Source organism: Colius striatus, chromosome 13 (assembly GCF_028858725.1).
Source record: "Colius striatus isolate bColStr4 chromosome 13, bColStr4.1.hap1, whole genome shotgun sequence".
Taxonomy (NCBI): Eukaryota; Metazoa; Chordata; class Aves; order Coliiformes; family Coliidae; genus Colius; species Colius striatus.
The window spans coordinates 20,434,462-20,506,550 of NC_084771.1; positions in this window are offsets into that span (position 1 = coordinate 20,434,462).

Here is a 72,089-nt window from a genome sequence, read left to right on the forward strand (position 1 = left end):
CAACGAGAAACAGGGTTACATAGGTCCTCTGGAAAGAGGTGAGAGTCTAGGTAGTTATTCCAGTGCTGTTCTGCCACCTTGACCTCAGAATAACAAACAGGCTCATTAATGGTGTCATCAGTTAAGAAAGGCCCAAGAACTGTGTGGACTAGAGTGCAATGGGTCAGGTGGTGCTTAGACTCAAGAATTAAAGGTAGGGCAGGAGAAGTCTTGTACCTAGAGATTCTGCTATTGCTAAGAGGCACAGACGAAGCCTATTACTGTTGGAGACAGGTCTCAGCTTTACATCTGTGCGTGTATTGCGGTCTCAATGTAGTTGCCTCTGTATCTGCATAGGAGGCAGAGAGATGAAAAAATGATTCTTTATTCTGTGTGTTGTGATGCACACTTTTTTGCTTATAACACAAAAGTGTGTGATAAAACACTTATTTTTGTGTACAAAGGAGTACAGGCTTGGGTTGGTTTTTTTTCTTCTCTTTTCTCAGCCATCGTGTAACAAAATGGAAAAGTGGGGTTCATCTGTAACTAAACTTGGTCTGCTTCTCAGAGTATATTTAAGGAATGTAATGTCTCTAATTTGTGAATTCTTGCAATTGTCAATCCAGCCTGTGCAGCGTTCATATTGGTAGTGCTGACTTAATACCTCTAACGGATGATACTCGCCTGCAGTGACATGCCAGGCTCTACTCTCCAGGCTTTTCTGTGAATAACACTAAGAAAAGGAGTTGAATCATTTTTCTAGTCAAAGAGATTAGCTATTTTGCTGTTATTTCCCCAATATTAGTTGTTCCCGTGATCTGTTCATTGATTCATTCTCCATCTATGGGGACATGTATAATCACAATTCTGTTTACAAACTGTGCTTTTTAAAAAATAAACTAGTTATGCTGAGTTTCTGGAGGAGTACTGTCACTCTGGCTCCTGCTGAATCATTTTATGTGATTCTCCTCTACAGACAATAATTTTTCACCCATGAGAATTTGTTTTCATTTTGTTCTGAAATGAAAACAAGGAGCAGAAAAGCTGTTTTGGATTATATTGATTAAAACTTATTTCCTTCAATAAAGTCAAATAGAGTTTTCTCACTATATTACTTCTGTGACAATACTGAGGACCTCATGTATGAAGGCCACAAGAGAAAACATGGTACAAAAAGAAACAAGGTTAAATCCAGTATGCTTAAACAAACCTCTCCATTCCACTAATTCCTAAATATGTGGAGACAATATCTTCTGACTGAATTACTATATTACTAGAGAAGAAAGAACTGACTAAACCTCTAAACATATTTTTATATCTTTTATACAAGTGGGGAAGGTCTAAGCATCTCTCACTTAGTGAAGAGCAAATGTTGAGCTTATAAAAGAGTCCAAAAAGATTCTAAAATGTGCAAAATTTCTCTGAAAAACTTTGCTTTATTGGATTTTATATCTGCATTTCTCTCTTCAAATTAGCAACCAAGGGGAAAAGGCAAGAGATTAAGTGGGAAATTTTTAAATTGACCAATAGTATAAGAATACAATACTTGGGATGCCCAGGGGAATTTAATTAAGTCTTCAATAGAGAATTTAATTTCACTTTTTTCTATTGATGCTTTATGGCCAATGTTGACAACACTGAATGTAGGGAAGGCACGTGGGTACTTCTGAGTGAGTGCTACATTATCCGAGTTAGAAATTCCTATCTTTGCAAAGGTCACTGAGTCATGACTTTCTCACAAGGGCATCCTAATATGATACAGGAGGAGCCTGAAATAAGCAATCAGAATAAAAATATATGTTGAATCAAACACTATATTAAAATATGGATTCTCCTATTGCCATGTGTAGTGTGGTATGCAGAAAAGTGGTTAGAAATTGCCTGCAAGTACTTAGCACAGATCCACACGAGTAAAGCATTGAGTGGTTTCCCTGGCTGTCCTTTTACAAGCCTTAAATTCACTTTTCTTTTCTTTTTCTTTTTTTTTTTCCTTCCCCATTCCTTCTTCCTAAGTCACTGAAATGGAAGATTTTGTGAGAGCATTCATTTAATGTCTGCTGGCTGAGACCCGAGGAGCTTTCTGGGCTGTATCACAAATTCATCCTCTGGCTTTACCCAGAATTTTTAGCACAATTCCGCATGAATTTGAACTGCTCTATCACACCAGTCAGCTGAACTGTAATTGTTAGCTCTTGTCTGGTGCCTGGGTTTGCTCTGTAAATGGAGTCTGTGATGCACTGTACTTCAGTCTTGAACCGGTTCCACTATGAGTTTTCACAACGTAATTTTGACATAGGGCACCAAAAATGAACTTTCTTTTAAGCTGAATATTTAAGGTTTCCTGACTAAGCCACTGCCTTCTAACTTGGAGTTTTCAGCCTATTGCCCATGAGGAAAAAAATACACATAGGAAATGGTGTACACTAAAGATGCAGAAATGTGTCCATTGCCTTTTAAAAAATGAAATCAAGATTCCAGCGATAGGCTTAGATCCAAAATGGAATTAATGGCATCAATATTATTTTTATGCACTTATTAAAAATGAAATAAAAGTTAATTAAAATAAAATAAAAAAGAAGCCTGATTTAGCAAAGCACTACAGAGCCACTGGCGGTACAATTGCTGGAAAAGTAATAACGCCTCGTGATTAGATACCAGTTTTCTCCAGCTGTGCTGTTTTCACTATACAGCTAGGAGTAGATGCTTTGTTTCCTCTGGGGTGATACAACTTGATTTAAAAAGGAAGTCATAAACTATAACATATGATACTGAGAAGTAAAGTTATTAAAGGAATTAGCAGACAGTAAGCTGCTGAAGGCTGTCTGGGTCTATAAAATTAGAGTGGAAATGGTATTTGTTGACATTTGTTTTATTTCCAATGGCTGAGGACAGGAAATCCAAATAGAGTGTAAAACTGTAGGATTCTGATAACTTGTGAGTGCTTCTATAAAGATGTGGTTTTTTAAAAATGCAGAAGTGAAAATAAGACTGTCTGAAGAGCGTTTCTGATGTGTGCAGCTAATCAAAATTGAGATCTTAGAAACACTGCCTATAAATTACCTGACAAAAGTGAGTTTCGTGACCATTTTGCAACAATCTTGATACTTCACTGCTGCTGTTACTGTCTTGAAAAAAGTCTGCTAATATCTCTTGGCTGTATTTTGGCAGAGCAGATGCACAAGAGGAAAGTTGGCACACAGTCTGCGTGCTTCATAGGTTACAGATATTCTATTTCATCTCTTCCCATCGCTAATTTATACAGAGGGCAATAAACCTGAATCCTGCAAGTGTTTTTTCTGTGGTTTTTTTCAGTGTAGAGTTGTGGGTTTTTTGACATTGGGAAGATTCTTCAATTTGCAGGATGCAAGCTGGTATAAAAATAAATAATTTAAACCAACCAACCAATTCAACTCCGTGCTTCTGAAATATTTGAAAACATTATTCTTCTCCACCCTTTTTGCCCTGGGAATTGAGGGACTGATTGTGCCTCATTGGTCCCAAAGCAGCACTGAATGGTTTTAGATCTGCTTCAAATTTTGCCCAGCTGTTCACAGCTCAAAGAGCGAGTCTCTAAAGCAACATTTCTGGTGGTGTGGCCACATCTGTGCCTGCATGCCCACAGCTCTATGGAGGAGGATGCAGACTGGCAAACAGATTAGCTTCTGCAGTCCCTTCATGTTATAATATCTGTAGCTGAACCACACGTGTATGGGAATGTTGTTATTTTTCTTTCAGTAAAAATACTGCTATTATCCAAATTGTTAATTTTGGTTTTGGAGGACAAACACATGTCTGAAAAAGTGTGAGTCTCTTTTTTTTTTAATATATATATATTTTTTTAATAAGCAGTATATTTCCCCTCTGGGGAAACATGAGGGGATTAATGTGTTGTATTATACATCTCTGAATAAATCTCTCTGGGAAGTCAAAATTGATTCACTACAATTGTGGTTATGTCCTGAAATTTCACTGAAAAATATTGCGGCTCCCAATCTTGCTGTCCACATTCACCATTCTAAATGGCTGAAACAAGATCGTATCATCTCATTGGGACCAATTTTCTTCTGTCATATTTAAACACTGCAGAGGTTTTAAGAATTTAATAGCTATATTTCACTACTTAACAAGAGAAACACCGTAATACTTCTCATCCTGTTATGAGTGCCCCTCTCCCAGTACTCTGTTATGGAATATAGATTAGCTTTCCTGGAAAGGAAAAAAGTGCTATCATTCTGATGCTTTAGATATTTCCTATTTTCCCAAATAGTTTGTGAAATTACTTCTCCTATTCTAATCTTCAGCCCATTCATTTCTTTTTTTGAATATTTAATTTCTAAACACTGTTTGAATAGCTTTTTTGGATCAAAGGAACTAATAAACTGCAAAGTTTTCTACCCATCATCCAGTGACTATTGTCCAAAGGTTATGGGAATTGGACACTCTCTTCTTCTATGTCACTTGTAAAAATACATATCCAGAGGAGGAGACTGTATTATTCTCCTAGGACAGAGTTTGAAAAAACAGTTTGTTCTAAAGGCTGGACTGAATTTCATTGGTTACAGTGAATAATAATTTCATTTTAATGATGTTCTTTATGTAGAGTAGAAAATCAGAGCTAATCATATGGAGCACGTTTTTTGGCCTTCAGCCTTGTTACACTTAAGCTCTGTCAAGTAATGAACAGGAACATTCTTTTCAAATATAGACAGTATTTAATGAAGATGCATAATTTGCCTATTGCAGAAGCAAACTCAATATGAGAGACAAAAAGCAGCATTTTCTCCATCCCTTTCTTCAATTAATGAGTAGGAATCGGTTTAATCTTTAGGCTGGTCACTTGCCAGTTGTTAAGCAGACTTTCTCTTAGGGTATCTTTGAAGGATTGTAGGGTTTTTTGTTTGTTTAGGTTTTTTTGTGTGTCTGTGTGTGTGAGAGGGAGAGAACTGTGTGTCGAGAGAAGTTATCAGCTTGCAGTAGTAAGAGTCTCAAACTTAACTTGATGGACCAATATGTTGCACCCCTGTTGAAAACATCTCATACTCCTGAGCAAATAAGGATTGAAATCAGCTTCGTGTCTTTGCCTCACTTGAAGTTTTTTGTTTACAATAACATGTGAAGCTTTTTTGGTTGCCATGCATTGTAATGATCATCAATAAGGTTTGTCTCCATGGAATGGTGACATTACCATTCTGTAATAAGTCTTCCAAAAGTTATGCACCAAGAGGCACAGAGCCTTCTTTCTTGTGATACCTATCAAAGGCAATAAGGAAAGAAGCACCAGGGTATCTGATATATGTGTATCTCATTTTGGTAGGCAATGATTGAAGTCTAAATGTGTAAGATTGTAATATGAGCACTGCTATGAATTTATCATCCTTTTATTTCAGAACTAATGTTTTTATATAAACTTTTAATTGATTTGGTTTTGATGACTTCATTTTCATGTTGAATATGTGCTTTTTCTTCCTTTTTTCTAGTGGGACAGAAAATGCTTTTCTGTCAATCTTTGTTTTTTGACTGACCTATGCAGTTGAGTAGCTTTTAGCTTTAGACAGCCTGAGTGGGCAATTGACCTTTGTGTTTCAAAGGAATTGGGATTTTTAGAATGGCTCCTTTCCCTTCCCTTCTCCCCACAAAAAGAACTCTACCTCCATTTTATTTCAGTGGGAATTCATTATGTCATAAAGCCATTAGCCTTGAAAAAGCAGGCTAAGTTTTTGTTGAAAGACATAACTAATGCTTAGAACATTGTACAGTGTGTAGTGCTCTGTGTGTATTCTGGAAAGTGAGAGAGTGACAGGTATATTTTACAGTCTATTTCAATATCTGTACTTCTGAATAGGTTGTGACTGCCAGCTGTTTCCCAATAGCCTTTTCAGGAACAGGAGGACTTTTACTCTACTGTCCATAAAAATATGCCTCTGCTGTTGCCACTAAACTTTATGTAAGCCATAAAATATCTTTTGGCTCTGACTTGAAACACAAGGAGAATGTTTGCACAATGAACATCAGACATTGTCAATGTTAATGTGTAATGTCTGTTGGCAGAGTTGTCTGTAAAGATTTTTTAGCCAGCCAAATGTTACTTCTATTTCACTCAGAACTCATGTCTGTCATGGGATAGGAGGAATAACAGGTTGTATTAAAATTGGCTACAGGCGGTTTCATTTTTTTCCCTGTTGCTAGCCTTTTGAGTAACTCCTGGCAGCAATTATATAAAAAACAGGTTATGTTCACTATTCACAGTCAGCTAAAGAAGGCTTGAAGTGCATGACTGAAAATCTCATGGCATTGTAAAAGAAAAAATTATCTACAATGACACACACATATATACGTTTAGAATAGATACTTTAGTGGATATCTTCAAAGTGATATGCTAGGTCTTTAAAACAGAAGTATAAAGGTATGGTCAAGTCTTGTAATACATTTCACTTATATGATTACTATCCGTAGTAACAATATTGCAATCCATTTGGACTGTACTTGGAAGAGAGCTCACGAGTTTTACAACTGATAGAGTACTAAACATGTCTTTTAACAGATATCGCAGCTACCCATAGAAAAAAGAGAAGAAACAATCCAGCAATACTTTTTTTTTCTTATGTTATCTCTTATCTTGTAAGGTTGTAAGGGTGCAGTACTTGTTATCGTGAATAATGCAGATGTGTTATTGTGCACACTTTTGTGTATAATTTCTGATGTAGAATGCTTTAATACTTCAGGTTTTTGATACAGAATTATAAACCAGGCCTGTAGACTATCCTCAAGCAGGGATGCTAATTCATGTGTGGGATTTTTGGTTTGCTTTAACAAGAAGTTTCAAGAGTTTTTATGAGAATTTTCAGTCAATACATTCAAATGAAAGAGAGTTCATTATGTGGATTCCCAGGTATAAAGTTATTCATTATTCTATATGACACCGTGGAGCAGACTATTGAATAGGAATATTTTTACATTAGACTTTTCTGAATCTAAACTATAGCAAAATGCTTTTTCCAGGCTTGAAGAAAATTTGCATAATATATGGAAGTAATAGACTGGAAGAAATTTACTAGATGAATTCATCAAGAGTCAGTCTTGGGGCCAATATATTAAATATTTTTCAAGAATGATGCTTGTATAGATATTGTGCTGATGAAGTCTGCTGCACATAAAGATAAGAAAGAAACGTTAGTACAAAGCAGCATTAGAATATAATACACAAAATAGAGACCCTTAATAACTGTGAGAACAGAAGTAAATAAAATTTGCTGGTATGAAAAGCAGATCCATGCATATGAGAAACGCTAACACTAACTTCTGCAAAGTGAGAATTTGTCCAGTGGGAAAGCTTTAGGTATACAAGCTGAAAATAAGGCAACTATGGCTGCCTGAGGGATAGAGTGGTAAAAAGACCAATGTAAGCTTTCAAAGCACTGCAATTTATTTTCAATGGAGAGGAAAATAAGCTAATATTTTAATTACATAAAGTGTTTTTCTTCTGTCTGCTGAAACACTGTGCACAGCCCTGGTCACTTGTGCTGAATATAAAATCAAAGCCAGCTGAACAAAACCCCCTGTTCTGACACTGAACTTAGAGAAGGGTTGACAGACAAGTCAGTATTTCAGAGCCTTCCTCCTAAGGAAAAAAACCCAACAAGGTAAGCTCTCTTAAATCAATCATCAAAGCTGAGATCCTTTGATAAATGTTCCAGGGAGGTAAACAGCATGGAGGGAGAAAAATTGTTCAAGAAAAGTTGAACATGAGCCAAAAATATGTGGTTATAAAATCACTGTGAATATACTGAGAGTTCAGGTGAGGTTCCTAACCTCTCAGGCAGCCAGGCCTGGGGCAGCGAGAAGGCAGTAAAGTGTCCCCAGGGACTCTTGATGCTCCTTCCAGCTGTGTTCCCTTAGAGTGCTTACTGTCATCCAAACAGGATGAAGAGCCCAGAGAGTTTAGGAAGATGCACAACAGTCCAGCTTAATGTGGACTTTAGAAATTACACCTCATAGCATCTCAGAGAAAGAAACATGCTTATCTCGTACCCTAACACGATCTGGTGTGTACTTTCAAGTTTCAAGCTAGTGTTCAAATTAGCAGTTGCATGCAGTGCTTTAAAGCATGGAGAAGGTTTGCAATTTTTTCTCTTTCTATCCTATTGTACACTTGTTCTTGTTGAAAATGATTCTGATTTTAATTTTTTCTACTGTCCTACAAATGCACAGAAATCCTTTCTACCCTTGCTTTTCCCTAGGCATTTCACCATTGATATACCTAAATGTCTCAGGTTTATGAATTACCATATTCTTCAGTTCTCACAAGACTCCTGGGCCAAGTATTGCTCATATATCACAATTCAGGACCTCAGTGGGAAGGTAAATGAAATAGTTTATCTATAGTTTTTTCTGAGAGAGGTCAGGAATCTAAATGAGAATTTAGAATCCTTACTTGGTATCCTACTCTGTAGACCACTTTTTCTTGTTTGAACAGGTGTGCATTTACTGTGGTCAGGGAAATTAGCAACTGATGGCCAGCCCAGTGCTATAAAAAAACAGTTAAATTTTTAACATCTTTTCTGACTAAAGAATATGGATGATTCAGCCAATATCTCTCAGATCTACCACAGCAGAACACCAAGCATTTGACCATGTAGTTGCTTGCCCAGAAAACCCCCCAAAATATAGAGATATATAGAAATATATCTGTCTATATATCCTTTAAAGGAACAGTATTCATAATTCTATTAAGGTGTAATCAGCAGTGATTTATGATGGTCAATGTTTTTACCTCTGCTCTCGTTATTAACTGGAAAACTATTGAGAAGAGGGCAGCAACATCACCTGCCTATGGAAACAGAGTGATATTGACTGAACCCTTTACCCCACAGGAGAGATGCAAACCTGACAAAAACAACATGCAGGACAGAAGCACGTTCCGAACATGCTGAATAATAAAGTTAATTTGCATAAATAATCAACATTACAAATCAAAATAAGCATTCAGCTATTCATAAGGGAAAAATTGGGTCCAAAAGCTTTGATCTCTCTTGAACTCCTCCCCTGTAGTCAAGAAATTATCAGTTTTCTTGAATGCTTTTTAACTAGGAACTAATTCACTGATTTTAAATCAACAAAAAGTATAAGCAGCTCACATACTAGCACTCACTGTGCCCTCTTACACCAGGGCAAGCAATAGAATTTTTCATATAATCACATATACTATTTATTTTAGGTACTTCTGTAAGTGTGTGCATGAGCAGCTGATACAGACAGGCCAGCACCAAATCCCCAGATTCAGGCACTTCTGAGCGGTAGAGCTTTCAAAATCCAAATCAGGGCTTTACAGCTTGAGCCCTTCTCTAATATTTATTGAGATTTATGATAAATGTAGTAGTTCATAGCTAATTCTTGATCATAATGTAGCCGTTGTTCAGTCGTGACTATGGAGTATAAATATCACACATTTATCTTGGAGCCTGGAGACATTTAAGCCTCGATGTTCTTCGGGGCTTTATTTATTTATTTACTCCTTTGCTGCTTTGATAGATGGCAGCAGATAAATGTTTCCTAACTGGAGATGTCTCATTAGGTTTTTTTGCTTTTAGAATCATCTGTCATATGACAGCAAACAATAGGGAATTTTTGTACATTTGCATGGCTGTCTTGTGTTTTCACTTATAGCAGCTTCTGCATGTTCATCGGTGAAGTGACACGTATACATATAGCCTTATCCTTAAATGCCATCTTCAGTGAAAATGCATTTCTACTATATCCAGAGCCTCTTGTCATTGCAGCCCCAGTGTTTTCGAAGAAGCAAGCTCGTGCCGTGATATAGAAGGTGGAGACTGGGGAGCTGGCTCTGCTAAGCCTTGCCTAATGCAAACTGCTTTAGTATGCACATCACATCATGCTGGCTGTACTGCAGGGAGCAGGCAGTTATCGCACAAGCGTGCATCCTCAGAGCCAGGATAAACACTCCGTTACTCTCCCTCTCAACTGCTCTTCTGGGAGGGAGAGAAAATAAATAGGGAGCGAGAGAGGCATTTGAAGTAACCTTTTTAAGAAGGAGGCAGCAGCCAATAGAACCTTCTCTTTCTTTTTTTTTTTTCCTTCTTCTTTTTTTCCACCCCCCCCCCCCCACACTTCTTACTAGCGAAATCCGTGTTACCTCAGCAATTAAGAAGAGCCAGCATCTAGGGTTCCAGGCTGTGAGGGGAAGTAGCAACTTGTACCAGGTAGGAAGCCCTTTCAACATCCTCTTTAATTCATGCAGCTCAGCTACTACTTGCTATGTTACTGTATGGTGACTGACTTCTGGAGACCCTGTGTCTACTGGTCACTATTCCCCAAGTGAAAGAGTCCTTGGGGAGCTTTAATTGCCAATGACCTTCAGGGTATTTCTTGGAAAGACACTGGCACTCAGTGCTGTAAAGTAAAGCAATCTATACTTTCATCTGACTGTTTAGAGGTGTGCATTTAGCATCAGGATGCAGCTGGCTGAAACTGCAGCTGTTACCCGTCTACAAAACCGTATCACAAATGAGTAAAAATTAGCCATTTTATAATAAGTGAAGCAGCTGCTCTGCTTTTTTAGCAACACCACTGTATTACTTTCCAAAACTTATTACCATAAATTCTTTTTGTGCTGGAAAGTGAGCAGATATGTTTCAGTGTATTCAAAGTTATTTTGACAGTTATCCACAGTATTTTCTTCATTGCTTATGCATGTTTTATCAAGACTTTTCTAAACTTTCCTGAGGCAGCCGTATCTTATGTGGGAGATTAATATTTAACAATTAGTGTAATAATTGTAGTGATGTGGTTTACAGTGTTTGCTTTCCAGTATTACTTGCTGAAAGCCTGTGGGAACGCAGGCATCTCTTGCAATGTTTGAGGACTGGGGTGGGATGGATCCTCAGGTCACAGATGCTCATTTTGTGTGCTTCAGTACTACAGAAAGACAGAGGGGCAAGTGAGGAGGAGAAGAAACCTGCAAGTCGACTTTGTGATCCCGTTGTGCAGTGTTTTCTTCCTAGCACTTTGTATTGTGTTCATTCACATGAATTAATTGTTAGGTGACATCCATTTAATCTTTTTGTTTTGTGACAGTAACTCGACTTTAGTTTATTAAAAGCAAGAGTAGCATTTGCATGCAGTGAAGAAATGAGTTCAGAGCTTAGGATTTGATTCTGCAAGGGTCACCATTCTGTCTGTGAGACTCTCAAAGTTTCATTGTTTGATCAATTTAAGTTGCTGTCTTCTGAGCAGTAAGTGAATCTGAGGCAAACTTTAGTGAGCTTTAACATTCTCGTCTGTAAATCGGACCAGTGACAATGAATTAAGGGTAAAATACACCTGCAGTTTTAGTGTAACAGTGGTGCAAGCAAGTATACCGTGTCTAAAGACTCAGTAGCCTGCAAGAAAACCTGAAAATAGTGTTTGAAACAGTCAGAGATTGGGCAAAACTGCTGTAATAAAAAAAAAATACTGATAATAATAGTAGACTTCTCTTGAATAACTGTATCCACACAACTTCCTATATATAATTGCTCTCTGCAGAAATAGCTCAATATATATTGTTTAAAGGTATCTTGTGACACTTACCTGTAGGAAAAAACTATTGAGGATATTTAAATCCATAGGGTTTTTTTCTGATGAGCATTATTAAAAAAACCCAATTATTAGAAAAATAGAATTATATCTTATAGTAATAAAACCTGAAGTGGTGAAAAAGGAACAGCTTTCAAAATTAGAGCTGTGAAATAGAGATGAGACCTAGTTAGTTGACTAGGGTTGGTTAGAGGACCTGGCAGCAGGTGAAAAGAGTTGTACTGTTTCATTTGTTCTGAGAAATGCAATGCTTTTGAGAATTCACACTTGAAGTACCAATTCAATTAGCAATTGAGAGGAAGAAAACTAAAGTGGGAAAGTGATGTCTCGACTCTCCATGTTTCTCTTGATATATGAAATATGTGGTGATCAACATGATGCCCATGCCTCTCTGTTCTTTTTAACAAGTGTACATTTGATGTAAAACTGAAGTGAATTATTAGCTTAGAGAAAAGCAGAGTAGTAAGGGTATTGAGGTTTCAGAGAAGTTTAAGTACAGCTGACTGATGTGGGGTTTTTGTATTTTGCTTTTTGTTTGGTTTGGTTTTCTTCCAGACCTCCAGTCCAAATGCTAACCCCAGCAACATGGAAAATCCTCAGACATTCTCAACAACAAATTATAAGTTTACTCAGACCTTACATTTTGGTTTTCACTTCAGGGTTTATTATTTATTAACTCATTGTCATGCTTGGTATGTCTCTAAGAGAAGGGAACGATCAGAGAACTGTGCATTGAGAAACAGAGGTTTCTCAGCTTGGCATTGTTGCAGGTTGCTACAGTGTACTCACATGTAAATACAGGTGTTGGCAGCTGTCTGTTTGGAAACATATTGCAGATCTGAGTTTTTCCAGATCATACTCATTCATGCTAGTAGTGCTTTATGTGGACTGGTTTGGTTTTGGTTTTTGGGACTAGTTCACCTTGTAGCTTTTTAATTTTACTTTAATGATTTTTGTTGGTACGTTACCTGTTGGTCATCCTACCAAAGGCTTAGTGGCTAAAAAGTGCTTTCTTCATGACTAAAAATCATTTTTCATTTCTAAAACACGTAGCAGAAATGCATTTATGCTTCATCCCTATCCTGGAAGCCACTATGTTGACTGCAGATATCTTAGTGAGGTTTGTTGGATGGCCCTGTCCCGTTAGGGAGTCCTGGTACCTTTAGTGAGATCCCTCAGGAGCCTGAGAGTCACAGCTAGCAAATCTAGCACCTGCTAGCATGATGTCTACATGTCTAAAGGTGTAACTAGGATTTACTGCCCCTTAAATCTTATGTTTTCTCAGCAGAAATGGTGCAATCAGTTATGCTGAGGGTTTTTGAATACAAAATGAGACTACCAGAGGAATTACTAGCCAAAATCCCTGTTTGTCATGTTGCAGCGTGCAGGAAGCTCCTTATGTCAGTGGCTTTGGCCAAGGCTCCCTATCTCTCTATTAGTTCCCAGACCTGTGCAGTGATGCTCCTTTCAGCATCCATGCAAAGGATAGAATAAGATTTGTTGCAAGGGTCTTATCTGTTGACATATGAAAGAAAAGGTCCCACTGTAAAGTACAATTGATGTTTTTTGGTGCTTTTTGACGTTTCACTACATCAAGATATTAGCCTGACTGGAAGCATGTTGCTTGCATAAGGACTATCGAAATGCAATGTATGAAATTCTAGGTGTTGATATAATTCTGTATTATTATGAGTCCCTGGAGAGGCCATTATCTTTTGATCTAGCTTTAGGTAATTTTAATAAGCTCCTTGGTTTTTGGGAGCAAAACACTAAACACACAGTCCCAGTAATGTATGATGACTCTGCAAATTCATACATGAGGATTTTTAAACAACCTCCCAGTATACTTTTGATGGAGGTGCAAGGGCTGCACAATTATACTGAACAGACATGTCCACACTCAGGCATGTAATTTTTCTACTGTGAGCATGAATGAGAGTATCAGACTAGACTTTCCTTTTTCCACTGTCAAGATATTTGGTAACATTTTTCCAAATGAACATTTGAAGACAGTCAGGGACTTTTGTACTTGCCTTCTATATGTGCGAGGAATTAGAATTAATGATTGAACTCAGGGGATCAGAATTAATGGTAAGGCTGATTAACATTAACTAACGTGACTACCATTGGATTTCACTGACAACTCTAAGAAACAGTAAGTTACTTAACAGCATACAACTTTTAAGATTTATTTAGGCAATAATCCCCAAGAAACCAATCATTACTAGCAATTAACTGATGGTTTGTTGGTTGCTGGACCGTTACATTCTAACTGGCTGTTAACTAAAGTAACAGCAACAGCAAACTCTGAGGTGGGTATTTACTCTGCGTGTTTCCCATGAAAGGACTTTTTTTATATGTCCTATAATTTTTAGCAGCTAGGGACTCATTAAATAATTTCTTCCCTGTTAGTGTTTTTTGATGCTATCTGGAAAAGCCCTGGTATTGGAGCTGAATATGCAATACCTATACGTCAAAATGTAGGGGAATTTGTTATTTTTTTTTCCCCTCAAATCTTTATTACCACTTTTTATTAAAACACCTTATGAATTACTGTTATTTAAATAAGTATCTTTATTTATTATCTGACTTTTTCCCTAAATGATAGAAACTTTTTCCTGATCCAATCAGCCCTGGTAGCAGTGTTTACCACAAGGAAGTTCTTCTGATACAGGCCACTCTTAGGTTAGCAAAATTTGACAAAGAGAATACCTCAGGGTGCTTTTGCTTTCTCATTATCTTTAGCCACATTCAGAGTTCAAAACTGAAAGAAAAACTGTATGGTGAGAGACCCAGAAAATAAACTGGAAGCTGAGCAGTGGCTATTTTCATAAGCTTATTTAAAGTTCCAGCTTAGTTTAATGTTGTCGTTCTATTTCATTGTTTTACTTGTCAGTGGCCACAAAAAAAAAGAGAAACAAGCTAGATAATATTATTTTTTTAAAAGTATGACAGTAGTTTTCTGTGTGGACTTTACTTGCTTGATCCAGAAACCATCAGTAGCAAATGTGAGTGTGTTGACTTTTTGATAACGGAATTGAGGTGGGCAGTTTTACTAAGGCTGATTAGAGCCACCACAAAATCTGCCGTGCCACAATGAAATGGAGGGAGATGGATTTAGGTCTTTATTAAATGAGCCCCAAATAAAATGTTGGCAAGAAAAAAAAAACCCTCAAAAGTTAAATATGTAATCTGAGTAATTTAAAATTAAAAAAATGCCAAAACACCCAACCCACTCAGACAGTGACTTTCATAAGTCTTTAGCCTGAATCTTACCTAGTGCAGAAAATGATACTATTCTTCCAAATAAAATGGAGATATTGCACAAGTACCTCTGCCACATGGGGATTAAAAAACCCCTGAAAACACAAAACTTGTTCAGCTTTTAGTATGTGTTTTATGAAAACATTAATCACCCTTTGTACAGTTCACGAGCTCTTATTTTTATATCTATTTTAAGCCACTATGCAGTGTTAAGGTTGATGGCTTTCTCCAGGGCTGGTAAAATTTATCAGGATTAAGCTTTCTTATTGGAGAACTACAAGGGAGGCGGAGAGATGGGAGAGTGGTTTTGATTATATTACAGTGCATTAGTTTGGTACAATAAATGCTGAAGTACCTCTCTGGGTAAACCAACTTATTGTGGAAAGTCTGGGAGGTGGAGAGAAGGAAGATCATTCTCTTCAGCACCCTACCTAATGAGATGTACAGCAATTCAAAGCCACCAGTAAGAAAGCAAAAGTAAGTAACTGAAATTCTGAGAGAAAGGATTGCTGTTGGGTCTGTTTTCTTTCTGTGCTTGCTCCTTACTTCAATGCTAATCAGACTGGTGGCAAATCTCTCAGAGAAGATAAATGTCATTAAAGAGAAGAAGTAAAGGTAAAAAAGTTATTCTTATAGTAAACTTCTTGATTTTGTGATGTACTTTCTTAAAGTTACAGCTACTTAAATATGTTTTCCTAGCATAAAATATATCCATCAAGGTATTTACACTAATGTTTTGTGGAACATGAGGCATACCACAGTGTTCTAGAGTGGCTGGCACCTATATTTATATTTGTCTACAAAACACCTGCCAGACTTAACATCAAACCACTGCATAATATAATGAGATCTTTAAGTCCTCAGAAATGAATGACAGGCTTCTCTCTTCTCTTGCCAGGAAAAAAGAATGCCAGTGTAAGATACTAACAGAGAAAAGCAGTTTGCATAGAACAAAAATAATTTGGCTTTACTAATACTTCATCAGCAGACCTTGTAGAAATTAGAGAGGATGGATGCTACTCAGTATATATAGGTAAGAATATCAGAACCTGACTTTCAAATGAATTCCAGCCTTTAAGTACTTAAATATTTGAAATTAATTAATCTTGTATTCATATCAAATTTTGATCTAGGATCAACATTTTCCATAATTAAGCGTAGTTCAGGCACAATGACAGAGGAATTGTGCTGGCGTGCAACATGAAACCCAAGCAGTTCAGTGTTGAAAAGAATCTGAGAAGTAAACTGCTTGGAGCTGAAGTATTGGCTGTGTTGGGGTTCTGATCCAGTATTCATCATTGAGTATCTCCGTAGCCATGCAGAAGAACAGCTGCACTTGAATCTTGCTCCTTGTTAACCAGGAATATTGCCCAAATATTTAGTTGAGTCTCCTAGAAAGCTACTTAAAAAGTAGCCTCAGTATGAGAGATTCCTAATTGTGGTTGGTCCTCCCATCCTATCCCCAGACACAGCATGCCAGTGTGTTGCTTTCCTGGCATGGGCTATAATGACAGCCTCTCAGGATATCCTGGCAGATGCAGTATTTGTCTGGACTCGTAAGACACTGAACTTTCTCTAGGTGCTTTTAGGTTACTATTTAAACAATACTTACTTGTACTCTTCATTGCATATTGCAAATACACTTATTTTTTTAGAATTTGTAGACTTAAAGAAGGGACTGTCATTTTTACCAGCTATTATGCAGAGACTAATGCAAGGTAGGAGGTAAGAAATAAATAATAACAATGTGAGAATAACATCTTTGCACGACACGTCCTTAACATCATCTCCCTTAATACATGGGAACATAGAATGATAGAGATCCAAGAGTTACTGTCAGCTTACTTGCAGAAACTGCTTCTGGTGGCAAACAACTGGTTTGAGAGTGGGTGGTGACTTGGAGTCCAGTTAGGGTTTTAGTAGTGGCAGCTTATGCAGTAGTTTTTTTACTGTATGAATAGAATGCACATACTGTGGAAAGGATGGAATTCTTCACCTGTGTTTAAGCCAACACCGCTGAAATTTCTGATGGTCTGTTTGCTCAGTTTCCACTTCTCATTAGTGGCTGCATCACTATCATATCAATTTTGTATGGTGCTGAAATGTCACAACTCATGCAAAAGGTATTTGGGTATCTACACCAGTAATAACTGGAGACTTTCCCATGTTGTTTTACAAATAAGCCAGTGTCCTCTCCTATCTTTAGCTATTTATCAACAATGATGCTTCACATGGCAATTTGTTTCCAAGTGATGTTAGTATGTGTGGAAGTCTGGCACTTTGGCTAGTCATGGGGCTAGTGATGCAGCCTAGCTTTCTCAGGGGTGCTTGTTTAGGTATGAGGAGGTAAAGAATAGTAAATGAGAGAGGCCATGTTTGAATGTTGTAAACCTGACCAAAGAAATGAGTTGGAGAGTTATTGGTAGAAGTATTTCTGAAATTCTGAGCATATTTTGGGGATGCTTTTTAATTTTGTGTGTTTTGTTCCTTCAGAGTTGATAAGTAAAAAATACATCAAAGAAATTATCAGTAGTTACCTTCAGAATTTTACTTATAATTTATCACTAAAGGATCAATGCAAAGTCAATAGATGTGTGAAATAAGTGCATTGAATATTTTTTCCTTGCCTGTAGTTTGTGTACTTGTGCACTTGTACTTGTGTACTTGCCTGTAGCCTTGATGTACAGTGGTGTACCCCACTAAGCTTTCATGTCTAAGTGATTACTAGCCAATGTTTTCCTTGGGAATGTGGATTTTGTAAAGATGTCTCAGTTTGTATCAGCATTTGAAGAACTATACAGTGAAAACAAAACAAAAGAAAAAGCAGATGCAGGTGCCAGAGTACCCTCAGGAAAAAAAACCCTAACAAACAACAGAACAGAATCTTTTAGGGCATAGGCAATGATAGCTGTGTTCATTGCAAATTACTCTTTTTGATGGTTACTGTATAGAGAATAACAAGTCCTTGACATTTATGCCCATGTCTGGGATTTTTTTCATTCTTTTTTTCTCTTCATTAAGCACATTCTTAAAAACAAGTGTCCTATAGAATGTGCTCAGGAACTATCTTGAGTAGCCCAAGAGACTAAACACTTTTATTGCCATGACACTTGATAATTTTTAAGAGATTTGCAATAGGACACACACTCCAACATTTTGTTTCTCTTTCTGCAGTAAATCTGAATGGTGTTCTTCCCTGAAATAGTATTAGACAATTTGACAGGGAGCTGTAACTCTTAATTATTAAACCCCTACATACACAGTATTATGCAGAGAAATAAAAATGAGAAGTTTTAGCTCTCATAAAATTGTTTGAAGGCAATTCTTCCAACTATGAGTATGAAGAATGTAACAAAACCACAGGAAAAATATAAAGTTACAAAAAAGTCCATGCTTACCTTTAAGATTATTTAGATTTTCAAAATCTTTGTTCACATTATAAAATTTGGAACCAATGTGTTTTGAGTTTGTTGTGACACAGGAAGAGTTTTGCTATTGGACTCGGGTGAATCCTCTGGGAGGCTCTTGGTTCCAATTCCCCTACTTTGCTATCAATTAATTATACCTTTACTTGAAGTTCCTGGAGTTTGCATAATTATTTTGAAATCTTTTGAGGCTACATGTACATTTGGAGCAGCAAAAGGGTAGATGAGAATAAGATCCAGTGGAGGCCATGTGTTAAGGAACTGGGAGTCTGAAATGTTCTGTAATGTTTTAGGAGAAGAAGGTGTTAAGAATTGTTGTTTAGGTCTCCATGGTGCATGTCCTGTATCTTGGAAAGTGAGTTCACTCCATGAATCTACATTGCAGTTTACAAGAGAAAACCAGTGATGCCAAAACGGCATGTGATCAGAATGAGTATTGAAATAAATGCTAAAAGTTTATATATCCTTTAAGTAGAGTCTTCTAGAGGAAGAAGGATGCTGAGAGGTAAATGAGACAAGCAGAAATGATGCTCACAGGGTGCTGTTTTTTGCCACGCAGCACATGAACAATGTCTGATTCCCCATTCATTATTTTTGTGCCATGTCACAGTTTCACTAACGTTTTCCTGCAAGATAGAAATAGATTTCTGAATTTCAAAACATTGTTTTTCAGCTGCTTAAATAAACACAGGGGCGAAAGTGACAAGTAGCTTCTGTGTTTTGATCTCCCAGGTAAAGCGTAAAATGACCTTTCTTCACTCTATATTCTTACTTTCATTATTGCTGACTGTGTGGCTAATGTGTCTGAGGTCTTGATGTGTATCAATTGCATCATTCTCTAAATATTTCCAAGCTGTCCTGTAAAATACTATAAAAACAGTTATTCTCAAGGTAGGTCATAATTCAAGGCAAAGAACTCAAAAGCGAGAGGGGAAAAAACCTAAAAAAGATTTCTTTGTAAGAGATTCATCACCGGGGATAGGCCAAGACTTCACTTCATCTTCATGGGGTTAGTGCTGATTTATTCATCACTCAAATTTATATTTCAGTTTTCCAGCATCCTGCAACTAGGATAACTATGCATTTTCTCTAACCTTAGTTAACAGGAGGCTTCAAGTGTGACAAACTGATGAAGGTTAGACTTGTCTTTAGAGGTATACAGATTTCCTTGGGGTAATTTCTTCATGATAAATTATGATAAATTTCTTCATGATGAATACTGCTCTGTACCCAGTAAATGTATGGCATTCATATCATACCTGGCTACATCACCAAGCAAGAGTTCATGCTATGCATTGCGTGTGGCTATGTCACTTTAACTCTGCAGTTTACAATGGCACTGCTTGTAAAGTCTTGGGCATGATTTCTTTGGTTTAGACAATGCTGTGTATGGAGATCATGAGAAAAGTGAAGCATCTGATACCTTGGATGCCCAGATGTCTGTTAAAACTCTGTTAGTTTTCCAGAGAGAAAGACCTATATCTTCTCAGATATTGCTTCAAGTACTTCAAAGTCATCACAGTAATGACATCTATTACTGTAATCTGCAGGAGACAAACTGAGATTACACCGAGGACTGTAGTGAGTCTACGATTTGGTCCCTCAAGCATTGTTGATGGTAGATCTTGTTAAAGCATGTCATGAGTTTCCTTGAAAAAAGAAATTCTCAAAAGCAATTTTTCTGACATCCAGTAAGTTTGTGGGCCCTTTGACATGGGGATTTCAGAATGCCATACAGGAAGAATAAAATGACCTTGAGGACTACAGTAATAGTAGCTGAATGAAATTCAATAGGACAAAGTGCAAGATCATGCACAAACCCAATACATTTCTGTTATAAGCTAGGAGCTGGTTGATTGGAAATGACAGAGGAGGAGAAAGTCACAGAATGACTGAAAGCCACCAATGCAACACATCAATGAAGAGGGCAAATGTAATCTCAGGCTGCTCTGGGTGAAATATTTGTATTAGCAAAGTAAATAACAGATGCCACTATTAGATCCTGCAGAAACAATGATCTAGGATATTTTTAATAGTTTTCTTTACCTACTTTTAATGAAGATGAATTCAAATTGGAACAGGTGGAAAGAAAGGGAACTAAGACATTCAAGATAATAGGAAGTCTTTTGTAAGAGGAGAGGCTAAGAGACTTAGTTGTGTTTAGTCCTACCAGATACATTTACCAAAAGATTAGGAGTAAACTAAAGGATGATCTAAGTGTCTATATAAGATGGAAATAAATGTATCTGTGTGTGAAATTCTGGAGCTCATTTTAATGGTAGTCAAAAGAGATCTACCCAGCCTTTGAGCTGGAGAAATCCCCTTTAAAACAAGGGGGAAATCTAACCTGCCTACCAGTGATTGACGGGAGCTATCCTCAAGAGCAATCATTTCCAGTTCTTATAAGCATTTAAAAAGAAAGATCAATATTGAAATCAGTTCTATAATTCAGATACTGCTAGGTTCACATGTGATTCAGTCTCTCTTTACTTGGAAAAATCAACATAAATCATAAACTGCTAGAACAGTGATGTCAAACTAGAAAGAGTTGCAGTGCTATAATGGCATTGATAATACAGCTTCTGCTCACTGACATATACATTCTCTTTTTATTTTGTCTGTAAGGACATATTCTGCAAATATCTTCCTGGATATTTGTTCAGCTAAAATATTGTGTGCCAATGTACTTTTCATCCTATTTTCCCAAATCCTACAGTTTAGATCCAAGTGAGCCTCATGCTAATCACAAATAGAGCAAAGACAGTCTTAAACTCCTCTCATGTTAAAAGTTCTTTACCTGAGAATTTGCCTTAACTAAAAGATTGTCATCTCTCCCATCCTGCTTACATGAATTTTTAGCTTCACAGATGTTGGGTGTTTTGTTGTGGTTTTATTTTCCTCATAATGAACAGACATTAATTTCTTGCTCCTCTTGGTGTTAGCCTCTTCCCCCTTGGTGAGCTGCATTGGTACTTGGAAAACAGCATCTCTTCACTGGTGTATGAAATCAGTGGGCAGGAAACAGGAGGAATTGCTTTCTCTGAACAGCCCATTCAGTATAGCGGGGGAGAGCTGGTTGGGAAGGAGAGTGTGAAAACTCTGGGTGACAAATACAAAGGAGAAAATAGAATGAAGACAGAAAAAGCTTGATGATAAAAAGGAGAACGAGGGAAAGAGAAGAAAAAATATTAAGAGAAAGACCATAACAATCATGTCAAATCACCCCTTTTAAATATTCATTTAGGCCAAAAAGAATCGCTACAGAGTAAAGCCACTTAATATTAATTACCACTAATTTTGTAGTAGGGATAAATAGATAGCAAGAACTGAATACTGGCCTGCTCCTGAGAGGCATCCAGTGCTGTCATTCCATTTAAGAATGCTTGAAACCACACACTCATATCTTTAAAGGCAGCTCATATCTTGAAACCCAGCCTGAAACCTGGTCTCCACAGGCTGGTTTACGGCCTCCAATGTTTGATCTTATTGTAGTCATTTCCAGTTTTTCCATAATTGCTTCACATCTAAGTCTGTTCTGTATTGGAAGAAGCCATCTTGTGAGGAGGCTTTCTGAGATTAGGAGAACATTTTCAGAGATGATATACTGTTTCTTTCTTACAGTGGTACTTTTCTTCTTGCAGGAGGGTTGTGATGTTGGAGTGAGAAAAGATACATAGGAGTGCTGTCAGATTGCAGAGTCTGAAAAAGACAATTTTTCTGATTTCATTCCTCTTTTGTGTTATACTGTAATGTTATCTTATCCCTTCCCAAGGTTTCACTTGGGGATTCACATCAGTGTAAGCTTGGTAAACTTGGGAGAACTTCTTTTATTCTTTGACTTGTAGAATGCTTGTGGTAGAGAGCCTCTCTCTCATCCCCCTGCCTGCATACATCCAGGAGATAGGAGTGGAAATGTATCCTTTTATTCTACAATGCCTGAGGGTATTGGAGTAGCTCTGAGAACAGATAATAACTGAAGTTCCTCAAATACTGTCAAATGGCAATTGTGGGATTAAATAGCAGTTTTATTGTGGTGTTGCTGGAAAGAATTCTTAGAATCACTGTGCACACCTACAGAACTTGCACCACCCCCAACTTAAGTGTTCAATGGATTGTATTTTCTTCGTCTTCAGTATCAAGACTGGTTTCTTTGAGTGTGCTGATGCATTATTGGTTATATCTAGTTTAATGGACAGCGTTTAGGCAGGCAATGGTGAGGAATAAAGATGTGTGATTGAAAGTAATTATGAAGTCACTTTTTGTATGAAATAGTCTTAGTGCAGAATGATGTTCCATTTTTTTAATAAACTTCTGTTTTATGTTGATTGCACACGTGTTCTTCTGAAAATGGAAGCTGGAGCAGAAATAATTTTCTACGTGTACTTTCTAAGCCAGTCAATTCCAGTGATAAGAAGGCAATTCTTGCTTCAGTGGGAAGTAACTTTATTCATTGTCCTATCTCCTCCTAAACCCCACAAGTGCATTCTCAAAATGTAATTATTGACAAGGTAGACTTGAATTTGTTGGCAGCTTGAATAGTTAGGAGGAGGTAGCAAGTAAAGGGAGCCTTGAGTTTCTTCCTCGAAGCTTGAAAATGTTGTTTTTAATAGCATAATGTAGAGAATTGACCGTATTGTGTAGAAAAACTAAGTGCTCTAATGGATTGATTAGGAGATATACACTTCTAACACGTTCACTATCAGAAAAGTGTATGATTATAGAAGACTGAAGGAATAGAAATGACTCTTTATATCACCTGTTCTCACACCATTCAAAATCTCTACCTGTGCCTTAGAGTTTCAGTTCTTCTTTATTAAGAATCTATAGCTTGAATCACTCAGCTGAAAAACTTTCACATAAGTTTGTCACTGAGGGTTGCTTGAATTGATTTAGGATAAAGTGTCTTACGTGGGTCTTGACCTGTGCTTTTGGAAGTAATTATTTTTGCTGCAGGTGTGAAGAACACATAGTTGTGTTAAAATGTGACAGTTTTATAACCCACAATGGTAGTGAACATGGGGAAAAAAGTCCAAAGACAATGTTCAGCAGTATCGTTGAGGTCATCCCAGGTGTAAAGTGAGGGCAGACTGATTTTACATTAGCTTCAGGGTTAGTCTTACTGGTGCTAGAATCATAGAATGGTAGAGGTTTGAAGGGACTTCCAGAGATTATTTAGTCCAAGTCCTGTTGAGACATTGGTCACAGTCACAGATTAATCACTAAAAAATATCTGCATTGGGTTCACATCAGACTCTGGAAGCTGCTGGTGCCAAACAGTCATGCTACAGAACTGCAGGGCAAAGACATGAAGCAAGAGATCATAGAAGTACAGCTAAATGCAATACACCTTATAATTAATTCTAATCTTTTAGAGACATTAAAAATACATTCAGTAGAGCCAGTTTCTTGCATTTTTTTTAAAGATATGTGAACTTGTTATTGAGGACACAGAACAGAATAGAGATGAATGGAGAAATAGAATAAATAGGACTACAATCAAGGTGTTTCTTGTGCTTTTCAGAGAATTTTCTATTGACTTTGGAGAACATTGTTTGTTACTGAAAGTAACATGAAAAGTGAGCTCTGTCGAGCAACATTGAACATCCAGCTACTTATTTGTAACTTGGGCTGCTCTAATTGCTTATTCAGACTCTGGTGCTCTCAGGGTTGGGAGAAGAATGGGATGTAACCCCAGAGTTTAAGGGTATCTATGGCAGTTTCTCTGCTCTGAGGAAAAATAAAGGGCTCTGGGTCTTCCCTAATTGGGTAAAGAGATGTTAAAGCTTGCTGCAGAAACTCCTTGGTACTGTTTGCTGCTGAGTCCCTTTGGTTACTCCTCTCCTTTGTTGCAGCAAGTGTTCCTGCTATGCTAGCATTTGTGGCATCTGCTCCTGTCACACTGACTCATTTACCTTGGAGTTAAAATTAAGTAGAATTACGTGATGGTAGTGGCAGGGAGGAGAGCAGCCATTCTCAGGTTTATTTCTCTTTGTTTCTCATTGAGCCCTTTTCCTCATTTGTTAATTCGAGTAAGCATTCTCCATATGTGTCTAGTATTTTCACATATGCTTCTGTGTATATTTAATTGTCTACAGTAGACTCTTTCCATCTTCCTGCTTCATGTGTCAACTGTCTGTTTAGATTTTAAGCTACTCAAAAAGAGCCACTTCTTTGTGTGTACTTCCACACAGCATCCAGTAAAGATGCAATCCTTGACTTAACTGGAGGCTCTGAATAATCTTGCCATATAAAAAATTATAATTACTGTGATTTTTTTTTCTAAATGTCACATTCTATTAAAGAAAAATCACAGCAAAGAACCTAGCTGCTATCAGTAACCACTTTTTTTAACATGTGTGGATTCCTGCAGCCCACAGAGAAGAAATCTACTGGTAGACAGTGGTGTAGCTGTAGTATGACTTCTTAAAAATGCCCCAGTTTTTGTGTTGGTTGTAAAATCTCATTGTTTATGCTATTGGGAAAATTTTTAGGCTATTCTGTATAGAGAAGTCAAGTTTTATGATGATAGGAAGACAAAAAGGCACAGAATCAAGTTGCAGCACAGAGTCTAGTTGGAGGCCTGTGGCCAGTGGAGTTCCACAGGGATGGGTTCTGGGGCCAGTCTTGTTCAACCTTTGCATCAATGAACTGGATGAGGGGACAGAGTGTACCCTCAGCAAGTTCCCTGATGACACCAAACTGGGAGCACTGGCTGATTCCCCAGAGGCTGTGCTGCCACTCAGAGGGATCTCGAGCGGCTGGAGAGTTGGGCAGAGAGGAACCTCATGAGGTTCAACAAGGACAAGTGCAGAGTCCTGCATCTGGGAAGGAACAATCCCCTGCACCAGGACAGGCTGGGGATCTAACTGCTGAAGAGCAGCTCTGCAGAGAGACCTGGGAGTCCTGATTGATAATAAGCTAAATATGAGCCAGCAATGTGCCCTCATGGCCAAGAAGGCCAATGGCAGCCTGGGATGCATCAAGAAAAGCATTGCCAGAAAGCCAAGGGAGGTTCTTGTCCCACTCTACTCTGCCCTGGTGAGGCCTCATCTGGAGTCCTGTGTCCAGTTCTGGGCTCCTCAGCTCAAGAGGGACAGGGAACTGCTGGAGAGAGGCCAGTGCAGGGCCACCAAGATGATCAGGGGACTGGAACATCTTTCATACAAGGAAGGCTGTGGGACCTGGGGCTGTTTAGTCTGGAGAAGACTGAGGGAGGAATTTATTAACATTTATAACTATCTAAAGGATGGGTGTCAGGAGGTTGGGACATCCCTTTTTTCTATAGTAGATAGTAACAGGACAAGGGGTGATGGGATGAAGCTGGAACACAAAATGTTCCACTTATACATAAGAAAAAGCTATTTCACTGTTCAGGTGAGGGAGCCCTGGCACAGGCTGCCCAGAGGGGCTGTGGACGCTCCTTCCTTGGAGGCTTCAAGACCCACATGGACATGTTCCTATGCGACCTGATCTAGGTGACCCTGCTTCTGCAGGGGGGTTGGACTAGATGATCTCTAAAGGTCCCTTCCAACCCCTGCCAGTCTATGATTCTATGAAAAAGTAGGAATGTTTCCTTCCTGAATCGTGCTTTGCAAGGGCAGGTTGTCAAGGCTGTTCAGAATACTGTATGAAAGAATTACTGGCAAATGCTGTATCTTTGTAGCAATATTGTAATATTTTAGAATACCAAATTAGACACAGGAAATGTTAAAGATTGATCTTTATTTTAGTGACTTGTAATCATTCTTTTGTGTAAAATAGTGGTACAATTAATCCTTATTAACGATTTTGATTTTTGTCAGCAAGTGCATGATACAAAGTCTGAGTTAATCTCCTAGTCTTATTACTTTGCCACCATTTACCTTTTGTAACTTTTTTTAAGAAGTGGGTTTTTTTTAAAGGACTTACTTGTATTTTTAGGTTCTGCTTCTTAGTACCTGGATCTTCAGTGGTTGCACTTCTAACATTTGTTATTATACTAAGAATGAAAATAATGAAACCTCCATGGAAAATGCCAAGGTTTCTTATTAAGTTTGTACTTCATAAAAGTCACTTGCTCCACAGTTAGAACCTGCTATCTTCAAAAACACGTTAGTGCTAGACACCTTTCAGAGATGAGAAGATGTACTTTCCCTGAGAACTATGAAGTGTTTAAGATAAATGTGAATCTGTCTTCCTGTCCTTTCTCATGACAGCAGCAATAGGAAAGCGCCAATCAGTTGGTTAATGAATCAGTGTGATAACTTCATGACTCTTCATTTTCTCCTACTCTGTCTGTGCTTTTGGCAGTTCTAGAGATGCTAATCTCTCAACATTTGCACAGGAGAGGTCTACGTTTGAGAGAGATCTTTATATGCTCTACCTACAAAAGACCACTGTGTCAAAAGGCACCACTGCTGATGTGATCTGTGTCTGACTAATTTCCAGCGAGTCCACTTGCCTGTCCCAGGGAGCTGTCACCCTTGCCTCTCTGCATCTGACTCAGATGTCACTTTGGGTGTGGTAACAGCTTCATCATCCCTGTCTCTGCTGAGGTGTTTTTTGTGCACTCATTGTGCCAGTCACAGTTCAGCGCCAGGTTCTCCGACTTGGTCTCCCGGATGGTCAGGCTTTCTATATCATCTGTATGAGATGTGGGAAGGTGAGTCACTGAGGTTAAACCCCTGAGCCTGGGCAACATAACACCCTTGCTTCTGATTCTCTAGTTTTGCCTTTCTTTTGTTTGCAGTTTCAGATGTTCATTTTAAAATGGCAATGATTTGATACAAAACACTCTTTGTTGGTAGTTTAGGATTCAAAAAGTAGTCTAATTTGGTGCAAGAGCTTTTATCTTGCCTACTTGTGTCATTAAATCCACATGAAAACGCTTCTGTTAGCACACTGTCACTCAGAGTGTGACAATAGACTCAGGTTTTGTGTTTGCATATGGTATAAAATGATCCTTAGATCAGGGATTTAAGGGATTTTCTATTCTGAAACCTTTGTTAGTCTTCTGGTCTTTACTTGTGGACTGTGTGACAATTCCTTGCAAGATTTTTGTCTGAAAAAATCTATTGATACTTAACTAAGTCAGTCTTCTATGACAATGTGGTTTATGCTAGTTGGGAGGGAGGGGAAAGGCTGGACACTGATAGCAGTGGTGAACTTTTTCCACATATACATGTGTATATTAGTTGTGCATTTCTCACCATCTCATCCTCATGTATACCAGACACCCAATAATGCTGGAATGGGTAAAGATTAAAGATATAGAGCAGCTTGGGAATGAGGCAATGATGGGAAAGGTAGGACTTGTCTGGAAAGTTGAGTAACTCAGCGAGTCAAGGAGTAACTCCACTTTTTCATAGACTACCAGCACTACTTGCTGGACAGTGGCATTTACTAATTTAAACAGTAAGCAATGAAATCTAAACAAGCAAAAGGAACACCAACATTTCAAAATTCTGATTCTCTGTGCCATTTAGTGTGTGAAATGACAAAGTTTATACAGATTCAGAAGGTGATTAAAGGAACTTCATGGAAAGCCAAATCTGCTAAAGACTTTCTGACCCAAAGGTGAGCTAATCTAGTAATGAAAATAAATTCTATGAAGATATGAGGTAGTTAACACAAAAAGCTTTGAGTTCTCTCAAGCTTTTATCATTTGGCCAAGACCTCTGGACAGCAATACTGCCTTACTTAGGAAATGCTGTTAAGGGTTTGATATAAAAAAAGGACAATCTTACTATCTTGAAATTAAATATATGAAAAAAATCCTGATTTTTCTGTCTATAAAAATCAGTAGTTATGGTAGTTTGTAATGTGCCTATAGATTAATTGAGCAGTGGTTACTGACATAAGTGCTGGAACTCAAAAATCACTCTTTCACAGTTGGATTTGTTTGGATTTTTAGAAATTTTTTTAAAGTGCTCATGATTGTTTATACTCCTTAATTTTCACAATAATTGGTCTATTATGCTATTGAGTTGAACCCAGCCATAGTGTGTGGATATGATCAACGCATGCTCTGTTGAGAAAATAATAAAGTGAAACCTAAAGTCTCTAATGACCTTGCTGATATTTTCATTTTTTAAATAGGTAAATTATTAGACTTTTTAATTTCTGAAATAATTTGAATTAACAGCATGGGTAATATTTTAAGCTTATAATGCTTTTCACATAAAATGAGAGTAAAATCAATTATTCTTTTCCTACTTGATATTGCCATCAATGTTACAGGAAGAAATTGTTTCTGCATTATAAGGATGTTTTAAATATATACATGTATATATTTTTACTAGGCCATTGCTAAAATGCAAAGTGTGTGACTGTTTTATACTACAGTGCATATTTCAATGGTCAGGGTGGCATCGTTGTAACGCTGTTGATCTTACTGTGGTGCTGTGAAATGAATAAGTAAGGACTGACAACTTGGCAGCAAAATCGATATGTGCTCTTTTAAGGTAGTGCTCATTATTGCTGGACACAATAGACCAGAACTCGCTGTTAGTATCAGGAGACTATTTCAACTGCTGCCAAGGTCAAAAACAATACACTACCTAGTATTTTAGCATCCTTGAATGGGTGAGAAAACCCAACGCAGTGCAATCACACTCGTGTATGGTAGATCATTGCAGATTCTCACATGAGTGAACACTTGCAGGCATGTAAAGCTTCTGGGGGGAGCACTTTTATGAGCCAGTCTATTCCCAGCGTTGTCTTTGCTGAGGATCCAGATGATTTCTGTGGAAGGGGAGACATTTCTCCGCTTTCTCCCCCATCTTTTGGAGGCTGGGCACGTTGACCTTTTCACAGTTCAGCGCTCTTCTCTAAGTAGGTAATCTCAAATTTGTGTGACTTGAGGGTCCTCCTTGAACCCTTGCTGCCTCTCTGCTCAGGAGAAGGCCAGAGACTATTAGATGTGACCTGACTTTTTGTGAGCAGGCTGAAGCAAGCCCTACCAAGGTTAACAGCTGAAGAGCGAGGTCTCTGTGCTAGAAAGGGAGAATAGTTATACGAAACCCCTAGAGTATTAAATAAATGCAGGAGTCCATTTCAGTCTGGTCCTGGTACATGGTTCTGCATAGCAATAGGACTGGCACTGTCCTGTTTACTGTGGCCAAATAAGGATGTTTTGGTTTGAAATACATAAAAATCCACAAAATGCACAGCTTGATGAAATGTTAAATGATTCATTAGCTAACGGCTTAAAAGGACATTGGAAGAGGCAGAGGTACTATGTTTAAAATAGGATGATTTTAGAGTAACACTTGAGCAGCTTTGCAAAAGAAAGCATAATTTTACTTGAAGATGCATTGTAATTTTCCTAGTTTGGATAATAAATAGAGCTTTGACTACAGCAACAATAAAAGCCTAGAATAGTTGAAATTATATCAGGTTCAACTTCTGCCAGCAAATAGTGTAACCCAATGTACAAAACCAAAGTACTATGTCAAATGAAAAATAAAATAGAACAAAACAGCTTACAATCACAAGGAGATTATGTTTTTAATACCATAAGATGGATAAATGTACTATTTTCTGTACTTGCACTCTTTTATACATGAATGAAAATACACTTAAAGCAGTTTGTGCATTAAAATTCCATGATAATTTATTCATTATATATATACTAAAATCAAATGAAATATGACTTAAAATTAATCTGTTCTTCTTGGTAAACTTAGAAATGCAAGCATACAACACAGATCCTGCAATCTAGCTTCTGAGAGTCTTTATTACTTTTAATTATCTGTGAATTATTTGCAAGATGATTGAAACATGATTGAATGCAAGAAACTGGTTTTATTTTGTACAGGTCAATGTTCTTGAAAATACTTTCATGTCAAGAATACCACAAAAATATATTACCTTGCTTAAAGCTAGTAGATACACAGATCATCTATTTGTTTTTCTTTTACAGAAATGCTCTTCTCTTTGTCAAGGGATTACTTTTTTAGGCACTAGGGAGCATCAGTTCTTCACTCTTCCATTAGCCATATTTTCTGCTCTTTCTGTCTTCTCTAAACATTGGTTATCAAAAAAAAAAGGTGGAACCAGTCCTGGGGGTATTCCACAGCTGTTGTTTCACTTCTGACAAGTGTCCCAGGTGCCAGACATCCTTTTTCTTGTTATTATTTCAGGATCATTGTAGTTCTTCTTTAAATAAAAAAAGAAATCTTTTCTCTGACTAGCAAAAGGTAAAACAACCAAAGATGCAAGTGCTTGTTCTGTATTTTTCAGCCAGGTGTTTAATGTCTTTTTAGTCCTGACTACACTGCAAAGATCTCACAGATGCTGTTCAAGGCCAGCCTCACTCCTTTCAGCTTTTGTACCAACAACTTCAAGCTACTTAACTGCTATGTGCCTAGGGTATGTATGTATAATTTTCACTGTAGAGATGTGGTAGAAAAATGACCATTGTAAAACAATAACCTCAACATTTTTTTGTGAGGGAGATATGCTAAATGTTCTTTCCCAACTATAAATTGACCTGAAAGCTGAGTAAAACATAGTAATGGCATTTTGAATAAGAATTATTACCAATTGTGCTTCCTGAGGTGTTGTATGATGAGCTGGACCTGTGATCCTCGTTAAGCTAACCTTAGAGTAATTTGATAGAGCTGTAGTGAAAAATATTTTTTTGAGAGTTTTGCTACCTCTGTGTCAAGAATTTTTGAAGCACCCAGAACACCTCTCAAGTTAGGTTTCAGAATTTATCTGATCCAAGACTTCTCTGAGTCTGTGCATTATCCCATGTGCCCTCCCTGCTTTTGTCCTTTTCTCCTTTGCCCATACTGCTGGGCCATCAGCTTAGAGATGATTTAGGTAACCTTTTCTGAGAATTCAACCCACTGAATGAAACAATTGTCAATGCTGCCTAGTTTATCTTATGAGCACAAATTTGACTGCACACTTAGCGGCTCTCTGAGCTTTAAATAACATGCAGTCAAGCAGCTTGTCAGGCCATATTATTACTGTATTTGTAACATTCTCTGTAAAGTGAGCACCGTGCCATCACAGAGCTGCTCAGGTAAACAGTTAATAGGGTCATTGCCTCATTTAACTGGAAGGGAGAGTAAAATTGATGGGTAGGGCATTGACCTATTATGGAGGTTAAAAAATAAGGTGAAAAATCTATCAATTGAAGGTGTGCTTAGACCACTAGGTAATCCACAGCAATGGATAACAGATTTGTAATTGCATGGAAGTGTTTCACTAAAAGGGCTATGTTCCTTTAAACTCTTTTTCTGTTGTCTGTGCAACACATATCTTGGCAAAACATTCAGTCTGGAGTACTGTGTGGACAACTTGACATATTGCCTTCAAACTCTCACTACTTTTCGTACATTCATGCTGGCAGTGTACAATTCAGTTTCTAGATTTTCATGCCAAATAGCAGATCTCTTTGATTTGTGGCTGTCAGAAATGTACACTAGAAACTGCTTTGAGAAGTTGTATTTGGAAGTGTGTGATGACAGCATATTGGTTATTTTTAAGTATTATATTGATATATGCATAGTGGAAGTGATTAGGAATACTTCTGCTTTTTCTTGTCTCCTTGCTTCTGCAGCCCTTTCTTCTTCCACAGTTTTGTCAGTGATTGTCACTCAATCAGTTCTTCAGTGCTTTCACTTTGTCATTCTCGTTATTTGGTGCTGTAACCTCCAACTTGTACATATTCTTGGGCATTTTTCCTAGTTTACATCTAAAATTACAGATGAAAGATAGTTGTACAGAATATTGGCTTGTACAAGTACTTTCCAACTATAATTATACACATGAATTACGAGTTCTGAAGTATACAAACGACTGTAACAAAATTGTAGATGAAGTCGGTATACTTCACTTTGACTCCTAATACAGCTCATTTCACACTTCCTATTTTCATTTAACATGGAATAAACTTATTTATTCACCTACACTCTTGTCTACTCAAACTTACTGGCACTGCTACACTTGTAAAGCCTAAACCTCCTTTGATTATATTAGTGACACAGGATTTTTTTATTTCAAAATGCAGTCATAGTTTTATTGATATTATAAAACCAACTAAGATTTTGCCTCCTTATTTTCCTGAGTCAGAAATAGGTTGAATTAAGAAGAATTAACCATACTTGTTGAAGTTAGATCTAGCTTCTTGGGACTCAGTCTCCCAGAGAGCTAAGACCCTTCTTACAGGTTAACTGGATATTATAATTTATTAATTTCTAATCAATTAGACTACATTTCAATTCTCCCTCATTCAGTCAATTTAAACATGCAGTCATTTGACTTACTGAGGTTCATGGACCACACGAGAGGTCCCAATTCAGCATGTCATATGCTCCTTGTGGACTACATTCCCATTCTTTATATATGGTGTTTTACGTTTCTTTTGGTTGGCCAATGACTTTACCATAAAAGTGACCGTGATTTATCTGAAAATGCTGCCTTAATTGTGAATTAATTAGTGCTTTAATTCTAAAGCCATTCAAGGTAACTTAAGTAAATTTGTAATTATTTTTGAATTGTATCAAAAATTTGTGACCTCCATGATCTATGCTTTTAATTCTTGCTACTGAGAGATGGAATGTTTTCCTAATAACTGCTGGTGGTAAATCACATTTAGACTCTGTATTGCTAACTAACAGGTGAGAACACAACTGCCAAAAGGGGCTTTGCTCTTATTTAAAGGTATGCTAGTGGGAGTATTTTGGAACTGAGTTTCCTGATCTTTAAGAATGTTCTGATAAATCTGTCAACCACCTGAGGAATACCTTTTAAACTATATTGAGATGCAACTCCAACACATTTTCCTGAAGTATGCTGCTTGATATAACTTGTACTGTTTGACCACTTCAGTTTTTTACAGACAGATTACACTTTTATAGGCAGCAGTTGCCAGGACCACTATACAGCTGAAACATTGTCAAAGTAAAAGAGGCAGAGAAGTAAACAATACCATGGAGGCATTCTCCAGATACACACTTAAGCCATGTGTCCTCCTGCTTTGCCACTGGGTCTAGAAATTATTCTGGTTTAATGTGAGAGTTTAAATTAAAAATCTGTTAGAAAGCATTGTGCTGTATTTACATCAAAGCTTCAAAGTCTGCCTCATTATCAGGGCTTGCTTCTGATGTTTTTATCCTCTTTTATCTTCTCTCTTTGAAACAAAGGTATTTTGAAGTATAAAACAGGTAAAGTATCTTTTTAACAGATTCATGAAAAGGAAGCCGAGAGAGATCTGTGAGGTAGATGAAATACAGCATAGGAGCATTTCAAAGAATTTAAATGGAAGATGATAATGGAATTGGGCTAAATTACAGCCACAAGCAAATTCTTTTGCTTGGTTTACATATCAGAAATCAACATCAGGCACCATACTTAAAAATATATTTTAGATATTTGTACAAAAGCTGCTGAAACACTACTCAGTCCTTCAGGACTTCTGAATGTAGACCCATAAAGACCTGTACACCTGATGAAGATCTGTGCAGACACAAAACTTCCCTTTCTACTTCATACAAGTTAAGTTTTGGGTTTATGAAGCATCTTTCATTGAATAAACAGTTTAAAGACATTAAAGACTTCCATTATTTCTCTATTGGACAACTATTATTGTTTTCAAAAATGTATGTATAAGAATGGGAATGAAGATCTCTTCTTTGCCATTGTATTTTTCCTGTGCTTGAACCTTGATTAAAGTCATCTGTTACTGCAGTTACCTTCAAGATATGGAGATCCTATAGCTCTGCTGTGCACCAAATGAAGGACAGTTCTGAGCTTATTTTGTAACTGATGACCTTTCAAACTGGGAATACTTTTTCAGTTATTCCCAGCTCCATCTCTTTAGGAAAAAGAGATTGTTTTATACTTTATTCTGATATTTTTACTATCTGCTTTCTACTTACTCTGAGGATAGAGGAAAACTACTCTAACTGAATTCACCTACAGCTGAAAGAAGTTAGGTGTGCTTGTTCATAAATTTGTAAGACATCATTCATTGTACAACTATATAATCCTCAGCAGTCTGTCTGAAAGAAAATACATTCAAGGCAGCATTCCACTAAATTATGATTTTTTTCAGAATTCATTAATTCTTTGAGCCTTGTGACATCAAGCATATTGGTAGAGCTAAGACTGAGCTGTGTGTGGTTTCTAATAAAAAGATAAGAGTGTAATGGGAAATATTGCTTTAGCAGAAAAAAAGGTGTTAATTATAGGAGGTTTAAAAGAACTGTAACATTCACATATGAGTTAATACTTGGCATCGTGAACCTTAGTTTGAGGGCAATGACAATTTTTCCTGGATAGTACAGGAGGATGGTGCAAGAGTATCTCTTACTGAATCGATGAGAGAGGAGGAACAACAACTGAAATTAAGTTCAGCCATGGAATTTTCATGATCCAAAAGTTAACTGTAAAATGAGCACTGATCTTAAGTACATTGTTAATTAACACTAAACTGTTGGATGATTATTGTAACTAGTTTCATCTTTAAAACAGTGTAATTTTCAGGTCCATCAGGACATAAACCAAGGAACACAAACTCACTGGCACTGCAGGGTAGGAATGTTCTTCATTAACTTGCCAGTCTGTACTGAATTTCAGTGCTGATCCCTAGAATCTTAATGATAGAGGGCATATGTGAAAACAAAGTGGAAGACCATCACTCTATTTAGAGCTGTATTGAGCCTGTGTCTTTCTTCCTTATCTGCTAATGCCACAGCTTTAAGAGAAATGTTTTCTTAATGGCAGGTGCTTAAGCTTTAACACTTGTGTAGGCCATTGGAAATTGCTGGGGTTGTTGAAGTGGTTGTGCTCCTGTTTTGCCCCTTCCCAACTGGAATCAATTTTATAGACACAAATGTAGAGGCAGAATGGAAGTAGTCTGAATTGTGTCCTTGACTGGTTTTCATTTGTAATTTTCTTATGAGAAAGACTATGAAAGTAACACTAAAAGCCACTAAAACATTTTGTAACCTGTTGGACAGCAGTTCAGGAATTAAAAATGTCTTTAAAATCATCCAACTTCAATTTGGCAGAAAGCTTTCAGGAAAAAAATCCTATTCTAACATCCAGCCAGCATGGAGCACATGTAAACTGGCAAACCCTATATTCAGAGCTGTGCTGACATCTTTAATTACTCCATCAATTATGCTAATTTTAATGCATACTTGAGAATGTGATAAAAATAAACCAAAGATGACAGTGGTTAGCTGTGGTTTCATGGCTGAAATTGAGTTGAATGCTCAAATAAGTCTGGATGAAACACTACATAATGTGCCATAGGGAACAATTCTACATAGGCGCAAAATAGAGCAGAATGAGAAGTAATAATTCTTCTGTCTTAGTTCTATTTTATGACTCTCTGACAGGAAAAACTATCTTAGATTCTTTTTTGTTTATTTATTTTATTCTATTTTCTCTTCTTCCTCTCCTCCAGGGGAACTGTAAGCTCTTAGCTGGAGCCAGGGCAAAACTCAGTACTTTCTAAAGAAAAAAAAGCCCCACTTTGCAGTAAAAAAGCTCATTGTATTTGAGATTGCACAAAATTATATACCTGGTGTTGACAAGAAGTTATTTTAATGATGGGAGCAGAGCAAACTGAGGTCTAGCTCTTGTATTGAGTCTGTCTTCAAATTCTACTTGTCCAGGTCAAGTTTACTGGTACTGTAAATTATGCCTGTGTTTTCATTGTTGCATTTCTTCTGAATTGCTTTTGAAGTACATCATATTTATTGATGGTCACATCACTGATATCAGAAAATTTCCTCAGATCCTTGTTCAGAATAGTTGAGTTTGTCTGACTTGTAAGTATAGAAACTGGAATTTCGTGTACTGAACTGCAAAAGGGAAAAACTGCAAGAATAATAATTTTCTGCTTCAGAGAAACTATATTTATCACTTACATGTTGGTGAACAGCTCATGGTCTTAATCCAGACTCTATATTTGAGTTGATCTTGACTGTAGTATCCACAATTAACTTCCATGAACTCAGATATCCATTATTCTATAGTACAATGAAACCTACTGAAACATGCAATGTGTTCTAGAACCATTTATAATTTTCACAGCAGGTCTTCTCAATTTCTAGCTTTCCTTTCTTTTTTTTTTTTTAAACTAGCATATATATGATACCTTACAACTAGGAGAGTTCTAATATCCTTTTTTAGAAATAAATAATCTAATATCTAGTTCTCCCAAGGCATAAATGAGCTGGTTTTAAGTGGCAAAGGAGCTAAGCGAACAGACAAATGCAAAAAAAAATAATGCTGGAGAACAGTTCTTTCTCTTTAGTAAGTTTTGATTTAATAAAATTCTTTTCCTTAAGGTGCTGTGAAAGACAGTATAAAACATAGACTGCTAGTAAGAATCCTGGGAATTTTCAGTGAGTGGTAGAGCAGAACAATACACTTGGTTGCGTCGTGCTCTGCAGAAACCTTAGCAGAAAGTATTCCTATTCCTTTTCTCACACCAGGAAGAGAGCTGCATAGTGATGGAGGGGGAGAGTCTTCTAATCCAAGCTTGCAGAGGAATGCCATGTGATTTTTAGAATTTTTTATTTTATTTTACTTTTTCCATAAGAATAAATGCAGAATTGAATACTTGTTATTAATGAACCATATTCATAGTTCTTTGAAGCCTGGCAAGTGTACACATGTATTTCACTTGTGACATATGGATCTTTCTGTAATGTGAACACTTTCCTAGTGTGTATCAATGAAAGGAATGGTATCTACAAGACACAAGTATGGGAATATCCGGGGTATGATATTGTGCTGTCATGATAGAATGTCTGAAGAAACTGCGCTGGTGAAACTATTAATTTGCTTAAAGACAAGAAATATAAACCTGATGCATTATTTTTTCCCTCTTTAATCTCTAAACTCAGTGACATGTAGAATCTGAGCAAGAGCCAGCTTGATATTCCCTTAAAAGTAAGCCATAAGTGATACCTGTGAATATCTGATCTATTTTATTCCTCTGTCCTATGTAGTGCTCATGGTCACCATATTTGCTCTCTACTTCACCTTGGGAGTAAGTCATCAGCTTGGGGAGTATCATATCTTTTTAAAATTCTCCTTTGCAGACTACTGCATGGGTGAAGCATATACTGTCTCTTCAGTTCTTGGTTCTGAGCTCCTTTCTGCAGAAATCTGGTGAGCCATAGAGGAAAAAATATTGTATGTGTGTTCTGGATCTGTCAACATCTCATCTGAAGCTACCTAAATACACAACTAGAGTTGAAATCCTCTATATGAGTGCATATTGTAGATACTTAGTTTTGCACTGGGGGAAAAAAACCCAAATGTTTATACAAGGAGAAATCTATAAATAGTCTTCCCACCCCATACACAACAAATTTTTTTGAGTTTGAAAGTTCTGGGCTAAATGTAAAGAAAAGGAAAAGTTTCATCAAAATATCATTAGCAGAGTTCCAGCTGTGTAGAAATGCATCTAACCTATGCTACATCCAGTAATGCTTGCTTTTCAATAATCCCTCAAAATCATTCTTACAGCTAGACACTGTAAAGTTTTCCATGGTATCTGTTTATACTGAGTTCTGGGAGAATGAAATTCTGTCTGTAATGATTAATTCCACAGAAACTCCTTCAGTAATTCCATACACCGAAGGATTTAACTCTGGGGTTTGCTTCTGCTACTGAGCAATAGGTGAAGTGGTGGTGTGCTTGCCCAGAAGCAGACCAGGAGTCATATAGTGCCTTATAAAAACAATGTAATTCCTATATTCAAGAAAAACAGCCTGCTACTCCCATTTAGATATTCCAGCTGCATAGTATCAGTATGTTCTTCTGAAGCTTCAATAGCCTGAAGCATAGTATAAAATGAAATTGCTGATGCCAAAGCAGAATTAGACTAAACAACTTTAGCATCTGGACTCATAGGTAATGATAAAGAGCAGAAGACCATCTATCTGTAGTTTATCCCCCAGATGGTTCACTGCTCCTTACTTGAGGTGCATATCAAACAAATCGATGTCTCACTTCCTCAGCCTTCTGCCTAACATTTCCAGGTATCTTTATGCTTCAAGGGCACTAATGCACATGTAGATTAAAATTGCACAGCCTTAGGCAAGATGCAGAGATGAGTGAAGTGAAACTTATTCAAATAGAGCAAGGACTCTACTAAAATCCAGATTTTTTTGCCCTGATGTTTTATGTATTCTTTCACCCCCAAAAAGCCACCAAAGCAAGCAAACTTTTAATTAGTCAAATGTTTACATATATAGATGACACCTGACGTTCAGTAGAGCAAAGTCATGGGCTGCAAAGCATAAAAAGTGCATGCTGCTGACTAGGGGTAGAGGGGTAAGGAAACAGTGTAAGGAACTTGCAAAATGTAAAGGTCTAAATGGTAAGAATTAGATGATCCTAAACAAGGGGAATCTACAGAGATGGTTGTTTATAATGGAACAGCAGATAAAAAAGTTCATTCTTTTGTGCAGCCATACTGTTTTGGGGCTTTGTTGTGTTTTGGTATTTTCAATAACCATTACTCCACGACAATTCACCAGTAACTAAGTATTATCATAAAGTCCATTGAATCCTTTGGCTATCAATTTTGATTCATAAGTTTCTACCAGAATTCTCTGGAACTACCTTCTTCCCCTACTTGAAAACTGCTGTAAAGGAAATTATTATGGCAAATAGTGATGCTACAAATGTGGCACTGCTGTGATGTTGTCTTGTCTTTACGCTTTGAAGAGTCTTTTCTGTTAAAGGAGACCATCAGGTCAGAGAGAAGATAAATTGGAAAAAAACAGTTTCTGACTGATTGCTCTGGGGGCAGAGCTAATAGGAGGTAGTAATATCAGACTTTGTTTGTCCTGCTGTGTAAAATAAAGCTGTTCTGTTTTGCATGCGGCTCTAAATATTACCCGCCAGGGAACAGTGGTTATTTCAAGATTATGAAGAATTGTTGAATCTTTTTCTGATCTCAACCAAATACAAAACCACAGAATGAATCAGGACTTTTCAACCTACTTCTATTTTATTTAGGATCATCCACTGAGATTTCACTTCACTCGGGAGAAAGACTGGTTATTTTTCAGCTATTGTTTAGATTTAGTGGCAGAGTCAACTTGTTCATAGAGTTAAGTGGATGTGTAGCTTTATACTTTGATTGCAGTGAGGAGGCAAGAGAGAACTGAGGTGAGCCACGTTCTATTTTTCTCTTAAAAAATGACTATTGATGCAGGATTCTGAGGTGTCCTTAATAGAGGACATAAAAAAAACCTGAGTAGAGAAGGTGAAGAAGTAACATTACCATCAAGTAGGTGCTTAACAGCATTTGTTTACATGTTAAGTGGTACCTGAAAACTTGTGGGATCTGTAAAAACAAGACTCAATGACCAGAGAAATAGTTAGAAACAAACACTAGACCAGAGTTTGAGAATCTGAAAGAGGAGAGTGGGGAAAAACTCAAACATTTTTTGGGTAACTAGCAGTTTTTTGGCATATGCCTAGAGAAGAGGACCTAAAGGCAGAGCTTTAGGCGAGCATCGTGACCTATCTAGGCAAGTGACAGGCAAAGGCAAGAGAAGAAAACAGAGTTAAAAGATACAGCAATTTCAGTAGAGGACGTGGAAAAATAAAGAGCAATTGGGTGAGCTGACATGGAAATCAGGTGGTTCTAGAAATCAAAGAAATGAGAGAGGGAGCACATCAGAGCCCAATACTCAGGAGGTAACGAAGATGGTTTGTAGAAATCTGTGAGAAATAAAATCTTCTGAGAGGTGAGGCAGGGGGTCAGAAGACAGCGAGAGGAAAAACATGTCATTACTTTATGTTGGGAATTCTTTCTTAAGACTTGACAAGTTTGTAACCAGAGCATATTTAGGACCATGAGGGCAGGCTCTCTCCTAAGAGCAAATATGTGCAATGTGAACCTAAAAAATGGAAAGACCCTAAGAGATATGCACTGATTGCTCACTTACTCTTGGACCTCTAGAAAGTGCTATGAAAAGATGATGAATTCAACAAGATGGCAAAGGTAGAAGCTCAAATAGTTTCTAATTAAGTCTTTTGAATATATTTTAAGAAGGAAAGAGGTATTTAAAATGATTGGTGATAAAAGGATCCTGTACCATGAGAACTGTTTTATATTTAAAAGTTTTATACCTACAGAGAAATTAATTTCATGTTCTTTCCTGTTCCTCTTGTATTTCCTTTATTTATAAAGACAAAAGATGTATCTCCAGCACTAATGCCTACACTTACTTCTCTGAGACACAGCAACACGCTAGTCACTTGTCTCATTATTGAAAGAAATTAATGTAAAGTTTCTTAAAAATGTTCATTTTACCTAGAGAGTGTTGATTTCTAGGAGGAATACAAATCTAAGACTTGTATTTATTTTTCAAATTAAGGCCATGACAAATAGTCAAAATAGTTTTTCATGAAGTGTTATTTAATTTTATACATTTCCATAACTTTTTGTGCTACAAGATTCTGTTATTTCCCTTGGTCTGAGATAGAATTGGTTACATATAGTGAGAGGAAGAGAGAGGTATATTATTTCTGTGCTTTTCTGTTGTCCATTGAAGATAATGATCTTCATAGTTTCACTTTTTTCCTACCAAGACCAAAGCCAACTGTATTTTAAAATTCAAACACAGAGGCTCCTGGCTTCTTCGGTGATGTCATTTTCAGTTCTTTGTAAGGTCTATATAAGTTATTGACATAGAGGCACTTTTAATAGATAGAAGAACTGTCATTTATAGGAGATTTAAACGTCCATAAAAATATTTCACAAAGGAGTTAAAACTAACACAAAATAAAATTTAATGGTTCAATCTGCTGCAGAGCTCTGAGAAAAAATAATCTTTAGTATGACTCTTGGAAATCCTTTTCCTGTTACACATAGTTATTCAACATAAGAACATCATGTTCTGTAGTTTGGAGACAACCCAAGTGGGAAAGAACTTCAGGACCAGAGTGAGTGCTCTAGCACGAGCCTGAATTAGTTTTCTCCTTGGTATGAAATACTTAGCTTAGAAGTATCAGCTTTTAGTAAGGTTTCTGAAGATTCTGAAGGCCAGAAATATAGATGAAATGTTACAACAATATTTGGTAAAGTTTAAAGGTAGACAACCCTGATAATAGCAGGAATGCCAGATGGGTGCTGGCATTAAACAAAATAATGGAGCAACACAGACTTGATCAAATAAGTAACTCAACAATGGCAACATAAGCAATCTTATAATTTTGAGCTTATAGAAGCCTGCTGTTTTTATGACACTAATCTTATTGTCTAAATGAATAGAATAAGTGTAATATGCATAGAACCATACTTGATGTTTGACTTGATAATGTAAAGTATTTTGTCAGTAATATTAGAGTGATACAAATTATGAACTGATCAGAAAACATGGGCATCAGTAGAGGTGTATGATTAATGAGGTCTCACAAATATGTCTTTTCAGACTTTCAGAATTTGACATTTTAGTATTTGTAGCCTGGAAAAAAAATACGAAATCATCTCTGCTTCTGTTTACATTTTGTGGGGAAATCAGAGAAACCATACATGAGAAAAGAAGGGAGGCCATTAATACTATTTAAATAATGATAATGGACTCTGGTTTTATAATTTCTTGTAATTATTTTCTATCAGTACATACATACATCTGTCTAGAAGATTCTACCTTAAATTATACTAAAAAAGCCGTGGCAAAACTTGTCCGTGTATGATCAAGGAAAATACAAGCCCCTATAGCAAGATGTTGAAGAAGTTCAGTTAGTGTTTTTGTTGTGTGTTTGTTTTTCTGACTTTTAATTTCCCCTGACTTCTGCTGAGATATTATGCAGAAAGATTGCTTACATTCCCTGTAGAACAGTTGTATTCTCATTTCAGAGTTTTATTTTTAAGAAAGCTATAATTTAAAGGAACTTATCCACTGGATCAAGTAATACCAGAAAGATAAGCTTTTTCAGTGTGGGAAGAAAGACTCTCTTTTTGATAAATATAACAATTTGTCCTGGATTAGTCTGTTACAGTGAATTCCTTGTGTACTTTATGCAGGATGTTTAATTGGTGCATGAGTGTTCTTTGCAACTGAAACAGAATTACCGTTTATTTTCTTCTAGATGGAGATGTCAAAAATAGTCTGTTGGTTGGGTTCCTGTCATCTGTTTCAGGTCAAATCAACTAAACACATTGTTATATTAAACTTTTAAAAGTGTTGTCTCAGATCACATACCCTGCTGAGGAAGTGACATTGCCCGTGGAGTTACCTGTACACAGCAGAATCTGGTGTGTGCCATTTGTCTATCTTCATCAATCAGCCTGTTAATGCAGATAAGCAGCATTCAGTACTCCAGTCATGGCTTGTACTGAAGTAACAAAAACTCCAATTAGTTAAAAAGTAAGCATCACTAAGGTGTAGATCATTGCTTGTGTTTGGTCTTGATTTTCTCTGCTTAGGAAAATGATCTCCACTTATGAGCATGTTTTCTTTGTGGTAACCTTGCAGTTATCTGACTTTTTCAGATTAAATACTCCTGTTATAATATGGAAGGGATGGGAAGAGAAAGCCTTAGGCCAGATAGAATAAAATCTATTTCATAGAATGGAAAAAGACAACTCCTTATCTTTACGATGGTGCAATAGCAAAGAGGAATGTTTTTTGGGTTTTTTTTCCCTAAGAGTGTGTACAATATATGCTTTCCGTTCAGTCAAGAACCTAGACACTTTCCCCATTTTTCTCTTTCTCTGTTGACTGCATGTTCTGTTATTGGCAGCACTATAAATGTATGAAGTGAAAGGATTTTCTGGGTCAAGTCACAATCTCCCATTATTTCAGAAAGCAGCATCATATATCTTTCCTTCTAAAATTAGATAGGTGTGTTTCCCTTGCTTACCTCTTCCTTGGAGGGTTACTTCAAACTCTTGAACGTGGGACTTAGAAACTACCCTCTGTTTTATTACATAAGCTGCTGGGTTTTTTTGTACCCATTTGTTTTATGTGCCAAAACTGTCCTTTGCCTCTTTTGGTCCTCAGGTAGTGCTCTAGGAGAGCAATCCATCCTATCTATACTCAATCTTGCAAGCTAGAAAAGGTTATTGATGTGTTCTGGGATAGGTATTTCCATTCCTGATCTGTCTTTTTAGCTGTCCTCTACCTATGATAGTTTGTGACCATTTTTGCCTAGACACATAACCAAAATTGTTTACAGTGTTTCCTATGTTACTCCAACTGACCCATCTGCTATAGACTTTAACTGTCCCTTTGGATAGCTGTAACGGTTCTATTGCACTTCTAAAGATCTGAGGTTAAGCTATTATTTAGAGGATATTGTTACACATCTCCTGATATTCTTTCAAACCTAAGTGTGCTTCCACCATACTGCAAATGCCCATCTTCTCTCCCTTATTTTCACCTTTATCACTAACTACAGTGCCTTTTTTCTATATCTTTTTTTCTTTATGGCATGTTTTTTATACATGTCAAAAATGGTTTTCTTTCCCAGACAGCTTTTTGTTTGGTGATTTTTTTTGTTGGTTTTTTTTTCTTTTTTCCATGATAGCTTATTCTTGAGCTTAATCTCTAATTAATCTTCAGTCTGAGTGGATCAAAAGCATTATCACACTCCTCTCCTTTCTGGTGGCTTCAACCACAATTTGCTGGAAAAGTAGCACAGCACAGGCAACCCAGGAGTCTCCTGGAATGCACTGAAGACAAATTCTTAAGCCAGTTAATAGACAGCCCTAGCAGTGGGGAGGGAATATTGGGCCTGTCAGTCACCAACACAAGTGAACTAATTGGTGACATCACAACCGGAGGCAACCTGGGCTGCAGTGAGGATGCACTGGTGGAGTTAGCACAGCTTAGGATATGGGTCAGGCAAAGAGTCAAGTCAGGACTCTCAATTTTAAGAATGCAAACTTCCAGCTCTTCAAGGAGTTAGTCAATAGGAACCTGCCAGGAAACAGCCCTCAGGGACAAATGAATGTAGCATCAAAACCTTGAGTCAGTATGGTTCTTAAAAGCAATTTTCTTATCTTCTCCCAGCTCACATGCATCAGTTTTTGCATAGTAAATAAAATCATGCTTATGATAATGAAATCAAAGTAGATCCTCACATATGGATTTTGCAACAGAAGACAGTCTGTTTCTTCAGTTTAAACCATCTAGTTATGATAGCATGGCAACAATCAGTCTGGATTTTGAAGTTGTTACGTTTGGTGTTTTTTTTTTTCAGGAGATAGTTGATCATATGATAAATAAAATGGCATTTACACTTGGATTCCCCTGCAGGCTGCAGTGGGCACTTGTATCTGGCATTCTTAGTTTAAAATAAAGAAATAAAAATCATCTAATGGTTGACTAATTAACCTCATCAATGTGTTGTCACAGAGAAGTTCCACGAAAGACAGCTGATCCTGTGGGATGTTATGCATGTAGACAGTTCTTCTGGGGTTACCTATCAGACAGTATAGTCTCCCGGGTGATTTTCCTCATGGTAACTTTAGCACACTGCATAAATATACAGTTGTCAGAAGGAAAAGCATTTGATTATGCTTGATAACTTCACCCAGTCCTTGCTACTAAATTACTGACAGGTTCTTTTGTTCTTTTTTTTGTCACTTTGTTGCTACAGCTCCTAATCCTACCTGGTTTCTTACAAGCCCTAGTATAAACATTGAAATGCCATTCTTCTACTTTTTGAAATAGTATCAAAGGCTGAAGTATTCCCGAAATCAGTGCAGGCAAGTGAATACTAAATGCCTAAATGCTGAGTTATATTAAGCATTATCATCTAGTTATCTAAGGATTGCAAGGAGATCCAAGAGGCAGCAGTTCTGTTGATAGCTTGACACAGACCTCCTCTGCTGTCTCATCCAATCCTGTTAAATTCTGTGTCATCTAAGGTGAGGCAAAAGGACATTTTATCATGTGAGAAAACTAAGACAATAAGATATTATTGGCAAAATCTGTCCCATATTAATTGCTATAGTGAGAAAATCTGGATGCCTGTAGCTGAACGTTAACAGGTGTAGCAAACAGTGGAATCTGTTGTTGAGATTTCCTGAGCCACAGAACTTGCCAAGTTACACGACTGTTTTGTGGTTGCTTATCATTTTCAAAGATGTTTGTTCTGAGGATTTTTTGCTCAACTCTACTTTTGTTTAATAAGTGGATTTTCCATTTTCTATAGATTTTGGGTTCTTTTCCTTTTTTTGTTTTCACCGTGTTTGTTGGTTTATGTCTTTTCTCAATGGAGTGGGGAAGAGTATGGAGAAGGGTAAACAAGCAGAGAGATCCAAACAGTATGAACTATATTAAAATAACCCAATCAAATAAGCAAGTTTAAGGAGTCAGAAACTAGAAAATTAAAGAATAACAGTCACGGAATTGGCATAATACATGCACTCAGTTGCAGCCTTTGCTTTGCATATTTGCCCACAGTGGAGCAATGGAGCTACCTGGACATCCAGAGCCGTGAGGTGGATTTTCAAGAGCTTGCTTTGAAGTGAACATGTCAAAATACACTAGAAGGCTCCTGGTCTTTGAAGTTGTGTTTTACCACAACATAAAATAAGTTGGTTAGAGGTAGCTTTTTAAACAGAAAAAAATCTTCTCCTCTTCTAAACAAGACAGACCACGTAAGAAGACTTTAAAATAAATCTCTTGCCCATTGCATTATTGTCTATTACAGATGGATTATTTCAAGGAAGTTGGAAGGACCTTGTACAGTTCTTCTTCATCAAACTATATGCTAGTCAGGCATCCTTGAGTCCTCTGTGGTTCAGGAGAGCTAAGAATCTTCAAACACATCCTAAAATAGCTTATGTGTATCACATCTTTACATTTGTACATACTTAATATCAAACTTTGCTAGGACTAGGAGTGGCTGCTTGTATTAAGTGGAAATCTCCCTTTGAAGGCATAAAGCATCCATTTGTAACAACACAGACACGTTAGATATCAACTTCACAGTATTTGCATAATGTATATATTATGCAAAAGTGGCTTCAGGCAAGTGTGATTTTTTTTTTTTAAAGGCATTCTGTCTATTGATAAGAATTTAAACATATCTGTGACAAAGCAATCTCTTTTTGAAAGTATATTGAAGATCCTCTGGGACTTGGAAGATTAGAGTGAGTCATCAGGGAGATAGATCAGCAGTTAGACAATGGAATTAGAGTAGGTACTGAATTTATTTATATCATGATATGTAGTTCCCTACATGGATTTATTATCTTCTTCACGTATGAACAATGTGTGTGTTCTGCTAAATATTGAGGCGATACTAAACATTTCCCTTTCCCTGAAATGATTAAACTTGCACTGTTGAATAGTTTCAGTGAAGAAACCATCAATGTGTAGTTGCATGAATATTTTTAGGGCATGACTCCATAGAGAGCTGAAGGGTTTCTTTCAAGACTACCTTCCAATATGAAATAAATATCTTTAAACTGAGAGAAGCAGTTAGTTATGAAACCATTTTTTTGTGCATAACCTTCAGTTTTATTAAAGCCTCTTTTTCTGCTGCGTTTACAAGCTAAACCAGCTGTGAAAGGTGCAAACATATAGTTTGTATTCAGCAAAGATCTGTCATTTTGTGCTTACTGCAAGGCAAATGGCTCTGCCAGTTGAGGCCACAATTTATCAAGTTGGCAAAGTGACAATTTTCATTGCTTTTGAAAATTTATCATGGATAGTCATTTTTGAAGGGTTGACTCTTTTGTTTAAGAAGGCTTTTTACACTTAGACTTATCAAAATGGCAATTATTAATGCTATTAACCCACGAAGCAAAGATCAGTTTTGTCCTCAGACCTTGAGTATGTCTTCTTGACAAAGAGATTTATCTGTCCCTGTGGTTTCCAGGGTTTGTAGGCTTAAAGAACAGATGTAATATATAAAAAAACAGTGTCTCCCTAAAGAACAATGAAAGTCATTTTCATCCCAGCTGTTTTAACAGGAAAGCAGGGTAAAGTGGGGAGAAAAAGATAAAATATTAAATATTAATGGTCAAAATTATTTTTATGTTCTTTTTTCTGACTTCTTCTCTTGTCCTCAGAGTCTTAGAGACTGACTCACTTTGAGAGAGTTAGTAACATTTCTATAACCACAGCTCATCAATAAGGCTCTGTCTTTCATGTTGAATTGTAGACAATTCCTCAGTACCAGAAATGAGTGAATTTAGACACAGTTCTGTGAGGTATTACATGGCTCTCTGGAGACGCTGAGCATCCTCAGCTTTCACTGATCTGAATGGAAGGAGAAAGCACTGTGTGTCCTGCAGGCTCTGTATCATAGAGAGATTTGCTGGTGGAGAAGATTGTCTGAAATCTGATGTCAAAAGTACAATTTTCTGGTGTGATATGAATTGTTAGAAGTGCTAGTTGCCACTGTATGTGTCTGCATTTGCATTTGCCCATATCAGATAGAAAAATAAGCTCTATCTACTTGATTCAAAGGTAGGTTGCTCCATAATAAAAATGAGGCATGTACACATACATTTCCACCATTATTAGTAATAAAAATTGAGTATAGATGTCTTAACTCAGAGCAGAAATTCTTCCATCTCCCCAGTTTACTTTAAATTCCATGTTCCATCTTTTCCACTCAAAGCAAAGGAAATTGGCCTTTGAGGAGCTCCGTGTAGCTATAGGTATTTTTGACACCTAAGTATGTAGTTTGAGAGCTTGGTAACTTTTCTGTGTGTGACAGGTTGCAGGTTTCTTCCACACAGTGAGTTTAAAATCTGAACTGATCCATGTGGCAAGTAGTTGAGAACAAATGGGATGAATCTCGTGTCCTGTGAATTAGCTTTATTTCCGCTTGCTTAGATGAATATTTTCTGTTCTGTCTTTCCATATGCAGTGTATCTGAGGTGATGGAGGAAAGAGAAAAAAAGGAGTGCTTACTAAACCTCTCTGCTACTCATAGTTTATGATTATAACAAATCGTTACTATCTCCTGTGTTACAACAGGAGAGTAATTCTTTGCATACAATCACACTTTTGTATGAAATGCCAAATGGACAAGTTTTGCCTGGATTGTAACAGTTCATTGTCATTATAATTTAAATTTTGTCAGGAAAAAATATGATCAGTTTACAAGACTGTCACTTCTGAAGCTTGTGGACTTAAGTCCCTTTTTCCTCAGAGTAGCAAAGATCTGAGGAGAATGTACTAAAGATAACTCCCAGAAAATTGGAGTTAAGAAAAAATATAATAAGCTCATTACCTTGGTAGAAGGAGGAATAATATTTGGCCAGTATTGGGGTCTTTTATTATTTCATATAGTTACACAGCTTGACACTTTTTGGAGTGATGTAAGAGCCTTTGGTTAATCTGACCTGTATAATTCTTCTATTTTGTACAAGGCAGCAGCCTCGTTATAATTGACAGAAGTATTCATACTTTACTGGCCATTAGAGAAGATGTCTGAGAGGCAGGTTATCTGGCACAACAAAACCAGATTCTACTGTTAAATGCCATTCCCAAGAGAGCTGATAAATTTTTAGTGCAATAAGTAGGTAAACACACTTGATTTTACAGAAAGTCTTATCATATTAAAGAAATACATTTTTTTCCACTTTAGATTATGAAAATTATAATTTTTAATAGGTGTCCAAAAAAGATCTGTTTTAATAACATGGTTTCACCCCAGTAGGAATATAATCTCTGTAAATAAAAACGTCTTGTTCTCAGAATCCTGCTTATAACTAAATTAATCCCAATTTCGAATCAGCAATATTCATCGGAAATTAGGAGAGTTACAGCACAATTTGTTTTTACATCTCCTGCATCAAGTGTTTAATCTATTTAAAGGAAATACTCATATTCCCTCAATCCCTAGAGAAGTCTGCACATTAGCAACAGGAAATGAGTGAAAATAAATATCCAAGGAACAAAAGTGAGCTTGTGGGATCTGTAGACAGCATTATTATTTGGACCAGCTGGTGAGTCTCTCTGGACCTTCTAATGCTTCATTCTCACTCCTCAGCAAAATTGTCCTCTCCTATGTCACTTATGACCTCTCTTGGTTTGCTTATATAAAGTGTCTTCTCTGTGCTTACCTTATATCCTTCAGTTTTCTGTAAATAATAGAGTACTTTCTGATACAAACGTTGCTGGACAGAATGGTGTCCATAGAGCACATTATGTTAGAGCAACACTCTAGCTACAAATAACAAACACTGCCATGTTTCAGTCTTTCATACACATCTAAATTTTACTGTTTATGAAAAAACGTTTTTTCTGGTACTCAATCTCCATTACTTCTTTTGTGTCCCCACCCTCTTTTTCATTCTGAGTATCAAATTTTCAATGCCTATCGTGTTTTCTCCCCTTTTTTACTATTGCTGTATGCAGCCTGCACAAGCAGTGAACTCTGTACCAGTTAACGGGTCTCACAATTCATATGAGTAAAGCTAACAGAGTTGTAGCTTTAAATGTCAGGTTGTAAAGCAAACGAGTGGTAATTAATAGAGCTGAAGCCTGCAAGAAAAAGGAACTTCTAACATCCAAAGGGAATTAATTTATCAGATATATCTAACCTTGCATTTCTGGGAATGTCATCTGAGAATAATGTTCGTCTAAACTAGAATTTGAACAAAACAGTCAATCGAATTAAGTGGCAAAGATTCAAAGAGAAGATCTTATCCTTTGCAAAAGATATGACAGTGTTGCCCTTGATTGTCTCTGAAAAGCTTTCAACATTCATAGTGATAAGGACTTGTTAGGAACTCAGAATCTAAATCTCTGAACTCCCGTGTTGCATTTGGCCCCTTTGTCTACTAAATTAAAATAAAAGCCACCAAAAAGTGAAGATTTGGGAATAGTTTTATATTTGGCATCTATTTATGTGGCTTAGGTTAATCTTTACTGAAAGCTGACACGAACACAGCAATCTTAGACCTCATGAGCTTAGAAGAAAGCAAGGTTCTGTGAGACTTTTCAGTAGTAGCAGTGTAATTAATATGAGACAAGTCTTGACATCACGTAGGAGTTGCGCTCTGTTTAATGCTTTGGGGTTTGGAGCTAAATAACAGCTACTTTCTGTCTTGTGTCTTTGCTGGCATTAATGATAGGAGTTTTCTATTAATTTTTATTATGAGTTCTCATATAGCTATGAAGTCTAATATTTACAAGGAATGATTTTTCATACACAAGACAATAAATATCAGATTGACTTGCTATTTACTAAATTTCCACTGGGGTCTCCTTCAAGTGAGATAGATATGAGTTGTTTCAAATGGAATTAGATCTTCATAAATCATATTCCACCTTTTTACCTTGTCAAAAGAAACATGCTCTCACCTGTCAATAGGAAATTCCTACTTTTGAGTTTGACTTTACCCTTGAGAGAGAAAGTGCCCACACTTATCAAGAAAGAGGTGCAGGTAGGGCTGCAATATGCAATGCAGGAGTGAAAACTAGGAGTTTTAAAATACACTTACCTTTTTATGCAAAGTATATGTATGGTATTTACATCTCTCTAAATAATCTTCACAAGAATATTTGCTGATACCTTTTTTTTTTAATCATAGAATATCTCCAGGTATTTTCTCTGGCTAGCTAGTGATCCTTGAATATGTGTTGGCCATACATTGTCCCTAAGCCATCCATAGATGCTGGTATGAAAACAGAATTATCATCTTTTCATTCAATCTCAAAATCTTTCTCTATTTGGAAAGTCTGTAGTTTTGTTTCACCATCTAGAAACACATGATATGACACATTGCTTTCCAAGTGCATGAATGTATTCATGGTAGACAGCAAATACTGCTCAGAAGAGATGTTATATAGGTGCTGGAGGACCAGACATCAGCGTGCTTTTACTTTTATTGATGCTATAGGTAAAAGAAGGCACTGTACATATAACTTCAGTGGTTGCTTTCACAGTTCTTGTTGTGGAAGGGGACAGAACATAATTTCAGTATATGAAAAGAAGAAGGTGCTTGAGAGAATCTTAATCGTTGTGGGGAGAATTATAAATCTGGGGAAAACCCCAGGGGATGACTAGGTTATACCAATAGCCTTGGAGCATTTGACTTTCAAAGGAAGAAAGGAATGTTAGAAATGCTTCACATCAGCTTCTGCTTGTTAACATGCAGATAATAGTATCTTCCTATTTCAGAGGGGTTTTTTAAGGAGGCTATGACCTGCTAGTGATTGTAAAATTCTCTGATCACAAAAGATACTAATCTGTATGAAAATCACAGCTGAAATTCGAGCACCTAAATTGTCAAAACAGCAATTATTTGGGTGGGTTTTTTTTTTCAGCATGACCATGATTTTGGTCATGTTTTATTTAAAAAAAAAATACAAGAAACATGTAGAGTATGATTAGAGCTAAAGCATTGTACCTTTATATGAAATAATTCTGTATTTTCCAAATGAGAGAGGAATACATTGGTTTACAGGTACCCTGACTATAGCCTGATCAGCCCAGTAAATTTTACAGGAAAACCAATAGCAATGATAAAAAGTATATAACACTATTCTATTAAATGAGAATCTTGTTTATATTTTCCCCTTTGAGATTGCAAAGAACAACATATTGAGTCAAGTGGAAAAGATTTTTTTTTTTTTCCCCCCCTAGAAAAGTTTTTAGAAATTGTTAATTTGCAAAATCACTGTAATAAGCTGCCCAGAGGGGTTCTGGATTCTCCTCTGGAGACATTCAAAACGCGTTCCCGTGTGACCTACTCTAGACGGTCCTGGTCTGGCAGGGAGGTTGGACTAGACGATCTTTTGAGGTCCCTTCCAACCCTTCAGATTCTGTGATTTAGTATCCAAGTATTTGAGCTAGATAATGTTATGGAAATGGCAAAGTTCATTTAGGAACTGATTTTAAGTTTTGCAGAACTGCAATAAACAACTTTCCATTTTATGTGTTTAACAAGCAGAAGAGTTTGAAGTATGGAGTTTTCATTGAAGTTTATAGGCATACAGTTTTACCTATGGGTATACAGTTTTAATGAACACATCAATTAACTTTGCATATCTACAGTGATTTCCTTTTTTTAAACATGTACAAATGGTCAATAAATGAAATACCAATTTCATAAATTAAAATGAAGATACTCTATAGACTTATCCAGCACTCATTAAATTTAGGATAATTTCTCTGTAGTCTTTAGAGAGTGTTCAGGATGATCATTATTTCTCAAATGACCATTTTGATTAACAAAGAAATAAAATTAAGTTCAATGTTTAGACAGCTATTGCAAGGGGATTTCAGCTACCAATATCTGTGCCTGGGCTGAAAAAAAGAGGGGTTTAAAAACATTTTATGATGTTTTTTTCTCACCTAGTTTATATCCATAAGGGCTAGATATAAATTAGAAATTATGTGGAAAGTAGAGGCTTGAATTATAAACCTTAAAAACGTCACTTAGTTGCTACTCAATGTACTACCTATCTTTTTTTCTTAAAATCTCCCCATGTAGAGCTTTCTATGGGAAAATGATGTAATTATATGAATGATGTAAATACTATTATCTGACTAGCCTTAATTCGAATCGCAGCCTTTTAAAAGAAGCCTTTTCAGCTCGTCAGTCTGTTCAGCTCTTCAAAATTAAGGGTATGGATACCGCTTTTCATCCATTGCAGTTATCACCAAGCAGACAGACATATCCTAATGCATCTCATAATAAAACAATCTAATAGGTCAAATTTAAACTTTCTTCCTGTCATCAGTAAAGTAACTCCTGGTAAGAGGAAGCTTTCATCTCTGAAGCTTCACCTCCATTTTGAAGGATCTCTGCTCTCTCATGTGTAACACAGGATACCTGTGCATCTAACAGGGATATGGGCTCACCCTAGAGCACAGAAAATCTGAAGCTTTGGTATCTAGATGCTATAACTCTTTCAGTAAATCTGGGTCTGGAAGCCAAGTGTAAATACTAAATGTATTAAACTTGCTGAGCTTTTTAAACAAAGATATACAGGTATTTATGTTCAGCTTAAATCATATGATGTCTTTGATGTGTTCCATAATGAGGATCTGAAAACCTGAGTCTGCTGTGTAATGTATTTTTCTATTCACTTGTTAACAGAGATATCTTTAATTTTTCCCGTACACTAGTCACATATACCATGACAATTCTTGATCATTATCTGGCAGGCCAGTCTCAAAGCCAAATAAATAGCATGGTTCAATTTGATTTCTGGAGGCATTCATTTAGGATTGAATATACTTTTCTGATCTGAAAAGCACATGATTCTATGTATTTGTTTAGAAACCAAAGCAAACAGAGGAAAAAATAACTGATCACCTAATGGTTTTCATAGCTCTATTGTGGAAATAAAGGCTATGATTATATCCTCACTTACAGTGAATTATAGGAATAAATCCTGCTTCATTGCCGTGTCATCATGTCTAATAGTGGGCTAGTTTTGTGTGGCCATCACAACAGATGTATTTCCTCCAGTTACTTACAAAAATGAGACAACAGAGGTCAGTTCAGGAGGACAAGTATTGTATGGAATGAACATGGGCCTGCTTAAGGGAATAATCAGAAAAGACTTTCAGAACTGGAATAACTCTTGACGAGAAAGTGGCAGAGAAGTCCCTTCTTTAATTAGTACGTAAATGTTATGTAGTGATAAGGTGGAATTTTGTATATTTGTGTTGGCTGTAGGTCTTTTCTTTCCCCAGACCTTTCCATTGATTACTATATATCTCTCTGACGATACTGCCATCAGGTGCAAAATCTCACAGTATATTACACAGAAAGACCTTAGTATTTCTTAAACCAACCAGGATGTTCTCTGAGGCATTTTTGCTATATTCCAGGCAGCTGAGCAGCAACATACTACTGGATTTGCAAGTGTTCTCTGGCATCAGCAATTTGACTAGACTTCTTTTTCAGTCAAAACATAAAGATATCCTTTTCTGTTTAATTGTTTGTGGGTTTTTTGGGTTTTTTTCCCATTTTTGGGGGTTAATGTTGGTCTGGCTTCAATGTACTTGATTAATATGTCAACTTACAGTTCTTGACATGGTGAAAACAGTTTTGAAAAAAGACAAGCTAAGCAATTCCTGTTAGGTGCACCTCATGCTCTTCCTCTCCCTTACTCTTGTGGATATACTCTTTTGTTTGAGAATGTCAGTACTGTTGCATGGACTCATAATCTATGATTAAAGATATGCTTTCTGCTCATGTATCAGTGTCATCACAGGACCTCTCTGCTAATTCTTGATCAAGTGACTGCTTCATTTCACCTAGGATGTTATTAATTCTCGATACTTGCCATTTCTTGGTAGTAACCTCCTCCCTAGTGAACATTGCAAAACAAATGGCAGGAGTCTGAGGCTGGTGTACATGGACATTTTATTTATAATGCACTCCCTTGTACGACTTGAAAGCCTTTTAAACTTAAGAGTATTTTAACAGAGATGATACAAAATGATTAGCTCAGAATGTACAGGGAATAGGAACTGTTCTCCACAAAACTGATCCATCTTTCCAAGTGAGTTCTTCATTCCAACTTTGAGTCCCGTGAACCTGGTGACTTCCTGAGTTGTGGTAACCTCTGTTTAATCTCTTCTGGTCTTCAATATGGTATTGCCATTGCTTTTAAAGCTTGAACATTACTTGCAGGCTTCCTGACTGCTGTGACTGTCTCATTTGTCTGTCAAGCCTATGCGAAAGCCTTTGGATTGATCTTGCTCAAGACATTCTCCATGTCTTTCCAGGGAACTGCCCTGACCCAGTTTTGTTTAACTATCAGAGAGCAAAATCAATTACGCTTTTAATGTCCATGCTTTTAATTCTGTGACAAATTCACTTTTTGTATAATAACAATGAAGTTGAGGCTTTCCTTATCCTACTTGGAGTTAAAAATGAACTTTTCAGCTATAAGTAATGTCAACTTGTCAGAAAGTATGTGATATTTTGATACTTCTCAGTATGTCAGGTTTCAGAAGGGGTCTTTGGATAGATCAAGTGATTCCTTCTTTCTCAAAAAGATTTTGAAAAACTAACATTGCCGTCCCTCAGATCTTTTTCCAAAGTTGCTTCCTATTCTTTCTGCCTTCCTAACAAATTTTAATCTCTTTCAAGGTGTTCATCTCATTTGGTCTCCCCTAGGATACTGAAACATTCCCTCTCAATTTGATGTGAGGAAGCACCTAAATCACTAGCTATTGCAAGTCTGCCAAGACTAATTTAATTTTTGTTTTGTTTAATTTATCAATTCCCAAGATGGAAACCATAATACAAAGAACCAGCCAGGACTGCAATTCGGTAATAGAGAACCAGAACTGAAAGAAAAACAGTAAGAGCTGTTCTCTTATTGTGACGAGACAAATCATTTCATCTATTTTCTGACATAAAAGACAAGAAAGGAAAAGGAGAATCTACAAAATAACACAAAGAGGAGAAAGAGTTGAATGGAGTGAAAATTTTCCAAATGTCAGAGGAAATGAAATAGTGAACTTTAAAGGAAACGGCACCTATTTTGCTCGGTAGAGCCTTCTCAAAGCTGTCATATTGGGAAAAATGGAGAAGCTCTGAAATGCATTTTAAACCTGTTTGTGTTAAAGTTAGAATTTAATAGACTTGTTGGCAGCAGGTGTCTTTTTAATATGCATTATTCACACAGCCTCATAATGCATATCAGTTTATAAAAGAAGAGTTATACAAGACCTTCTCCACTGCATTAAATAGATGAAGTATGTTACTTCCTTTGAGCTCGTGATGCCGTAGCTGTAGCTTGAAAGTTATTTGCCTGCTGCAGCGGATAGACGTATCAATTGCAAATAAGTTTTGTTTTGATGAATATGCAGATGAGCAGAGTCCTTCTATATGTCTTCATATCTTACTGGATTGTAATGCACATTCTTATTCTGAAATAGATCTCTTCTTCAAATCTTAAATCGGTCAAATAGAAATATGTTTCAATTTCTCTCATCATTTTCCACTTTAACGTGTATGGGCCTAATCCTGTTGCTTACCAAAGAGATTCAGATCACACTAGGCTGCATCTTGAGGTCCCTAATCTTTTTTCAAGCCAAGTCCCACTGACTTTCAGTGCAAAGTCTGCATGAGCCAGGCCTGAGGTAAAACTGAACTCCAGATCCTGTTTCACTGAAAGCAGTACAAAGTTTTTGTCATTCATCTCAGCAGGAGCTGGAGCATGACTAAATTGTAACCTTAGAATTTACCCATTAACAGCAAAGACATTGGAAAGCACAGTGACTTGTGATATCTCTTATTAAAAAATAGATCCAAAATTTCTCTGTGTGAAGTGTTGCATTTTAAAGGAGCAAAATCCTTCTGGACCTAAGTTGCTGTAACACACATGCTGAGAGATCCCAACGTGAATAAGGATAGCTCAAGAGATGAAAGGTTGAAGGATTAAATTCCTAAACCATTACCAGAGGAGTTTTATTTATATACTTATGTATCCATTTTGCAACAGTCTGATAATGAATACTAATGGGGGAAAGAAAGTGCAGACTTTTAAATACATTCAGTTCTTGTCAATTCCTGTTGCCTTTGGGCAAGGGGACCCAGAACATCTTCCTGAACCCTGAGTTTTGCATAGTTAGGTTTATATAACCTTCTCCATGAGACATATTCTGAGACTACAGGGCTAGGTCCTGTTTAGCCTTTTCTCCTACTAATTTGCATGGAAGTTTGGTAACATGAGGAGCGGACTTATATTAACCCAAAGACTTCAGTGAGAATAATAGATTAAAAGAGAGCAGGAGTGAACTGTATGCTATTGGAATAGGTATAAGAAGTTATTTGTGACGGGCTTATGCCAATCTAAGGATATATTTTTTTCTAGCTATCTGTTCTTGCTGCCTACAGGAGCAATTGTGACGTTACATGTTAAGTTAGTCTTGTTGTATGGGCCCTGATTCTACTAAAGAATGTGATTAATTTTCACCCACAGACTTTGTCCTGTCATTGGACAAATGTTGATATTGTTAAGACAGAGGCATCAGAGACACTGGTACATTGGCCCACTATTTTTCTACTACATTAAAATGAACAAATGTAGACAAAACTGCCAATCTGTCAGCTACAAAAGCTCAGAAGAACATACAGTGATCTTTAATTCTTCCAAAGCACAAACTTCTGAATACACATTTAATTTCCTATTACCTTTCCATGGCTGAGTTTGTACAATACTTGCATGTCCCTTGGCACTGCATGGAAGTGCAGAATATCTGTATGTTACATTCACAGTCACTATGGATCCAGTGAGTGACACTCTGCATGTGGGCAGGAGATTATTATATAGAAATACTCAAATTTGTTATGACTTTGTTTATTCAAAAATGTAACTGCCGTTCTTCAGATCTGAATATCCATGAAATGGCTCAGTAGGTACTCAGTGACTTGCTTAGCTTCAAACTGGGGTGCCAGGCCACAAACAGAGATATGTTCAAGTACTGAGCTGGTGAAGATCCAGTGAACCCTTAAACGTGCACTACCATTGTTTTCATACATACCAGCCTTTCTTCTCTAGGTTTATTCCCACGAGAGATATTGCCAGTGTTCAAGTTGTTGCAAGAAGTGGGCCTTTAAATAGGACAGTTTTCTATGAGAGCATGCAGTGTTGATTAACAACTACTTTGAGATCTTTTATAGTTCTTCTAAAGAGATCTATTAGGCAAGGCTAAACTTGCTTATAATTTCAGAGCAAAATATGAATTCTGAAATGCTAAAAGACTCCTGAAGTAGCTGGAACAGGAATGGAGTTATTGCAAGAGATAATGAAAGGATAATAATAAAAAATACTATAGTTAAGCAATTGCTTATTTTAAAGACCAGCAAATTAGAGATTTTGAGTAAAGTGAAAATGTATTTAGTTTTAAGCTACTTCAAGTAGCCTTAAATTTCTCTGGGCTTGCTAGACCATGCTGCTTTTGAACTCCGAGATTATTAAGCACTGCTGCTGGTAGGCTGTTGGAGAACTGAATATATCTGAGTGCTCAAACTGGCAAGTGAACTTTCAGCACAGGAGCAAGTTTCCTTTGGCATTTATAAAAATAATTGCATTCCTATAGAAATTTCCATTGCATTAAAACAATGCTGATTTTCAGTTCTGATTTTGAGACTGATGAAAAGATGCCACTGCTAGCTGCAGTCACTATGGGATGTATAACTCCTGCTCCTGAGCCACAGTGGAATTTAACATGTTTTCTTTACATACTGTGACTGCAACATGTCAACCAGAGTATACTTTTTTGTCCTCTCAGAACAAGATATAGGGTTTCCCTGAATTAGAACTGGAAGTGATTGTGATTCTCACAAGTTCACTTTGTTCCATTATGACTAGTGGATTGTGTCGTAGGTGGCATTATTCTGTGTGTAAAATTTCAGTGGAAAGGGTTGCAAGACTGTTTATAACAAAATTCTACTTATAGTATCTTTCTTAAATTTTAATGCACATTTCAAACAGTTTTATAGTAAAATTATAAATGTTTAAGTCTATTTTTTTATTACCAAAACCACAGTTACCTGTTTTTTTACTGTGCATCAAATGGCAAAATTTTTGCCTTATTGAAATAAAGACAAGCAATTTTAGTCATCTTACATGATTGTTAGCGGTGGTTGCATTCAGAATTGTTACATTCCATATTTGTGTATGTTATCCTCAAAGCAAATACTGAACCAAAATATGAGGATTCCTATGACGAATCTTTATAATTCGGAAAAAAAAAGTCAGTTATCTATAAGGACGTGACTCTCTTCAGCACAAGTGAAATCTGTTGGGCTGGAGTACAAGGGACACCTTTGACTCTATACTTTTTTTACATCTGAAAAAAACCCTCAAGACTTTAACTGGTAAGGGTGCTAATTTCTTCATGTTGATGAAGTGAAGTCAAGATCTAAACAGATATGAATGTCCAGTGTCATTTTGGATTGATTAGAGGAATTAAAGGATCTCTGTGTGTTTTCTGTGTGCATGGGGTTTTTTTAAATGAACTTTTTATTTTAAACCTGTTGTTTTATATTGGTATGCAGCCTTTACAAATATAGGAGTTTATTATTTATGGATGGCTTCTATAAATGGAAGAACTGAAGCAACAAAGTAAACTGCTAAACTTTGTTCATAACGCTGTGATGAAAAAATAATTAGCTGTTGGTTAGCAGACAAGAGAAGATTAATTAGTTTGTGAAGTCATGATTTTGGAGAACAAATTACCACAGAGAGTGAGTTTGCAACTATTCAGTTCAGGAAGACACAGCTTATATATTGTGCTTGTGAAACCCAGTAAATAAATGTGGCTCTTTAGATATCTGAAAACATGCACAGAACTCAATGACCCATAGTCAGCACAGATATCTCTCTGCTGTGAAGCGATTCTGCTTTCAAAAGCACAATGTAAGTCTAGTTAAGAGCTGATGTTTGCATCAGTATGGTATAAAGGTATGTACAGAGGGTTGAGAATTTTGATAGAGCTCGTGACTGGTGTAGCACATGTTTTTGCAGTGGATTTCTTGGTCAGGGCTAGGAATTTCTACTGCTATATTGAAGCAAGCAAAAATAGTATTTATCCTTCACTAGAAAAAATAAAGTGTCTCATGTAACTTATTTCAGGATGAATGAGTATTAAAAATTACTTTAGGTTTTATTACAAGATCTCTTAAGAAATATTACCAGCAATGAAATATACAAAAGGCTCCAAGAGTAAGGAATGATTTGAACACCATGCCATCCTTCCTAGATGAGCTAATATTATGATACAGCTAATCCAGGGCACAGGCTGAGCTGGGCTTATTGAACTGTAGATAGCTGGTATTTGTTTAGACAACTTGATCCCTTTTTGACTCAGTTTAAAAACCAGCTCCTTAGCTTGGTCTGTATTTAAAAGAAAAACACCTTTTAATTTTTTTTTCTTTTAATTTTCACAAACATTTTTGGGGGAGGGAAGGAAGGAGATACTTCATTCTGCCTCCAAATACAGAGCTCCTTTGATAGTCACTTCTCAATTTAAGTTTTCAAAATGATATCGATTTTGTCTGTGTGCCAGATTTCTCGCCTCCTATAACCTCAGCTATTGGTGTCCCTTGATAGAGAACATGGAGTAATGTCAGGAACAGGAAGAGGCAATGCCAGTAAGAAAGGTGTCCTGAAACAGGGATTTTCTTTGATAAGACAAACTAAATACCTGAAACAGAAATCTAACACCACTTCTCTTTATTTTTAACAAGTCCCTTGATAAGTAATACTTAAGCTTAAAAGTGAAGTCTCAAAATGTCAGCTTGTCTGAAATAGCATCCTGAACACTTAATCACACTTAAAAATAAAATAGTCCCTGCAGGGTAAATAAAAGAAAGCTCTCCAGGGCCAGTGGTTTGCCCTCTAAGAAGTAGAACTAACCCAATTAAAGATAGGTATACATTATACATTGTGTTTGCTAATTTAACCCATTAATGGCAGTGTGTGGCAATCATGTCAGTGAAAGAAGGATCATTCCTAGTAACTGTGTCTTGATTCTTCAGCTGTAGGCATGACACTTCTTTTCCAACATCAAGACTCCTCACTTATTTCTTGATAAAGGTGGCTATAGAGCCTCTGTTTAGAGGGATAGACTATCAGAAAGGACTAGTAAAAAGATGATGGTAGTATGGAGATTAAAGGCACTAAAATTATATTGGTAGTTTCCATGATGAGGGAAGACACAGGAGGACATCAGATTCTTTGAAAACTATTTTATGACAATTCCTAAAGTTATTAATAACCCAAAGAAAAGATCCACAAAAATACTGGGGGTTATTTTTTGTACTGTAGACAGATCAGTCTTTGGCGTAGTATTTGCCACAAAGCAATAGAAAGGTCCTTCCTGACCCTTCATCCAGTTTCCTGCAGTACTGCAGCACCAGGCACTGGGCTGGCCCAGCTAGAGTATGACTAGAAAACAGGCACTGTTTTGGTACTCATCGCTTCCACAACCCAAACAGAAGTGGGGCTGGCTCGGCTCTACGTGTATCTATTTATGTAGATGCAAAGTCCTATTTTCAAACTGGATTTAGTTTTCTAAATCCCTTAACTTTAAATAAGGCTGATTTCCTCAAGTATAAATGTCATCTTTGGTGATTAGACTTGTAATTGTAAGTCACTTGAAGTATTTAGTCCTAGTGTCTGTACATTTGACAATAGTGATGTATATTTTAGCAGGAGAAGTAATAAAAGCAAGCTTGTAGAGATGCTTTTACACTAAGATCTCCCCCCCAATGTGCTACTGGGGATGTATAGAAATTATCTTCATAGTAATCTACCTTTGCAGCCTAAAGGAAATAATCCAAGGGATGAGAATTTAGATGAGAAGCTAGGCAATTAGTCCCTTTGTGTATTCCCTAATGGTTGTACATCTGTAAGAAATCTGGATGAGACGATCACACAATATTAGACTCTGTTTGGTGTGAACAGTCAGAAAGAAATTACTTTCTTTGAAGTGACCAGCTTGAAGGAAACTTGGATACTTATTGTGTCATGTCATTTATTAAGGTGATAAAGCTGATGCTAGTAATTGGCTGAGTCCTGTCTGAAGTTCTGGGCTGGTTTAAAGTATTAGTTAACAGCTGAATGGATATGTTGCTTTCCTCTTTCCCTGTATGTGACTTTACGTGAAAAAAGATTAGCCTGGATATGTCTGAAACTTCTTTCCAATAATGTGACTGTATACATTCTAATATCTTGTGTAGTATCACTTCTAATGCTGATTATTCTCCTTAATACAGTGAGGATTAATAATCCAAACACTTTATGTTTTTACTGTATTGAAGTTGGATTTTAATATCAGTCTCCATATTGGGGTAATTTTCATCTCCAACAGAGTAGTCCCCACCCTAGTAAACACCTAAATATGTGTTGAAAGCCATCTTGCATTTTCCAGCTGGCTTCAGTGAGGCTGCCTTTATTTTACAGCTTTGTAAGCCTATCTTTGCAGGCTGAATTAATACAAGCTACCTCTGTTTTGCAGAGTCCTCAGTGATTTCATAATCTGTGTATATTTAAACTGTTTCCAGACACGTTAAATTTTACATAGTGAATCTTCTGTGAGAAATATATATAACCAAAACACCATCAAATTAAAATATAGGCATATAGTTATGCTAATGTAAATACCTTAGTTTTTCCTGCATGTTGTTGTTTAGCTTCAGTGTCATTAGTCAAGTACATCTCAGGTTAGGTGTGAAAATTAACATCTCTGCTATTTATATTGGAAAGTAAAGGGAATAGGAAGGGAGAAAGATGTGCTTAAACATTTGTATTGCTAGTGATAAAAAAATGAATGCTTCAATGATTTCCTCCTTCTTGAAGATCTACCCTGTATGAGTTTTTTCAGGTGGTTTCAAAGCAATGATCAGATGGGTAAACACTTAGCAAAGACCAGCAGCAAAAATGAATCCTCTTTCATAGTGAGATAATTAAAAGAAAATAAGCAAATAATGGTTGACTATGTCTGTCTAATCTAGTTCTCCAGAGGTATCCACTTACCAGCTTGGGCACACAGAGAGAGAAGAGCATAATTAGGACCTAATTCTTGAGAAACAGCTTGGAAAAAAGAAGCAGTGGAAACATTGTAGTAGAAAATTCAGTCTATATGTGAGGAAGTACTTAGCACTTCCATTCAACATGGCAGTTTAATGGTACACATTCAGCTATGCCTAACGCACAATGCATTGCCTAAATTTACCAGGTACTTTTGATTAGGCTTGGAAGCTCCTGAGGTAGTGTGCATGCACCCACACCAGACCCAATCTGAGCTATTTAGTCTTTAAATCCCTTTTGGGATGTCCTGTCATCCGGGAGAAACACATGATAGAATCTGATGTTCCTTTTCGCAGACTGTTAATGAATTAGGAGAGGAGAGAACATGACATGGAACTGCCTTTTCCTACCTAGTCCTGGGAGAATCCTTCTGTTTGTTCCTTTTTGACACTGTGAGTCTGATATTTCTTTGGATTCAGTGTTATAACCTTGATATGAACTGTAAGGAAACAATCCATGGTTATCTGCAGCCCTCTTACAGTCTAAGATCTTCTTGGGAAGATAAGAGGTAAGGATCTGAATCCCCTTGGACTATGAGGAAGGATTTGAATTAAGGTCTCTAACTTCTTTTATGAATACTGCAGTGATCAAGTTATGATAGAAAAAGTACCATCACCATAATTTCTTACAGTCTCTGGGTTAGGAACCTAAGTTCTGGATACGGGTGAGTGTATGTGCTTTAGTGTGGATCAAGGATACTTTGTTCTTAGCATACAGGAGTTTCCAGTTCACACTCCAAGGATTTGACCAAGAAGATACAGTTCTGCTTTTTGGATTCTAACACTGCAATCAATAAACAAACACCCAAAGATTACGACATCTTTTGTACTGGAAGCTCTGGCCCTTTTTAGTCTTATTTTTTTATTGCTAGCCTTTTTCAATAGTTAGTAAAAGGGCCTTGTGGTAGAGAGATGAGGGTCAAAGACATTGATATTTTAGAAATAATATTGGCTAAAGTATTTAGAAACTCATTAGGGGGATGAAATCTGAAATCAGGAGAACATGCTTGACAGAAGGGCTCTTGTTAAAATGGGTTTGATTTTGGTGAGGCAAAGCAGAGGTTTTAAGTGAGGACAGATTCTTAGAGTAAACTGAAAGCTGTGAGGGTGATTATCATCTCACTGGGGATTCATGGAGATGACAATTATTGGAAGACATCTGTGAAAAGCATGCACCAGAGACCCTTGTGAGCCAGGAACAGAAGTTTCTATGCTAGTAAGATAAGGAGCAACGCTGACTAATATAAATAGCAGGACAGATGTGCCAGAGAAAGCCCTGTGAGAGGTATTTTTTTCTCTGTCAATTCTTATTTAATATGTTCCAGAAATTCTGGTAAGAAGTTAACTGTAAAATAGGCAAATAGGTGACTTCATGGGCAGCTTGAGTTTAAGTCCTCCAGAAAAGTATAATTGACATGCCAACTAGGTAAGAGTTGTCTAAGATGAAGGTCAGATCAAAGTGGTTTGTTGAAATGTGGGTATGCAAGCAAGGGAGGTGGGGAGGGAAAAGGACCACAAATGAGTATTGATACCAGATATAAAGGATATGAGTCACTCTACAAAGAAAACAAAGGATGGGATCCACTTGCCTATTCTGAAGTCTTTAGTAGGCGCAGTCGGCCTCCAGCTCCTTCTCCAGAAGGGTACATATCACTAGCTAATCTGTCTTTGGCTTGTTTTACTGTGTGCAGGTTGGGAACTTTGCATCTGGCTCCTCTTATCTCGGTTGTGTGGTCAAGTAGCAGCTGGAACTTATCCCATGTTTCTGTCAGTACTTATTCATAGAGTCAGAATCTGTTTTCTTGCTCCTATCACTGTCTGCAGCAAACAGACTGAGGGATCAAGTTTCTGCTGTGTACCCTCTTAAGGTGGTTTCCATAACACTGTATTTACGTTTCAGTTTGGGGAATTTTTTGTAAGGAATCTCTTTGCTGAATTGTATTTGCCTTCTTTTGAAACCATACTTGAACTGCAATATAAAATATTAAACAAGTTTTCTCAAAGGAGGAAAGAAAACCAGCAGAAAATCTCCAGAGATTAGTCTAAATTGTCACACTTTTACCATTTGTACTGCCTTCATCCATTCAGCTTCTTAGTATTTTATATCTTGTGTCTTTAATTTAATCATTTGAATGTTGTTGTTATTTCTACCAGAAAACCAGAATGAAGAAGGTAGCTGAACAAAATGTTTATTTAACCTGGTAAAAATGTTTAACTTGTTTGATATGACAAGTAGAGAACTACAATCATATTATTTTTCCTGCTCTTTTTACAGAATCATGTCATACACTATTCTAGGCCGACACTATCAATTGTTATTCTGGAATCAGTGGTGTCTACAACACAAATCTCTTCATTTCAGAAGCTCACTACAATATGTTTATTGTTAAGTGAAAATTAACCTACAGGATTCCCATAAGTATTGAAGGGAATTATGCATCCAGACTCTACCTGAATATGAATGTTAAATTATATCACGTTGAGATCCAGAGTTTTTGTTTTGAAATGAGCTGTTGGGAACCCTGTAATACACAAATTGCATGTTAATGAGGCATTTTTTATAAGTTTTGTTGAAGAAAAGCTAACAGAAGATACAGCAACCAGAGCAATGTTTTTTAAGATTATATCCATAAACTACATCTGCAAGAGATCAGAAATCTCTGAAAAGATGAAGAACTAGTGCCCAGATTGTCTAATCATCATATTTTAGATAAATAGAAAGCCAGTGCATTGGGTAGAAGGAGATGTTGTGATAGATGAGATCAGAAGGCATTCTACAGCATGCTCTCAGTGGCCAAGGGAAGTTGTTCTTCACTGTGGCAAAAAGGGCCAGTGGCTGATTTTTAGAAGTCCTCAGAGCTCATGACCCCTGAGATTAAGCTGGTAATAACTTTTCCAAATGACTAAAATGAATATTTAACTTGTTGAACTTTAGAGCCTCTGGCAGTCATGCTCTAAAAACATGGAGAAAGAGGTTTGTGTGTGTGTTGTGGTATGCAAGGATCCAAATGAATTTAATAGACCACACTGAAAGAGACAGTCATGATTGAAACGTGAGCTGCTCTATTGGTCTTCTCTGTAATATCTTTCTTTGTGTAAACCTATTTATCTCAGTTTGCAGAAAGGTTTTAGTTTAATGTGTTTTATCTACCTGACTGCACTCTGTACCCTTGAACATATATTCTTTGTGTTTGATGGTTTAACAGGTAGGGCTTTTTTCCCCACAAAGAAAAAAAAGAGTAGCTAAAGCCTCGATACATTGTGTCTTCTGTACAACTGCTTCAAAATATTAATGATGTTTCATATCACTTTTATTTTGCAATTTCATAACTGATTTGGAGCATCCAGATGTTTCTCCTCCTGGTTTGCAATATATTTGCACTAAAAGTTTAAGACCTTCCATAGGAAACTTGAAATGAAATAATGAAATTGCTGTTCTCTAATATATCAGATTTATTTGCTTTTCTTTTTCCCTTGGTGGGTAGACAGAGAAGGTTCTATTTCATGGCAGAATTTCTCAGGTGAGCTCGATGGCCTCTCCATCACTTTACATTCTGCATAAATCTTTAAACATCATTGTACATACAGTGCTTTAACAAACAATTCAGTTATTTCTTGTATCACTCACAGTGTCCCATCTGCTTAGTTTGCCCTTTGAGTCTTCTGTCTTGGACTTTAAATAGGAGAACAGATAGAGACTTCAGTGAAAATTTTTAAATCCCAGGAGACTAAAAACGTTTTCCTTGATTGGCATTCCTATACAAATTCTGTAGGGACAATTCACTGCCCATGGAGACCTACCTTCTCCAACAGTATGCCAATCAACTCAAATTTTACTCTCCCTCTGTCTTTTCCAACAACATTACTGTTTTTTATCCTATTCCATTTTGCTAACAACACACTATTCTTCAATTAATTCAGCTTTAATTCTTTAGAGTGTCAGTTCTTCTGTATCTTTTCCTTTACTAGAGAAGCTTAGAGGTTTTTAACCACAATTTTGTTGTTCAGCAGCTACTACAGAATGAGCTATTTTTTCTCTAGGACCTCAACAAGAATGTGTCATTCTTGGAGAGTTGCATTTTGCAGCCATAGTCTTGTTAGGGAGGAAAATGTGTTAGTGCTTTTTTTTTTCTTAAATGAGGAAATGACATTTCAGCACACTTACTTTAATTCTCTCGTGGTTTGATAGCAGTGGAGTGATCCACTCTTGCACTTGCCATCAGCAAATCCATGAAGTTGTTAATTAGGAGAAGATTTACAGGTAGAGGTAACATCTCTAATTAGACTAAGTATAGTTGGAAAAAAAAAAGAAAGAATAAGCTCTCAGGCACACAAGTAGTTCTTTATGACTGAAACAGAAGCAGGAAACTTCAAAGCAAAATTCAAGTTGGAAGCAATGGCTGTGACTTAATTACAGATGACCCACAAAATACTTTTGAAAGATAAGTCTGGAAACTCAAATTTGTAACTTAATAAATACTAAAAACAATGGACTCACTGGAGATGCTGTTTCTCTGGTCTATAATAACCTATAATTCCTGTTTCACCTTCAGCACCTCTATTAATGTCAGAAGTTATAAACCTCACATAGTTCTTTTCCCTGGAAGACAAGCACCTGTCACCTCTCCTCCTTACTGAGTCTCTTCTCCTGGATAATCTAACACACGCCTAATGAAATCTCCAAAAATTGTTCTTAGTGTCTTAATTACAGTTCACTTTACAGTTTTTTCTTTTTGTTTCAAATCAGAAAAAGGACTTGTGTGATGGAAATTTTGTCTGCTTTTCCCAAACCTGTTGATCTAATAAGAAAAGTATCACCTCAATCTAAAGATCTAGTTTCAACTATATTTTTTGAACTATATATCTATTATGACCATGCATATATCTATACTTCCCCCTCCCTGCAAAAAGCAGATTAAGGAGATCTAAGTTGGAGGTTTTTTGATATTCTTACATTATTTTGTGCTGTTTCTTTCTTCAGTAAAGTGTTCCTCAATTACTGTACACGTTAAATGTTCCTGCCCATACTTTTAGTATAATATGAACAACTACTGGATTAAACAGTTGCTTCACTTCTTTCTGAAATGCAGTATGATGAATCAAACCACATTTCAAGAGTAAAATAAAGGTTTCACTATTACTGCATATATCTATATAACTATAAATGACAGACTCAATGCATTTAGATCCTCTTATTATTTGTACTATTCAATTTCTGTCATGAAGTGATAGAAAAAAAAAAGACAGGATCATAATCATATTCATTATGATGAGACATCTGACAGTCTTGTGCATCTACAAGTAGGTTTCAAAATTCTGAGAAATTATTTCTCATTTCTTTGCATAAACTATTTTGATATGGGGTAAAAAGCTCCTGATTTGTGGAACTGAGCACAGTAAAAGCCCATGCTGCAGAAATGGATATAGCAGAGGAAAACACATCCCAACGTTGTCTTACGTGGAAGAATGCACTGATTTGAAAACACATGAATCAAATCAAAGTCTTATTTCTCATAGGAATGTGGTGTGAAGGTGTCTGTTACACTATGAACATGAAACTTCTCCAGATTAAAAAAACAAGTCAAGCCCTTGTAAGGGCTGTAAGAAATGTAAGGCATTTAATTGTACTGGTTTTCTTTATACTCAAAACCACCTACTTAAAGTATAACAGTTTTCCTAAACTGTTTACCAGGAACAGCTGGAAAACAATATTGTGAATTTACAGCGTGGTTTTTCAACAATATTATTAACTAACTTTCAAAGAACAGGTCCATGAACTTATTTAGAGTGAGACTGATACACATTCGTCCTAAGTGCAGTTGATTCCGTTTTTCTCAGTATCACTCGCATTAATGATCCAAAAGCTACACTTATTGTGAATAAAACTTACTAACAAGGCTTGAGGTATTAAGAATCAGGCTACAATTTATTCTTGTAAAAGAAACTGATGCTTTCTCAGATTACTCAGCTCTACTTCACATCTTCTCTATTCAAAAATCATTGTTGTATGGTCTACATGAATCAACTGAATTCAATGCCACTTTGGGAAACAAGTGTTTGGACCAGTCCATCAGGCAGCTGAAGTGAGAAGTCTCTCAGTGTTTGTTTTTTTGTTTCTTTTTTAATTTTGCCACTAACTTTTGGTTAAAATAGTGAGGAGAAAAATATATTACCAAAAAGAAACTGGCATACAAGCATTACTTGGCAGGGTGTTCAGATTTGATCAGTGATAAAGTTTTCAAAGATACACAGCTGGCCCTTTATTACTGTTGTCCTGTTAATGACAGGTCACATGAATGCTTCTCCAGTATGCTTGTAAGCAGCTATTTCAGCTGTAGTGATTTCTCTACGCATACCCATGGGTATTTTATTGACTTCTTTCCTTACACTCCTCTGACTTCTGTGGGATGAAAATCTAAGGGGATACTGGTAGTACAACTTCCTCCTGAAACATGCTGTACTCTACCACACTCATCATGTGTCTATTCATTTTTTAAGAGGAAATATGTGACAAAGGCTGTGAATGTTTTGCTAGAGAACGTTTAATAACATCTTCTGTCTCCAGTAGTATTATACAGTTGATAACTTAGTTCCTTTCATGAAAAAGAAAATATTTTTTATTTTTATCCCCATTTCCCCAGAACCACAGCTTTTCAATCACAGTGTATGTTTTTGTTTCTTTGACTGTTTGGCTGGGTTTTTTTAGCCTTGTAAGTATTATAGTGTGAAGTTCCGAATACAGGTTTCTAGGTGAAGGAGACAGACCTTACTAATATCTGAACTTATTAACCCCAAAGCTAGTAATTTTCATTTTATTAAACATCAGAAACTTCCCATTGAGATTTAGAAACCAGGCTTCGTTAGTTCTGCTGCTCACACATTTACTTGTTTGTCACTGGTAATGAGAACCACCACCTTCTTCAGGATTGGAAAAAAAAATACACATAAAATATGCAGGAAATGATGTGAACTAATGATGAGAAATGAATAAAGGATTTTGTCTCTATCAGAGAACTGTTCTGTTTAAAGTAATTAAAATACAGTCATTTTTGAAATAGGTAGGCTGATCACGATATTGGTTTGAGTATCTTTTTATTAGTAAGCTAAGTAAATAATTAGAGCACAGAAATAATCAAGAGCCCAAGGAAATCTAAGTCTAGAGTTCAGAAGTAAATCTGTGGTGTCATTTAATAGTAATGAGAAATCTGTTTCAGCAAATTTAGTCTAAAGGTCAGTCACATCAGAGAGTTAAATAGGAAAACAAGCCAGATTTAGTCCTTTGTATTCTGAATTACAAAAGGTATCATTTGTGTAGTACATAATCTGTCATGTTTGGAATTCCACTGACAACTCTGTCCTTTTTTGAATAACCACCTGTTTATGTAGAAGTTTGAAAAATACCTCACTAGTTAATGATGTGCAGGGTATTAACCTAGATAAGCTGAGTTGTGTTTTCTTTTCTTGCAGCATAACTCCTCTAGCCTGAAGCCTCCCTTCATACCACCAGTTTCCCTTGTCAGCCGCCATAATGTGAGTATCCTTTTTTGTGCTTTGGGGTTTTCAAATTGTCTCTATTTTAGATGCTTTTGGAAGCTTGTAATACATCTCAGATCATGAAGAAAAGAACTTGCTCAGTCTTTTCTGCTTGTAAGAAAGGATTCCTTTTCAGGTTCTTTGTTCAATGCATACCAAATTTTTCAAAATGTTACAATTAAGCGCTTGTTGACACATAATATGCTTGATAGCACTCAACAAGGTGTCCTGGGATGAAGAAGGAAATGAATGTGTTCAGGGATACTTGAAAGCTTATCATTGATTTATTTTTTACTTTTAAGGTGTTAGAAATGACTCATGGATTTCAGTTGGAGCACATCTAAATATTAATTTGAAGGACTTGTTGCAATTCCCGTTCAAACTGCTTGCCAGCGTCATACCAAATAAAATACAGCTTGTACTTTCAGAGTGATGAGGATGATTTAGTGAACAGCGATAATGTTTCGCTGGGCTTTGTACAGCATCTGGCACACTGAGCTACCCTGAGAAATCTGACAGGGATATCAAGCCAGTTTTCTCTCTGTGTGTAGAGATATGAGGCTATTTTATTGTTTGTTTGGGATTTTTGGTTTTGTTGGTTTGTTAGTTTGTAGCTTTTTTTACAGGTTTAGTCCTGCTTTTCCTTTCTTTACAGCACACTCATTTTTGCAATGAGTTTGGGCTTTTTTAATACTCAATGTATCTTGTTTTCATTGTTAGGGTGACACTGAGGTAGACACTACTTCATGTGTGTATGTGACTAGACTAATTTATCTGCCTACGTTTGCGCTCAATGTTCCTGGTTTTGACAACTGTAACACCTGTTTAAATCAAGCACTTTTCAAAGTCCACCACTTGAATCTGCTTCTTGAATTGTTCCACACCAGCTGTATAAGCACAGACACTTGTTTCCATCTTCCCCACTGCCTCTCAGCTCCTGAATTCCTCTGCTACCACTTTCCAAATGGAAAGAAACCATCCTAAGTCTTTGCTCCATCTCACCTCCCCAAGGTTTCTGTTTCATGTGAAGTACAAAGTATGTTAGGCACTACTGAGTTTCACATTTGTTATTGGTAACTACAAGAAGTTAAAAGAGTTGCAAATTAGTGTGGAGCTTAGGACAATTTAATATCCATTTCTTAAATATCTTTAATATTTGAAAGGAAAAAATGCTGCTGTGGTTTGGTTAGTTGGGTTTTTTTTTCTTGTTTCATGGCCAAACATTTGGAAAAAAAATGAACCCACACAAATATGTAGACTAACCCCGAAGGTGCAATTTTACTGAAATGGAAAATTTATTCAGTAGACGTTTCCACAGTCCTTTATGGTGATTCAGAGGCAGAAGGTCAAATAGGAATTGTGGTGATGCTTGGCGTCCAGGGAAAAAGGCTGAGTTTGCTACTGATCAAACTAGAGAGAGCACTCATGAAATTGAGGGGCTAGCAACTTGCAACATCAACAGACCTTTCAAAAGATTGGCTTTGGAATCTGAGATGTTTTCATCTGACTAGATATTTTTGGAGCAACCATTGCTTATGCTGTAGTTTAATTAGGGTTACTTCTTCTGTACTACCAAGAAGTTATGGTTTTATTGAAATTAGTGGTAAAAATCCCCTGTATCCAAATTGAGACAGGATTTTACTCATTCTGTTTAAAAAAAATTAACTTTCAATTATCTATTGCCTTCAGTTATATGTTATGTTGCACAACTGACAGTTTCTTGTAGTTGATCCATGGGTAGTTTTCTAGATTGAATGTTCTGTGAAATGCTGTTTTATGTGGAGGTGGTTGAAGCAGGTCAAATTGCTTCACTTAGTCTTGTTTTC